Source organism: Daucus carota, chromosome 2, assembly GCF_001625215.2.
Source record: "Daucus carota subsp. sativus chromosome 2, DH1 v3.0, whole genome shotgun sequence".
Classification (NCBI taxonomy): domain Eukaryota; kingdom Viridiplantae; phylum Streptophyta; class Magnoliopsida; order Apiales; family Apiaceae; genus Daucus; species Daucus carota.
Window position 1 is genome coordinate 2,394,544 of NC_030382.2, and position 72,089 is coordinate 2,466,632.

General features: G+C 38.6%; 4 protein-coding genes across 4 annotated transcripts; 1 reads left to right on the forward strand and 3 right to left on the reverse strand.

Annotated features, from left to right (window-relative positions):
• Positions 1 to 1,372: 1,372 nt before the first annotated feature.
• LOC135150292 (uncharacterized) lies at positions 1,373 to 2,330 on the forward strand. Its single transcript, XM_064086552.1, has 2 exons — positions 1,373 to 1,736; positions 2,305 to 2,330. Exons 1-2 carry the CDS (start codon positions 1,373 to 1,375, stop codon positions 2,328 to 2,330), a joined length of 390 nt encoding a protein of 129 aa, XP_063942622.1.
• A 15,631-nt stretch (positions 2,331 to 17,961) lies between these two features.
• On the reverse strand, positions 17,962 to 18,561 carry LOC108203427 (uncharacterized). Its single transcript, XM_017372347.1, has one exon. It carries the CDS (start codon positions 18,559 to 18,561, stop codon positions 17,962 to 17,964), a length of 600 nt encoding a protein of 199 aa, XP_017227836.1.
• Positions 18,562 to 18,628: 67 nt separating this feature from the next.
• On the reverse strand, positions 18,629 to 19,474 carry LOC108203426 (uncharacterized). The gene has a single exon (XM_017372346.1). It carries the CDS (start codon positions 19,472 to 19,474, stop codon positions 18,629 to 18,631), a length of 846 nt encoding a protein of 281 aa, XP_017227835.1.
• A 13,502-nt stretch (positions 19,475 to 32,976) lies between these two features.
• On the reverse strand, positions 32,977 to 35,315 carry LOC108203423 (uncharacterized). Its single transcript, XM_064086553.1, has 2 exons — positions 33,806 to 35,315; positions 32,977 to 33,440 (listed from the first exon to the last, which is right to left on the reverse strand). The coding sequence occupies exons 1-2, from the start codon at positions 35,313 to 35,315 to the stop codon at positions 32,977 to 32,979; spliced, it is 1,974 nt and encodes a 657-aa protein (XP_063942623.1).
• Positions 35,316 to 72,089: the final 36,774 nt, after the last annotated feature.

The following is a 72,089-nucleotide window of genomic DNA, read 5'->3' on the forward strand; positions in this document are numbered from 1 at the left end:
TTATCTATATGGAGAGACTTGTGATATCTTCACTGATCACAAGAGTCTCAAGTACATTTTTACGCAGAAGGAGTTGAACATGAGGCAGAGGAGGTGGCTTGAACTTCTTAAGGATTATGATGCTAAGATTCAGTACCATCCAGGGAAGGCTAATGTGGTGGCGGATGCTCTTAGTAGGAAGAACTTCGGGAGTGTGGCATCTCTTGTTACTCAGCCGCACCTTATTTCAGATTTAGAGCGCTTGGATGTGGAGTTGTATGTTAGAGGGTCAGATGGCAGTGTAGCAAGCTTAAAGGTGGAACCTAATCTTATTTCGAAGATTAAGGATGCTAAAAAGAATGATTCGGAGTTGGATGCTATTAGATTAGAGTTGGCGAATGGGAAGCAAACTGATTTTCGTGTTGATGATGAGGGTGTGATATGGTTGGGTAGTAAACTTTGTGTTCCTTCAGATTCGGCAATTCGTGAGGCAATTTTAACCGAGGCTCATAGTTCTTCATTTTCTATTCATCCGGGTTCTACTAAGATGTATAGGGATTTGAAGACACATTTTTGGTGGAATGGAATGAAGCGAGATATAGCGGAGTTTGTGGGAAAGTGTCTTACATGTCAACAAGTGAAGATAGAACATCAAAGACCTAGTGGATTGTTACAGCAGCTAGATATTCCGATTTGGAAGTGGGAGAACATAACCATGGATTTTGTGACCGGTTTACCAAGGACTTTTAGAAAGAATGATGTCATATGGGTGGTGGTTGATAGACTTACTAAATCTGCTCATTTCTTGCCTATTCGAGATACTACTCCTGTTCATGAGTTGGCGGAGATTTTTCAGAGGGATATTGTTAGACTTCATGGTATGCCTGTGTCTATAGTTACTGACAGAGATACGAGGTTCACATCACACTTTTGGAAGGGATTTCAGCGAGCTTGGGGAACAAAACTTAACTTTAGTACTGCCTTTCATCCACAGACAGATGGACAGTCAGAGAGGACGATTCAGACATTGGAGGATATGTTGAGAGCTTGTGCCTTAGAGTGGACAGGCGATTGGGATAACTATTTGTATCTTGTTGAGTTCGCATATAATAACAGCTGGCACGCAAGTATTGGCATGCCACCATTTGAGGCTTTGTATGGTAGGAAGTGTAGGGCACCGACTTGTTGGGATGAGGTTGGAGAGAGAGATATTGAAGGGCCGGAGTTGGTTAGAGTGACTAATGAGAAGGTGGCGCAGGCTTGAGAAAATTTACAGAAGGCTCAATCACGTCAAAAGGTTTATGCAGATCAGAAGAGGAAGTTTGGTGGATTTCAACCCGGTGATCATGTGTTTTTGAAAGTGTCTCCTTGGAAGGGTGTTAAGCGTTTTGGTATGAAGGGGAAGCTTAGTCCGAGATATGTGGGTCCTTTTGATGTTATAGAGAGAGTGGGTGAGGTGGCATATAGAGTTGCTTTGCCACCACAGTTATCTCATGTGCATAATGTGTTTCACGTGTCTGTTCTGAAGGGCTACAAGTATCATCCGTTTCACGTAGTTCAGTATTCATTACATAAGATAAGGGAGGATCTTTCTTGTGAGGAGGAAGCGGAAGCTATTCTAGATCTGGAGGAGCGAGTAATGAGGAAGAAAAATATTTTGTTTGTCAAAGTTTTGTGGAAGAATCATTCGGAGCGAGAGGCTACTTGGGAATTAGAGGATTCTATTCGTGAGAGATATCCACACTTATTTGATTCAGGTACGAGTCTTAGTTCGTTAGATTCCGGGGACGGAATCCTTTTTAAGGGGGTATATATGTGATATCCGTATTTAATTAATAATAATAATAATAATAATAATAATGCAAAATCGGAGTTATAATTGTGACAAAAAAAAAATCGGAGTTATAATAGGTGTAGATATATATTAAAAATCTGATTAAGATAGAATTTGCAAGTAGATTAGAAAACAGATTATCATTTGAATAATAATTTAATTATGAGTTTGTTAATAGTTTTACCTATATATACGGATAAGGGTCACAAAACATTCTACGTTAAACATTAACCCTAAACAAAGGAGGCTACGGCATACAGGAGGCTACAGCCGAGAGGATCAGAAGGGTGTGTGGCTGCGTGGTAAAAGCAGAGGCAATACGTATTAGAGCTATTTAGTTTAGAGTTTTAGTTTTGGAGCCTTTCACCAAAACAGGAGGTAATCCGCATGTTACACATATATGTCATACATAAGTTTCACCATTAGATGTTATAGTCAGTAGGGTGTTTCATCTCTCTTACTGGCGACTGTATTAATTATTATTGTTTCAGATAAATACCTCGTTAGCAAGGGTTAATCAATAATATGTATTTGTTTATTTTAATCATGATTAAGTCATCGCATGCTTATTATTGAGTTTAAGTACAAGTTTTATGATCCGCATCTTTGTTTTCTCAATTTAGTTTAGAAAATAAATCTGTTATATGTATGTGACTTTCACCTAAATTATTTTATCATAATATAAAGCTTACTAATTATTATTAGGTGTCGAGTGTAATAGCATTGAATTGTCGAGTTCATTATTAAGTTGATAGTTTTGGTGAGGTTAATAATTAAGGACATTCATGTATATTAGTATTTATTATTTATTATTTAACAACGATTGAAATATTTGGAATTTCTGAATTGAGGTCTATGTTAGTATGTAGTAACCTGCGTTAATCTATTTAGTGTATTAAAATATGGAGTTACGGGTAAAGTAGTAATAGGAGCAGGTCGTATAGGGGTACTGGCCAATGGTCAGGCAGGAGCTTAATTTACTAATTTTAAGTTTTGCTATTTGATTTCAAATCATGCATTGATGTATCGTTCATATCGTTTAATATGCGGGATAAATTATGCTTGATTAATTTAAGAATCTGCATATAAATATGTGTGTATACTAAATTATAAATTATAAATTATTTAGGTTCGGAGTCGGGAGTTTAGCGAATTATTTACGGCTTCTCGTGAGTGTTTAGTTAGCTATTTTCGAGGTACGGATTCTATTCATTTTATTCAGCGCTACTCCTTTCGATATTAAATGAATTTGATCTGTCCTATTTTAATCCGTCCGATTTGCTAAGTTGTTTTGTGCTATTCATTTGACTGTTTGATTTCCGAAAATTATTTCAAAAATCTGTTTTGAAAGATTGAAATATTTGTGATGCGGTTTTCAAAGAATTTACAAAATATGATTTGTTCAGTTTATTTGAAATATATGTACCATGTGATTTTAAAGTTGTGAAAATTGTTTTGTTTGAACCCTTAGAGAGATATAGGGTATACCGAGTTTCCCAGCTGTGGGGGTACTACAGCCATGTCTTTGCGGCACCATTGACATGACACTTCCGTGACAGTGTGATTGGTCACGGCGTATCCTTCCGTTAGCTCTTGGGAGGAGCTTTGGCCATTTTGATTATATGTTCAGGATACGTGGGTGCACCCAGTTCAGTTTTGATATGATTTGTGGTTTGACGGTGACGTTGTATATGCCGTACACGTTATCCGATTTGTTGCACACATTAGGTACCCTATGATGTGTGTATCTGTATATGTTCTGATATGATCTCGGTATGAAATATCCTAACCCCTTGTTGCTTCAGCCTGTTATCTTAAAATAACTAATTTATATTACTGTCAAAATATTTTAAATGTTTCTTGTTTTGTAAATGCTTCCAATCCGTACTGGGCATTTGGCTCATGCCGTATTCTTCTTCTGGCAGGTACTTAGGGGGATTCGGGACTGTGTGATGGAGAGCAGCCCATTCTTTTCGTTGTTTAGGATTTATGTACTTCTAGCATTTATTCGGATTTTATTGTTAGAGATTCTATTTATTCGCATTATTCGGATTTAATTGTTTTGGAGGATTTAAATCATTTTAGGAATTATTAGACCTGTTTATTATTGTTTCGAATATATTAGCGCTCTGTTTGCAGGTTTTGGGTTTGTAGGTAACTCCTCGTCTTAATTTAAGATGGGGGTGTTACAATCTGATATACTTTGAAGTTGGAGAGTGCAGCAAATGCTAAGAACATCCTGATTGCTTCAAGCTAGCAACTGGAGCATAGGTTTCATCATAGTCAATTCCTTCTTCTTGCGAATAACCCTTTGCTACCAGCCTTGCCTTATTTCTCGTAACAATACCATCTTCATCCAGCTTGTTTCAGAAAACCCGACTAGTGCCAATTATAGATTTTTCTTTAGGTCTTGGCACCATCTTCCAAACTTTTGGCCTTTCAAATTGATTGAGTTCTTCCTGCAATGCAGATACCCAATCTGGATCATTTAGAGCCTCTTCAACTTTCTTTGGTTCTGTCTGAGACAAGAATCCAGCAAAGTTGCATTCATTTTTAGTTGCTCGTCTAGTCTGCACTCCCGTGTCTGGATCACCAATGATTTGTTCAATGGGATGGTCTCCATTCCATACCCTTTGTCTTGGCAGATTCAATCTTGATGATTCACCGTAATCATAGTTGTGTTGAGTGTGATGACTAGTAGATCCACTAATGTGACTTGCTCCCCCTGAACTAATGCTAATTCTATTTGATGATCCTCCATTTTGACCACTGTAATCATGATGATCATTTGTATTGTCACTAATACTTCCTCCAGATGGTTCAGGATCAGCAGTTCCTTCATTTGCATTAGTTTCTCTAGTATCAGCTTCAGGTTCATCTTCTCCTATGTAGATGTCATCTAAATTCTCAAATTCAAGAGAATCGGATTCATTTTCCTTTTGAAGACTTGGGAGCTTGGTATCATCAAACCTTACATTGATGCTTTCAATCAGCTTGTCGTCATTGATCAGATAAACCCTGTAGGCCTTTGACCCTAAAGAATAACCCAGAAAAATGCCTTCTTCAGCTTTAGCATCAAACTTTCCCAAATGCTCTTCTTTTAGAACATAGCATTTTGCATCAAACACATGAAAGTAACTCAGTGATGGTTTTCTTGGCCATTACTTCATAAGGAGTCTTGTCCAAATCTTTGTTAATCAGGGTATGATTTTGAGTGTAGCAAGCAGTATTCACAGCTTCAGCCTAGAAATAGATTGGAAGTCTTGATTGACTAATCATTGTCCTTGCTGATTCAATCAAGGTCCCGTTCTTCCTTTCTACGGCACCATTTCGTTGTGGAGTCTTTGGTGCTGAATACTGACGATAAATACCCTTATCAGTACAGAACTCATTAAGAACAGCATTACGAAATTCTGTCCCATTATCTGATCTGATTGCCCTTACTGGAAAATCTGCTTCCTTTTCAATCTTCTTGATATGATCAATGATGACTTGTGCTGCTTCATCCTCTGTATGTAAGAATAATACCCATGTGTATTTTGAGTAGTCATCGACGATCACAAGAGCATATCTTTTTCTTGACATAGAAGGAATGTTGACAGGTCCAAAGAGATCCATATGAATCAGTTGAAGGGGTGAACCAATGTCAGTCATGCCTTTACTCCTATGTGATGCTTTCTTTGACTTCTCTTTTTCGCATGCATCACAGAGTCCTTCTTGACAGAATTCTTTCTGCGGAAGTCCTCTCACCAGTTCCCTTTTGACTAAAGAATTCATAATCTTAAAATTCAAGTGTGAGAGCTTCCGATGCCATAACCAACTATCATCAGAAGAGGCCTTGCTATAGAAACACTTGACCTCCCCCTTGCTTGCTGAATCTATGTCGGCTATAAACAAACTTGATTTTCTTACACCACGGAGTGTAAGATCCTTGTTCTTCCGGTTTTGGATGAAGCAAACTTCCTTCTGAAAGATTACATCATATCCTTTGTCACAGTACTGACTGATACTCAGTAAATTGTGCTTAAGTCCTTCTACCTGAGAGATATCTTCAATGATGATATTTCCAACTTTCAGCTTACCATATCCCATTGTGAATCCTTTGTTATCATCTCCAAAGACTACAATCGGCCCGGTTCTCATAACCACATCTGTGAGCAGGGACTTTTCTCCAGTCATGTGTCTTGAACAAACACTATCAAGAACCCACAAAACTTTGCTTTTCTTTCCTATGCCCTGCATTCACAGATGGATTAAACTTTCTTCGGTACACAGACATTCTTGGGTCCAGGTGGTTTTGTAGAAACAGGAGTATCAACAGAATCTGATTTAACATGTGCTTGTTCAGGGGTGATTGGACTCTTCTCCTTTTTAGTCTTAGCAGAGGTGCTCTTAGACTTGGAGTTTGGAGTCTCCTTCTTCTTAGAAGGACTAACAGTCTTTGCCACAGGGGCAACAGAAGGTGCGGTCATATTCATATTCATAGCAGATGATGCATAAAAAGATGCATTTAACATGGTAAAACATGCAGACATCATATTCATAGCACATTGCATGCAACCTACTCTACCACATGGCAAATGAACAGCATTCATGTTAACAGTATTAGGCATGCTAGTAGCAGGAGTGTCTACTTTAATCATTTTACATGCATGAGTAAGATGATTAGTAGAATTGCAATTATTACAAACCTTTATAGTACTAGGAGTCCTAGAGTTGGTTTTCTTAGCATCTAGCTTACCATTTCTGTTGTTCTTTTTGTTGGAACTACTACTTCCTAATCCAGTTTTATCAGAATTTTCTCTAACTTGGGGATTAGAAGGTACATCTTGTGTTTTCTGTTTTACTTGAGGCTTAACAACTTCCTAATTTTTCAACTCTTCCTTAATGACAAGGTCTTCTTCTATCAGAGGTTCTGTTTGTGCCTTTCTAAAGATAGGGGTTTTGGTGTTCTTTAGAATCTTAGGTACATTTGTTCCTTCAGGAGCATTCTCAGTTCCAGCTGAAACAAATATACCTTCAATCTCTTTTCTTTTCTTTATTTTAGAACTTTCCAAAGAACTATAGTCAAGGCCAATAACCCTTTGACTATCCAAGATCTCTTTCTGTAGAAAAGCAGAATTCTGATAGGCCTTAAGCTTAGTTTATAGGTCAGCTATTTGGGAGCTAAGGGATTCCTCAATCTCTGCATTACACTTCTCCTTATTCTCTAGATATTCAATTCTTTCTTTAAGGTTAGTGTTCATGAGTTTCTCTAAAGCTAACTCTTCTATTCGTTCTTCAAATTTAGCTATCTTTAGAGAGAGACTACAGTTATCTGATTCTGAAGCTAACAAACTAGTGTGCAAGTTATACATCTCTTGACCTAGTTCATTTATAGTCTTTTTATAATCAGCAGTAGTCATGTCACCAACAGAAATTTCAGGAGATACCTGAGATGGAGATTCCTTGATTGTGTCAGCCATTAATGCAAATGCATAGTTACTTTGAACAGGTTCATCTTCAGAATCCGTGTCATCCCAGCTTTTTTCCTCAACAATATATGCCCTTCCTTTATGCTTGGCAACCATTGCTTCAAACTTAGCTTTCAGCTTTTCATTCTCTTTCTTCAGATGCTCATAAGAATTCTTCTTATCATATGAGTTGCATCTTTCTTTGACAGGAGCCGCTTTGGGTTTCCTGCACTTAGTTGCAAAGTGCCCTAAGTCATTGCAGTTGTACCGGGGGTTCTTCCTGAACTTGATGTGCTTGAACCTTGCAGCCATATATGCCATAGACTTATCTTCCAGCTGCTCCAGCTCTTCTTGAGTATAAAACTCATCCTCTAGATTTACAGATACTTCATCAATTTCAGCTTCTACAATTTCAGACTTGGTAGCAGGATAATCATTTTTGACCGATGAACAATAACTTTAAGAAATAGTTTGATCATTCAGGCCATATTCAATCAGTTGCTGATAACCAAAGTAGGGTTCATCAGCTACAAGTGCAGCAATCTTTTGTAAAGCCATACTCTTGGCTTCTGATGATCCACCACCATATATAATCTTTCTTTGTTCGAGTTCCATATCAAATGTCTTCAGTTTTCCAAACAGTCTTTCCAGAGTCATGGTTCTGAAGTCGCTTCTTTCCCGGATGGTCTCAGTCTTCACAACCAGATGAGGTGGCATCACAAACGAGAACTTCTTGTTAATCTCTTTCTGTGGATAAGTCTTTCCATGCAGAGTAAGTTCATTTAACAGCAACATGAACCTCTCGTAGATTTGAGAAATGTTCTCTCCAGGTATTGCCTTGAATGCTTCATATCTGGCAATCAACAGATCGTATCTGTTCTCCCGGACATCTTCAGATCCCTCCATCAATGCATCGACAGCATCCCACATCTGCTTTGATGTTTTCAGACTCAGAATAAGATGTGTCATAGTCTTTGTCATTGATTCAACAATTAGGAGTTGCAGATTATGGTCATGTGCAATATACTCCTTGTCAGTCTCAGTGTATTCGCTTTTCTCTTTGGGAACAGACTTTTGTGGAATGCGAATACCATTTTCAACAGATTCAGGAATAATCTTCATTGGCACAAACGGACCATTTTCCAGAATCCCAATGTACAGGGGATTAGCAGCTCTGATGCACAGCAACATTTTCATTTTCCAGTTGTTGTAGTCATCCTTGTCAAATGGAGGTACCTTGATTCCTAACTTGTGTGTCGACATTGTTATCAGATAAAATTACGATTGTACGAACAGCTAGCTTCTCAGATTGGTAACGGATCTCAGATCTGTATATCGATCAGCGTCGCTCTGATACCAATTGTTAGGTCCAATCAGACGTAGAAGAGGGGTTGAATACGTCTATACCAATTTCTTCGATTAATTTAGTTGCGGAATAATTCTGTTTAAGTCCAGTTAAATCAATCGTAATCAAACAACTCCAGCAAGTCGAGGAATATTCTTATATTAGAAATAATCCTCGGGTGCTACAAATTCCAACACGTATGTCGGCTACAGAGACTATAACCACTCTAATACAAACTCTCGATTAAATCGATATTCTAACTTTGCTCTCGAGAATGTGTATAGTGTGTGCACTTACAAAGTGTGTAGTTGTTTTCAATTGAAAACACAAAGCCCTATTTATAGACTTCAAAATCTAACCATGGTTAACAAGTTCGTCCTGGACGAATTGAGTTCATCCTAGATGAATTCATATTTAACTAAGGTTAGTTAAATTAAATTGTCCAAGACAAATTCAAACCTGCGCCAAATACATATACATAAATATATGTATTGCAAAGTTGCGCCTCATGAGTGTACAATAGAGATTGTACTTAGAAAGAATTCCCAACCCTTAAATCTGCGCCAATACAGTGAAAATTTTCACTGTTATCACTCTTTGGACCAAGGAGTGGTCAAACCTTGCGCTGTGAAGTCAAAAGTTGCGCAGTCAAATGTTGCGCTTCATCAGTGTAGAGTGTGAGGAGTAGTTTACTTAGAATTTTTCTGAGTGTTGATCAAACTTGCGCTTTGACTGTCAAAGTCAAATGTTGCGCTTGAGGTTGGTCAAACCCTGCGCTTGTATAGTGGATGGATGTGGCTTTATCACTTGGAAAAACATTTTAAGTTTCACAAATGAAGTTGTGCTTTGACCAGAGTCAAACCTTGCGCCACTTCTCAAAATGTTTCCCTGTGTTCATAGTGAGGAACACTTAGAAATATATATATATATATATATGTATATTTCTATATGTTATTAATTGATTTAATAATTACTTGAATTAATTTCTTATTCAAGTAATACTCAATTAATATCACATATGTAAATATATATATATATATATATATATATATATATATATATATATATATATATATAGATAGACACACACACACACACATTAACATTTAACTCCAATTCTTTGAAGCCTCTTTCTGGAACAGCTTGATTGACTTGATCAATTAATTCGTTGATCGAATCCACTGAATACTTTCGTACGTCATGACGTCCTGTGCACTGGTCTGGTTCACGAACGACACGAACTAAAACAATTCCTTGAATTCTTTGCTTATAATATACTTGATCAATCATTCCGGTTTAGATGTTGCTTCGATAAATTTGATTATAAATAATCAAAATGGATATACCGGAATCTTCTGGTCTTTGATACTTGATCGTCAGGCAATCTTTGATAGCAGAAATTGATTGAGCTTTATTCATCACTGAGGCTTGAACATATAAATGAACTTCTTGCAGTGGACGGATGTTCGTCTCAGATATCTTGATTGTCTTTGTCTGTTCATATCGAATCTCCAACCTGTAGATTCCTGTATGATACTTACGTATTGTTTCGTGTCCTTTTGTTGTGTTGAGTTATCGTAATTACATTTAGGTTACATTATGCTTTACAGCACTAAAAATTATAAGTTCGATTCATTTTGATTAGCTCTTATATCTTAATGATGGTGGACCCCGTGCATACAACAACTACACCAATCAAAATCCCTTAAACATATAAAATTTAGTGCTTAGCATGTGCAGATGGGCACATACCACACAAACCCATCTCCGCCCTTGTCCGATAACTAACAAATGCACCAACTTGTATTTAGCTGCAGTACGCTGGAGACAACATCAACCCTGCACAGCACCTGTACATACAGAAGTTTGCCCTGGGTGTGTATACTAGTGTGTGTCAATTGCCTTGGAAATTTTATCAAGTTGGCGCGTGATTCCAGCAGTCGCGCCTTGGCTGAAACATCAGTTTGCGCTTTGCTGTAGCCCATAGTCATGCTTCCCAGTGAGTTTGTGTTGTTAGAAGAGTAAACAGCCGGGAGTGACATACAATTAGGTTGTGTTTGGTTGGGGTAAATAATTCCCTAAGGAATAGAATGAAAAATGAACTATCTTATGGACAATTTCTAAGAAATTTCACTACTTATTCCATTCCATTCCTTACATCATGTGCTAGATATCACACCTTCAATTTGGGATGGAATGCTACATTCTCTCTCATCCTCAATTTCTTGTCAAATCTCATCATAGTGATTTTGCACCTCCTCAAAATTTTTTCAAAACTTTCTTCCCATCTCTATTAGTTTCAAGTATTTTTACTCATTTCATTTCATTCTCCCCAACCAAACACAACATTAGTTTTATATTTTATTTTTATATTATGTTTGTAATATTATATATATATATATATATTATTTATATATAATATATATAATCATATGTAAATAAAAATATATGAATATTTATAAGGATATATATATATATATATTAATTATAAATAAAAATATACATATAATTATGCACATAATATTATATATATATATATATATATATATATATATATATATAGACACACACACTTAACTATATAAATATTTATGAAAACTATAAATACATATTTTATGTACATAATAGAACATTCAAATTTTGTGTTTAGACTAAATACCTTCTTTTATTCCTCTGCTTAGATTAAAACATAATATGAATAATATTCCTATTCATATTCAACTTATTACCTTAACACAATATGAATACTATTCATATTCATATTTTATGTTTAGACTAATATTACAATATGTTATAAATATTTATGAAAAATATAAATTCATCTAGTGGAGTACAATGTTGATATTCAACTTGCATATTGATACTCATCCGACAATGAAGTTAGTTTGTTTAGACCAAAAATCTCTTTTACTCCTGTGTCCTTTGTATTTGGGTAATAAGTTGATGAACTCTTTTGGAGACTTTTGAGACAGAAGCTAGAAGTGGAAATGTGTAGTCTTTTTATCTCATAACTCTTAGTTACCTTATTTATAACTTATAAGTATATTTTTTTATCATATATATATATATATATATATATATATATATATATATATATATAAGTAGCTTATAACTAGTGCCATGCAGGGTGATTTATAACATCTGTAATTTTATTGTTTATATTTTAAATTTAACTGAAATACAAACCGATCATACTGAATGAATTTTAAATGTTTTGACTTAATTGATAATAAAAAGACTTATTACAACACAATTTTACATATTAAGGAGACCGGTAGAATGATACCGACCAGCTGATAAAACTTGACCAACCAATAAAATATTAATATTTCAGTTTTAATAGAATATTAATATAGTTTCAACGACCCCAAACTCACCCTTTCGTGAATTCAGGACGTTACGGTACCAAGCTTCGCAACCTCCGATCACATATTAATATAATACAATCCATAATATAAGTTCAGTGGGTACCAATCCACAAGTCCTCGGATCGTCTCAACAACTTACAAATCCCAATTGTCTAGTCGCACGACTACATAGTATTTAAAAGTTATACAAAATTATTTAAATATAATAACTAGCTACGAGGTTCGGGTGCATCCTCGTCAATTGTTTCCGCCATGTGCAGGCTCCTTCCCTTTTCTCTACCTCAGTTGCAATTAAGCTCGGATCATCATCCTCATTCTTAACTGTTGAGTAAAAATATATAATAGCAAGAAGTGAGCACTTAATGGCTCAGCAAGTAAAATCTGTCACAGGATTTTCACAAGACAGGGTATGTACAACATATTCAATATATCCGAATCAATTTAAACAATGAAATACAGATTCGGAAGGATCTCAATAAATCCACATATCTCGATATGAAAATCCAAGAGGAACTTTAATCACTGAGAACCGGTCAAATCCGCCCCGATACAACAGCGATCAACTTCCGCCGAGTACCGTTCTCCTGCGTAACTTATTCTCACCTGATCACGGCTCGCGATAAGCACACCCCATCCTCTTTAGCTAGCATAACGAATATCTCTGAGGCTATCGTCAAACTCCTCCGACGTTCCCCGTATTCGTAAAAGTCCTAACTTGGGACCAAAAATCTCATTTTCAAATAAACACCGTGGATCAAAAGCCCCGATGACCAGTGAGAAGCAGTGGCAGATCTAACTATAAAGTTAAGAGGGGTCAATTTTTTTGTTAAAAAATTAAGAGGGGTCACAAAAAAAATTAAGGGGGGTCAATTTCAATTTTATAACCTAAAAATATGTATAATATTAAGAAAAAATTTAAGGGGGGTCAGTTGCCCCCCTTGCCGCTACTAAGATCCGCCTCTGGTGAGAAGAACATCCTCCGGATATAAGATTTTCAAATAAAATTAAATGATTGAAATGATCACAAATCCTAGATTCGAACAATGAATCTAGCGGGAATCGTTTAATAGGGACGAAGGTAGTTGATATGAACAATATACCGATCGTTGAGTTAATTAAGGTGATTGTTTCCGAACAAGGAAAAATAATCCTAATTTATGTAATAAATAAATGGTTGCTCCCGAACAAAGAGAAACAATCTCATTACGCAAAATTTTGATTTCCGATTCGAGTTGCTCGTAAGGAATAATGAATAAAATATAAGCTAAGTCGGGTGCAGAAATCATGCATAATAAAATTCTAAAATGTACGAAAATAATTCAACGAAAATAATAAAGAGAGTATAGGGTAAGAAATAACTTGCCTCGATACCACTTAAATAGTTTACAATTTCCTGTCCCACCTTCGCAGAAAGGAATTTACGCCGAATAAATCCTTTCTAAAATATTCACACAAATAAAATAATAATATTTAATCCAATATACTCACAAGTCCTCATATTTTCTCAAATGTTTAATATTTCATGTCAACCAAATATTCCATCTTCTTTCATATAAATAAGATTCCCAAAATAAAAAGTTTATTAATAAAACCTCTCAAAATATATTCCATATTTATTTATTTTTTAAAATATTCTTGACGGCTCTAGACATTATTCAATTTTATAAATAATTCTTATAATGTAATATCATCAAAATTAATCATATTAAATAAATCTTCTCATAAATAATCATTATTTATATTATATTTAAAATATTCACGGTGACTCAAATATCATCCCATGCTTATTCCAACTACTACAACTAAAGAATTTAACCATACTCCTGTTTAATTAAAAAAACACGACTTCTCAATTAATAAAATAATCCCGATAGCATAAACTCTTAATCGGCTTTTGTAACTTATTCGTTTAATCTTTTCGAGTTATTTATCAATAAGCTATTCATTTATTTATATCCGGTATTTATTTCATTGAGTTTTTACTTATAAATATATATTATTCCACACCCATCCTCAAGTCATCTCTTAAAATCCTATATTTATATTTATATATATTAATATTTAATTATCACTCATATTTAATACCTTTTTAATTAATTATCCCTTCCAGGTATAATCTGATTACTTATTTTAAGCTTTGTGGATTTGTGACCAACTCCACTAATATCTCAATCTTTATTTCTTCCTCAAATATTTTAAATTAAATTTTATCCTTAAATGACCCACTAATTATTTTCTAAATTCCAATTTTAATACTTCACATTGTTCCATCTTTTATTCTCTTTTAATTAAAAGTAATTTATGAAATTACTCCACTTCCCCCATCTCTTCTCTCAGGCTTCACCTTCCCCACCTTGCTCCTTAATGGCTGCTGCCGGCGGCCACCGCGGTTCGGCCAAAATCAGGTGACACATAACACACACAAAATTATCACGGGCAGACTCATACAGACCCGATCTATACATTCGCCAAGACGGAATTTAGAAAATCGGTCTCTTCCTCGTTTTCCGGCCATCCTCCGGCAACTCTTCGCCTCTCTCCCTCTTTTCTTCTTACTCTCCTTCTTCTTTCTTCTGCACAGCGCCGCGGGGTGCGCGACGCGGCGCCCTCCACCGCTGTTGGCGGCTTCCGCTCGCCACCCCCGCCTCGTGCACCCACCATAGGCTAAAAACACACTCAACTCACACCCATCTCTTCCTCTCTCTTCCAACAGCCGACTCTCCTCATCCCTCTCATTTTCCGACGCCACTACAGCAGCGGACCCGCCGCCGTCGCCGGCTCACGACTGTGGGTTCGTCGCCGCTCTGGCCATCACCCACAACATCTCCTTCGATCCCCCAACATCAATCCACAAACCAACATATATCAAAATAGTAAATTCCCAAATCAGTTGTAAAAATATAAAACCCTAGCCTCCATTATTTTTCTATCAATGAGTTGTGTATGTGGGTTATTCAGAATATAAGAGATTTTGACTAGTAAACAAGATAGTACTAGTAGACAACATAAAACTATTTTTATATAATTCTAAATCAAATAAAGAGATGGATAATTCTTTTGCATTCCAAGTTCTGGTTCCCAAGTGGCCTCGTCGATTAAATGGTTCTTCCACACCACCTTCACCATCATTGCATTCTTATTTCTCAAATCCTTAACCTCGTGGTCTATTATCTTGATTGGCTGCTCCTCATAGGTCAGATGCGGTTTAACATTAATGGGTTCATAGGCCAACACATGTCGGTTGTCAGGCTTGTACATTTTTAGGACGAAAATATGAAAGACATCGTGTATATACTACTGTAGATGGGGTAGTAACGCTAGTTGGTAATAAACATTTCCCACTCTTCTTAAAATCTCAAAGTGTCCTATGTATCTAGGACTCAGCTTCCCCTTTTTCCTGAATCTCATAACTCCTTTCTAAGGCGATATCTTTAGTAAAACTTTCTCTCCTACTTCAAATTCTTTATGTTTTCTTCCCAAATTCGCATATTTACTTTGTCGGTCCTGAGCAGCTATGAGTCTCTTCTTGATCATCTCGATAGATTGTTTAGTTTGCTCAACCACTCCGGGCCATAAATCTTTCTCTCTCCAAGTTCTTCCCAACAGATAGGTGATCTATACTTTCGACCATATAGGGCTTCATACGGTGCCATGCCTATGCTTGCGTGATAACTATTGTTGTACACGAATTGTACCAATGGAAAATGTTCATCCCAATTTTCTCTAAAATATAGAACACAAGCTCTCATCATATCTTCAATGGTCTGTATGGTTCTTTCACTCTGTCCATCTGTTTGAGGGTGATAAGCAGTGCTCAAGTTCATCCTGGTGCCTAAACACTCTTGAAATTTTTTCCAGAATCTTGAAGTAAATCTTGCATCACGATCTCATATGATTGATACTGGGACTCCATGCCTTACTACAATCTCTTTTAAGTACAGATTTACCAATCTTTCAATGGTATATCTTTCGTTGATCGGCAGAAAATGTGCAGACTTTGTTAATTTATCAACTATTACCCATATCGCATCGTGATTCGTCTTTGACCTTGGTAAACCCACAATGAAATCCATAGTCATATGTTCGCACTTCCACTCGGGGATCTCTAAGGGTTGTAACAGTCCACTAGGTCTCTGGGGTTCTTCTTTAACTTTTTGGCACGTTAGACATCTACTTACCCAGTCTGCGATTTCACGCTTCATATTAGGCCACCAAAAGTTTCCTTTGATATCTTGGTACTTTCGGGATGGATTGAGTATCTAGAATTGTGAGCCTCATTCATGATATCCTCTTTCAATTCTGGTATGTTTGGAATCCAAATACGGGATGAGAACCTCTTAATTCCCTTATCATCCTCTTGACATGTAACCTCTTCTCCTGTTAATTCTTCTTTTCTCCTCTCCATCATCATCTCTTGGCCTCTTCGAATCTTCTCGAGTATTTCGGGTTGTACTTGAATCTCATTGTTTCTTTCTCGAACTTGCATTGGAATCTTCACTTCAATCTCCAACTTCTCCATCTCTCGAATCAATTCTTCTAACGACACTAGAACTTCTGCTTCTCTTTTCGGCTTAGAGCATCAGCAACTACATTCGCCTTCCCTGGATGGCAATTCTTTCTGCGTGAAAATGTACTTTAAGCTTTTATGATCCGTGTGGATTTCACACTTCTCTCCATATAAGTAATGTCTCCAGATCTTAAGTGAAAAAACTATCGCTACCAATTCTAAATCATGGGTAGGATATCTTGTTTCATATTCTTTCAAATGTCGGGAAGCATATGCAATTACTTTGTTGTGTTGTATTAAAACACATCTTAATCCCTTATGAGAAGCATCACTAAAGATCACAAAATTACATAATTCTTGAAAACTCTCCTCACATTTAGGAGTCCATTTATATTTCTCATTCCTTCGAGTAAGTCTGGTTAAAGGCGCAGCTATCTTAGAAAAATCTTGTACAAATCGCGTATAGTAGCCAACTAGCCCTAAGAAACTTCGAACTTTTGTGGGCGTTTTTGGTTATTCCCAATTTGCTACAGCTTCTACTTTAGGAGGATCCACTGAAATTCCTTCACTACTCACGATATGTCCTAAAAACTGTACCTTATCCAACCAAAACTCACATTTAGTAAACTTGGCATACAACCTTTCTTTCCTCAAGATTTCTAGAGCCAACCTCAAATGTTCTACGTGTTCTTCAGGGGTCTTTGAATTTATCAAGATTCATCAATAAACACTATTACACATTTATCCAGATAATTCATGAATACTCGATTCATTAAATCCATAAAAGGAGTTGGTGCGTTGGTTAGTCCGAATGGCATTACCTGAAACTCGTAGTGTCCGTATCTGGTTCTAAATGCTGTCTTAGGAACATCTTATTCTCTGATTTTCAAGTGGTGATAGCCTGACCTCAAATCAATCTTTGAAAAATAAGAAGCTCCCTTTAGTTGATCAAATAAATCATCAATACGGGGTAAGGGGTACTAATTTTTAATGGTCAAGTTCTTCAATTCTCGATAATCAATGCACAAACTCATGGTCCCATCCTTCTTCTTGATGAATAGCACGGGTGCCCCCCACGGAGACACACTTTGTCTAACAAATCCTGGAGTTGAATAACTAGCTCTTTCATCTCTATAGGGGCCACCCTATAAGGAACTTTGGAAACTGGTGCGGTTCTTGGTGCCAATTCTATGGTAAACTCAAGTTCTCTAGTAGGGGTAATCCTGGCAGTTCCTCGGGGAATACATCGACAAATTCGTTCACTACAGGAATCTCTTCTAACTTAGGCGTAGGCTTTTCGGTATCTACTACATGAGATAAATAAGCCTGACACCCTTGGCGAAACATTCTCGTGACTTGATCCATAGTTAACAGCTTGTGATTTTGTTTCTGACCTCGTAAGGTTATATTCTTGTTGTCGTTGGCTTTTAAACTAACTCTCTTCGTCTTACATCTGATCTGAGCTTCGTATCGGGTTAGCCAATCCATATCACGTCGAACTCTCCAAGTTCAAAAGAAATAAGGTCCACTTCAAATAGTCTTCCTTGAATTTCTATCTTACAACTAGGACATACTTGATTAATGGGTATTACTTCTTGATTCGCAATCACTTCTTCTTCTAATCGTTGTGGTTTCAATCCCACTTTAGTTACGAGACGTTCTGATATAAAAGATCTAGTAGCTCCCGAATTAACTAACACACAAGAATTCACAGAATTTACTAAGAGCGTACCTGAAATCACATCATTGTCCACAATGGCATCCTTGATAGACCTATTGAAAGCACGACTGGTGGGCTTGCTACCAGTGGTGGTGTTGTTCCTCTCGTTGTTGTTCTTTGGTGGAGGTGACATAAGTCTGGGGGTGGTGCTCTCCTTGCCAGCTTGTCGGCAGTCCTTAGCATAGTGCCTTCTCTTTCTACACGAGAAACATGTAATTCCTTTCTCCTTACATAAAGTTGCATAATGCCCCTTCTTTCCACACACATAACAAACCACATTCTCTTGTCTAGAATGTCCTCTGTGTCTTCGTCCACAAGTCTTACATTCGGGTACTGGGGGCCTTCCTTGAATCATGTAGGCAGTCTGAGGGGATCGGTATCTAGCTCCATCATGATTGTTTCCATTCCCAAACCATTAACTATTACCCTTGGTTGTCTCTCTTCACAAACACTTTCTTCTCTTTATTACCATCAAATCTCCTTCCACTACCTTCATTTTCTCCTGAAAACTTTCTCTTTGTTCCACCTTTATCTTTGGAGTACAGCTCGGTTCTATTTTCCACAATTGTTGCTTTTTGTACCATAGTAGCATAACTAGTAATCTCTAGTATCGCCACCCTATTCCGAATCCAGGGCTTTAGCCCTTGTTGGAATCGCCATGATCTATTTTCTTCTCTGTCTACCAAATGAGGTACAAATCGAGAAAGCTCCGAAAACTTATTCTCATATTCTGCCACTGTCATATTTCCTTGCTTTAGTTCCAAAAACTTAATCTCCAAGTGCTTCGGGTAATACTTTTCAAGTAATAGATGAGTGAATCGGTCCCACGGTATTGTTGTCGTGCCTTCCATTCCTCTCTTTGCTTCCCACCAGTAGTTGGCTTCAACCCTGAACATAAAACCCACAAATATCGTCTTCTTTTCTTCCTCCACTCCTACTATTTCAAAGTAATTCTCAATTTCTTTAAGCCACACTCGGGCCTCTACAGGGTCAGTAGTTCCGTTAAATTCAGGGAGATTCAGTGTCTTGAAAGATTTGAAAGTGACAGTAGGGTTAGGCTGTCTTTTCGGGGGTGCTCTCGGCTCACATGGAGGGTTCTGAGTGTGTTGTCGTAGAAACTCGAGTAGAATTGCTGCAGGGTCATTGTCATTTCTACGGGGTTCTCCTTCAGGGTTGTCTTTTTGTCTTGGTTGTTGGGTATGTGCATTCTCACTTTGTTCTTCCTCAGGGGTTGGGGCACAATTTATTCGGGGTCTCCTTGGTGGCATTTTTTCTTGGTTTCTTCTTTCTAGAATTTAAACAATTTAGACAGTCAGTTTATATCACATCGGGTATATATATATATATATATATATATATATATATATATATATATATATATATATATATATATATATATGCAAGAGAACTCCAATCGAGTCCAAAATACTCAAAATTCCTTATAAGAGGTGTGGGCATTGATCTATAGAATTATCCATATGTATGCTTATGTTGACAACTAAAAGTATGTGTGTAATTGATTCTATATACATAGACTACACAAAAATAAATAGATTAAACTCCTTTCTCTTATATTAATCAATACATAATACAAGAAACACATGAATATGTATATTTATTTATATTTATATAATAGAAAATATATGTTTTGAAACCAAACCTTCCTTCCTTTAAAATCAAATAAATAAACTGGTGTTTATCAATATATTTATATAAGAGAAGATGTATACTAGTTTCTGAAAGTAAATATAGATATATAAATATATCAAAAGCTCTTTTGTGGTTGAAAATCATTGTTTTGGTGTCACCGTAAGTACGGATATATATATATATATATATATATATATATATATATATATATATATATATATATATTATAGAGAAAACATACTACTTTACTCTTCTTTTTATGAAAATTTGTATCTTGTATTTGAAACTCGAAGTAAAATTTCCGCCTTTGTATGAAAATTTGAAATAAAAGTCTCCCTCATTTTTTTTGAAAACGTAAATTCTTAGTATCGTCTCACATTAAGAAAAATCTTCTTTTTTGAATTTATAATTGAATCGTGTATTTTTAGGCATGAAAGAGAAATGCAACAATAATATCATCATCAATTGTAATAAAGCAGTAATATCTCGAGGCATAAATATATAATCATCACGATAATGTGTTGTATCAATACATCCCAAATAAATCAAAGTATCATCAAGTGGATACATAGTCATCGTCATCCTACTACATTTATATCTAGAATCATCGACCTATCTAGAGTCAAATAAGCTCCAGATCGCAACAAAAGAAGGCAAAATATGCGATCCCATCAGTCATCGTGTAGTCATCTCCCAATATATAAGCGTCAGTCAATATGCAGTCTTATATATACTCCCCGAATGATAGAGATGCGTAGTCGTCTATATATGTGATAGAATATATTTTTATATATATTCTATATGATTTTATTCTCATATTTAATTATATTTTGCACTGATTATATTTTCATATTTTATTGTAGGGAATAAAAAATTCCAAGTTGAGAAGCATTTGAAGCTAAAATAGCTATTTTGTAGCTAAATTCTATTAAAATTCGGATCTATTGTGTTGTACCGGATTTCTGCACTGTTTGGGTCATATCTTGAGTTCTGGATGTCAGAATTGGATGATCTTACAGCCCACGCGAAGCCCTCACAATTCTCTTTAATTCTAAAGTGGTCCAAGAAGCAAAGTCCAATCAGAAAAGTCCGAAAACAGAGCAGCAAAGAAAGTAACGAATTTTGACAAAGAATCCTACCTTGCTTGGAAGTTCTATTTGTATATTGATTTTAAAAACATTAGAATTATTATTATTATTATTATTATTATTATTATTATTATTATTATTATTATTATTATTATTATAAAAAGAGGATCATATTTTATTATTAGAAGATTACCATTAGAATAGACATTAGTTACATACGCTATTTGACAGAGGATTAGGTTTTCTTCTCCATCTCTTTATACTTTGTTCTAGACATTATTTTCTCCATTAATATAAGTTTGAGGTATTCCCTTTTCATCTCTTGTTTTACTTGTTAATGTTTTATATGGCTCTCTTCATTATTTTCGTTGCTTTTACTTCTGCTACTATGTGTGAGTAGTTTCATTCTAGGACAGAAGGGGAGCCATGTTTGCACCATTATAATGCTTTATTATCATTAATGGTTTAATGGGTAATGTGTAATTCTAGTCTATATGTCTTGATGTTGGATCTGTGCAATTGGCCAATATCATAGATTGACTGTATGCAAATAGGAGTACAAGATCGAGAGATGTATTTACTAGAGGCACACATAAGGTTAGCGGGACTGAAATTGAGTGCTAGAGTATCAATGGATGTTAGGAATCAATAATTTTTGATGATAACATAAACATTTTGTAACATATCTTACTTAGTATCTTTATCAAATTTCAGTTGTAATTGTTATATTTCTTGTCTTTGGGAATTATCAACGGATGGGTAGAATAGGATGGCTAATTGTAAATATCCAATGCCATGTAATTTTATCTAAGTGAAGGATATTCAACTGATGAGATGTAACTATTCAACTGATGAAGACTGGATCATGTTTCAACTGATGAAAACAAAGCATTCAACTGAAGACAAAGTATTCAACTGATGATGCTATGGAATTCAACTGATGAGACTGGAACAGCATTCAACTGATGAAGTTTGTAATTCGTTCAACTGATGAGCCTAGCGCAATATTCAACTGATGAAGTCAAGAGCAGTTGAAAGTAACCAGAACTTTCAACTGATGAAGCAAAGAGCAGTTGAAAATGACTAGAGCTTAAGTCTAACAAATCACATGGATCGAAAATCACATGGATCGAATTACACTAAAATGGACATGGAAGCCTGATTAGGAAAATAAAGAAGAAGCAGAAACATTCTTATCTCATGCAATGCAATCTGGATCAAATCAAGATGATGGTCAAAGATGAAGACATCTCAGAAAGCATGCATAAGACAAAGATGTGCAGCATTGTTCTTAGATTAGAGTGCATTTTGTAATCTAGCTAAAAGCTTTGTAAAACTTGGAGTATATAACCAGGTTAGAAGCATCAGTTGAACTTGTTCAAATTACTTGAGAGAAAATCTGAAAGTTTGAACTTGTTTTGAGTGATGAACCAGTAGCTGTGCGAATTGTAATCAATCCACAGATTCTTTTATATAAAATCTCACGGGTGGATCATTCAATCCACCCGTATTTTTAATACTTGGTGTTTTCTGTTTTATTGTTTTAAAGTGTTTGTTCTTGAATCTTTTAAATTTGTAAAAGATTGTATTCAACCCCCCCTTCCATAATCTTTCTTATAGGTTGTGTAAAATAACAATTGGTATCAGAGCCAGGTTCCCCACAAACAGGGAAAAAAATCAACACTGCTAAAGAAAGATGGGTAAGAAGGATGCTGGAGTGAAGATTCATGTTCTTGACAAGGAAAACTACTTTCACTGGAAAGTGAGAATGCATTTGCATTTGTTGTCTATTGATGAAAGCTATGTGAATTGCATTGAGAAAGGACCTCATGTCCCAATGAAGGTCTGCGCAAGTATGGGAGCTGATGGTGAAGATATGGTAGGTAAAATGATTCCAAAACCTATCCATGAGTATTGTCAAGAAGATACTGAAGAAGTGCAAAGGACAAGAAAACCATGAACCTTTTGTTCAATGGTTTGGATCAAGAAATGATTGATAGTGTTATCAGCTGCACAAGTGCCAAAGAAGTTTGGGACACCATCAGGACCATCTGTGAAGGGAATGAGCAAGTAAGAGAAAACAAAATGCAGCTTCTGATTCAACAATATGAGTCATTTCATTTCAAGTCTGGTGAAGGTTTGAGTGACACATTTAACAGATTTCAAAAACTGTTAAATGGTCTAAAACGTTTTGGAAGAGTATATCAAGTTAAGGATTCAAATTTGAAATTCTTAAGAGATCTTCCCAAAGAATGGAAACCTATGACAGTCTCTCTCAGAAACACACAAGAATTCAAAGACTATACTCTTGAGAGACTGTGTGGAACCTTAAAGACTTATGAGCTTGAAATGGAACAAGATGAAGAGATTGAGAAAAGCCAAAAGAAAGGGCATTCATCTGTGGCTCTAGTTGCATCTCTTGATGATGCTGTCAAGGACAAGGGAAAGTCTCAAGTTGAAGAAACTGAGAAGTTGGTCAAAGAAGAGAGCTCAGAGTCAAGCAAAGGAAAAGGAAAAGAGAAAATTGTAGCTGATTCTGGTGGAGAAAGTGATGGAATTGATGAGCACCTAGCCTTCCTGTCAAGAAGATTCTCCAAACTGAAATTCAAAAAGAATTTAAATTCTGCAAAATCATTTAAAGGCAATCCCAAGTCTGATAGAAGCATGGTTGATAGATCAAAATTCAAGTGCTTCAACTGTGGGAATGCAGGTCACTTTGCAAATGAGTGCAGAAAGCCTAAAGTTGAGAAGAGGTCAAGTGAAAACATTGACTATAAAAAGAAATATTATGAACTTCTCAAACAAAAGGAAAGAGCATTCATCACAAAGGATGATTGGGCAGCTGGGGATGATTCTGATGAAGAGGAGGAGTTCGTCAATCTAGCTCTAATGGCCAACTCCACAGATCAAGAAGAAAACACTGGAAGCAGTAGTCAGGGAAACCATAAGAAGAATTTGTGGTACTTGGATAGTGGATGCTCCAGGCACATGACTGGTGATTCTTCCCTGCTCACAAAGTTTGTGGAGAAAGCTGGCCCTAGCATTACCTTTGGAGATGACAGCAAAGGATATACTATGGGATATGGCTTGATTGCAAAAGAGAATGTCATCATTGATGAAGTTGCATTGGTGTCTGGTCTTAAGCACAACTTGCTTAGCATCAGTCAACTTTGTGACAAAGGATACAAAGTAAGTTTCACTCCTGCAGCCTGTGTTGTCACCAAAGGAGATGACAACAATGTGGTACTAATTGGACAAAGAAAAGGAAATGTGTATGTAGCTGACTTCAACTCTGTAAAGTCTGAATCTATCACTTGCTTTCTCAGTAAAGCAAGCTCAGATGACAGTTGGCTATGGCACAAAAGGTTGTCTCATTTAAATTTGAAGACTTTGAATGAGTTAGTCAAGAAGGATTTGGTGAGAGGAATACCAAAACTGGAATTCTCCAAAGATGGTTTGTGTGGAGCTTGTCAGCAAGGAAAGCAAAAGAGAAGCTCTTTCAAAAGCAAATCTCTTTCATCAATTGTGAAACCTCTTCAGCTCTTGCATATGGATTTATTTGGACCAGTCAACATAATGTCCATTTCTAAGAAGAAATATTGTCTAGTGATTGTTGATGATTTTTCAAAATTTACTTGGACTTTCTTCCTGCATTCTAAGGATGAAGCTGGAAAAATTATTATCAATCATATCAAGGCATTAGACAACAATCCAGATATCAAAGTTGAAAGGATAAGAAGCGATAATGGAACAGAATTCAAGAATTATGTGATGAAAGAATTTTTTGAAGAAAAGGGAATTACTCATGAGTTTTCTGCACCAAGAACTCCACAACAAAATGGAGTGGTAGAAAGAAAGAATAGAACTCTCATTGAGGCTGCAAGAACCATGATTAATGAAGCTCAACTTCCAACCTATTTTTTGGCAGAAGCTGTGAACACTGCCTGGTTTACTCAAAACATTTCTCTAATTACCAAACCTCACAATCTAACTCCTTTTCAACTCTTCAAGGGAAAGAAGCCATCAATTAGCTTTCTGTTAGGGTTATACTGAAATATTCGTTTGAAGTATATAACAATTATTTGAGAATCTTGAATGCATGCTTTCACATTGTCTGTATATTATATATTGTAGACAATCTAGTATCAAATGGGATAGCAGAAGATTAGATTGCCGAGTTTTTTATATAATATAATAAAGGTTCACAGTCGAGGTGGTGTTAGACAAACCACTGGAACGGCTGAAGTATTATTTGGAAATAGTTTATTTTGACTATTGAATAATACTTATATACTTTGCTTATATTGAACGGGATCAAAATAGTAGAATAATTGTTTCTTTAATTCTGACAATAAAGAACTAAGATTCTATGATGTTATTAATGCTTAAGTTCTTAATCCAGATATAGTGATTGACACTTGTATTTAATGCACATGCCTTGACTCATAAGTTAAGTAATTTATTTTAAATTACGAATTTATGTATTGGGCAATGACATTATATACAGAGTGGGATATTGACTGTAGAAGGAAACCGTGTCCGAAAAATATATTCGGATGATGATGTCCTCTTGAAAGCTCATAAAGATAATTATGCTTTAGTCCTGCAGGCAGATTTGTTCATGCATAATTATAAGGTTGAGTGGATGATCAAGGATAAAAGATATTGATTAAATTAATTGTCAGAAATTAATTTAATTAATGGACATGCGATATCTTAAACATGGGGAATTTATAAGCAATTAATATGGGAGCCGAATTAAATAATTAATTTACGGAATTAGGAAAGGTAGTGCAAATATTAATTCTTTAGTGGATTGAATTAATATTTAATGACATTGGGCCTGGCCCGGAATGTCATTGGAAGGCCTGACCTAATGGTCCATGATCCCTACTGTAGCCTATATATATTCTCGTTCTCCTAAAGCTGAAAGACACACCAAAACAAATTCATCCTAGAGTTTGAGAGAGGCAGACGTTTTTCTCAAGGAGACAGCTAGGGTTTTGGGTTTTCAGAGCTTTAAGGAGAGGCACACCTTGGGAGATCGAAGGCCACACTTCGTCCAAGGAGAATCAAGGAATACAGTAGAAGACGTGGATTTGAATCGCTTGCGCCGTAGCGATTAAGGTTAATATTCTGTTCAAACTTTCAATTAGTACCATAAAACGCAGGGCCAAGGCCCGATTGTTCCCTCAATAGCATCAGAGCGAGGTTGCGGTTCTGCGTTTTATGATATGTGGTCCATGTCCTGATTATATATATGCATGTATGTAGTGGTTCTGTGATGCAGGTTGTTATCCACTATTATGGCCATGTTTTGATTATGTTTTTTGGATCCCACGTGGTTTATCGTGGTTATTCTGTTATGTTTGGATTCCACGTGGTTTATCGTGGCTGTTGTAAATCACGAGGGTTGATCGTGATAGTTTTGATCTTGTATTTCAATTTGTAATTGTTTTAGATTATGATCTGATGTAATAGAATAGACTGGTTCGTTTGTACAATTTGTATGTAATTTTTTGATCAACGGGGCTGCAAGAAACAAGGATCTTCCGCTGCTGCGATTAGGGTTTCGGGGGTGCTGCACTGTTTTGGGCGTAACTTTTGCATACGATGTCCGATTTGGGCGAATGAGCACTTTTCGGAGACGGCAGAACGAGACGGAGCTAGCTACAAGCAAGGAACGAGACGGCAGAACGAGACGTAACTTTTCGGATGCACTGCTTTCAAGGCTGTTTCTCGGAAGTTTTCGAGGCATTCTGAGGTCGTTTAGGCCTCCAAACGGGCTCTCGAAGTTTTCTGGAATCTTCTGAAGGATGAATTCGAAGCTGATTTTTCCGGGGCCATAATAGTGGACGTGTTTTATTATGATTTACATAATACTTGATTATTGTTGTTATGTGTTTCTTGTCTTTGTTGTTATGCCATGTGATACTAACCCTTCGCATGCTAGAATGACATGGACATAGGGATGTTTTTCATTAATGCTTTAATCATGATAGTATGCTGCCATGTTATGTGTTCTTTGTGTTGCTATGATCATGATAGTATGCATGTGGACTTCGAAGAACTAACATAGGGCGATGCATCTAGATTAAAATCCTCAAAGTAAATTTTAAGTGGGAGAGGGAGTTAAAATGATATTAAATCCCATGGTCTCCATCATTGTTTGTATGTAATTTAACATAAAGACGAATATAAATTATGTATACGTCACCCATCGTGGCATGTAATTTATGGTGTCTAGAATGTTATAGATATTACTGGAACAAACTTCTTAAATAAATACGAATAGATACGAATTTTCATTATATCTGATTTGGGGCGATTTCTAAGGCTTATGGGTATTAAGTGAGACCGATGTGACTCCTCCACTGCCTAGAAATCAAACCAGACACGAATATTGAATTGAAGTATTCTATTCAAGGAATATTGGAAGGTATACATGCCGCCCATCGTGGCGTACCAAGTTCCATAGGTTTCGGATAATTTAAGATTTAATGATGGTATACACTTAGCTATGAAAAATATCATAGACCACCCCAACGTGGCTTATTGTTTAGTAATAGGACCGAAGTAACGTTTAAACAAATTTAGGTGGTATACATGTCACCCATCGTGACGTACAAGAAACTTATGGTGTTTAAACGTTAGTGCATTTAATTTTAATAATTGTTAGAGGAACCAATAGGTCTTAATTTTTAATGCACCCTTCTTTATGTGTAATGTGATTTTTTCATGCATGATTCTTGTTAACGGAGAAAAGTGGTAGGTTAACAAAGATGAGGTTCCCGGCGTGGATAAAGATTCTTGTTGGCGAGAATGTAGGAAGTGGTTGGTTGTTTGTTATGGAGGCGGCTGCAATTATAAGCAAAGGGTTCGAGATTGCTAACTGGAATAGCTCTCAAGAATGATCGATGCCTAAAATCTGCCTACGTACCCCTATTTATAAGGGATCAAGCCGGCACGTAGTTTTTTCTCCAAAGAGACCCATGTGGGCTGGGCCTCCCCTTCTAGAATCTTCCTCCTAAAAGGGGCCCAATACGATGAGGCCTAGCCCTAGAGCTTACCCCAAATGCATGGACACTATCCTACTCCCCGACAGGGACAACCCGCCAGACTACAAAGATAGGACCACTCTAGGTGTGTCTTCCCTTTATCCTCTACCTCCCAAGGAGGACAACCCCTTAGACTACAAGGTAGGGTCTTCATTATTTCAACAGTAGGATCCACTTATGCTCAAGGACGTCCCCCTAAAAAAGAAGTATCTCCTGCTGCCCTTCTGTATTATAATTGAACGAACTTTCTTTGGCAAGTGGGCACGCCCAAAGATAGGGCGCGCCCTGTCTTTTCACAGAGCCACCTCGAAATTGAGTCGATCTTGACTTTCCTGGCCCAAGTGGACCTTCTTCTGTGGGCCCGGCCCATTTAATGAATCTTTATAATTTTGCATATAACAACTACCCCCCAGATCTTGGTAATATTGGAAATGTTGGCGAGATCTTTAGATTCTTTTCTTTCTGACCTTTTAACCTCATCAACAGACATTATTCGTCTCCAATGTGGGCGTGGCTCAATTAGGCGCGCCGTAAGTTGATGACCGTTGACACCTTATGTTGGGAACAGCTGTTTCGCATTTCCTTTGCATTTTTGATTTATTTTTATTGCACATTTTTCACCAGGGTATAAATACAGGCTTTCTTTCTCTTTTCTCTTTTTATTCTTTTGTCTCTATTACCTTTTTACTCCAAAAAGCTTTCTCGCCGCCGTTCTTCTTCTTTGAGCCACTCAAGCCGCGTCGTTGCTCCGTTCGTGATTTCAAAACCAGCCCACGACTCCTCTTGCTATAAGGTACACGTTCATACCTTTTTCTTTTTATTTGACCGAGTAAATCGTCGTATTAAAGCATGCGTCCTTTCACTTTCCCCTCTGTTTTTCACATTTTATGCTGTATGTATATGTGTATGTATCTTCATTTGATCTTGTTTACGGCACTTTTGATTTGAAATGTGTGTTTGTGTTATCTGAACCATGTAATATGAGACTAGGCGCGTTTTCTTAATAGTAGTGTAGGATCCCTTAATTTCTTTCTTAACGAAAGTGCCTAATTAGGGTTTATGGTTAACTTGTATCCACTTCGTCCCTCGTAGTTCTCTGATGTCCTCATTATCATGGCGCGCCCTGCTTTGAGGCGCGCCTTCTTATCTTTATGACTTCTCTTTATACTTGCACCATTGTAATCGCATATCTAAAGTTCTTCTTATATTCTCCCACGTTAACTTTCCTACACTCATCGCCTTCTTTTCTATCCCTTACTGTCATTTCTTCTTCATCTATTTCATTCACACCTTGGCGCGCCCAGTTGCTTATTTCGCTTTTCTTTCTCTTTCTTTTGCAGCTGGCCAATTCAGGCGCGCCAAGTTTTCTTTCACCAATCCCACTACGATCTTATCCTTCTCTACCTTGTGTGATCATGACCGAGAGTGGAGCCTCTTCTCCCGAGATACAAGAAACTACTCATATAGACATAGACGAACTCTTAGCTCAAGATGAACGAGATCTTCAGGATTCTTATGGCCAGAAATCATCCCACATCATTGAATCTGATGAAGACCAGCCAGATAACGTCGAAAATAGTGGCTCTGCAGATGACGAGGACGAGGATTCTGAAGAGGCCGAGGCAGAAGAGGAAGCTAGAACCTTTTACCATAATTTGGATGATGAAGAGTCGACAGAGGAGGCGCACCCCCCTTCTCCTTTGCCATCTCCTAACCCGTACGCCCATCCTCAACTCTTTGATCATGAGCTAGACTTTGACTGGGATGAAGATAAGGAAGTCCGAGAGACCATAAAAGCAAAAGCTCGCAAGAAAGATGGCAAATTGGCATGCGTAGGCCTATCCTCTACTGCTTCCAATGCTGAAATTAAGTGGTGCTTAAAGTATTACGATAAAGGCTGCATCTGGGCGCGCCCTCACCCCTGGATGAGACCCCATATATTTGACTACAATCCTAGATTACGGATCCCCAGGATGGTTCTTACCCCTAAGTTGGTCAAATTGGGTATTGGTCCTCCCTTGCATCCTTACTTTAGGTCAATTCTTGAATGGTTTGATATCGCTCCAATCCAACTTTCACCTAATTGTTGGAAACTTGATATTGCTCTGTATATGCTACATTGGGATCATAACCAACGCGCGCCCACAATGGAAGATTTGAGTTATTTCTTCAGATTAGGCGCGTCCAGTCTTGGTTATTTTTATTTGGTAGTGCGAAGGTCCCATAACTCTACTGGTTGGTCTGAGGGCAAGACCAGTAATGAAAAGAAATGGAAAGAGCCATTCTTCTATGCTTGGCCAGAGGAACGAATCAGGACTCAATTCAATACCTCGCCCAGTAAGATTTCTTTAGGCGCGCCTCTTGTTAATATTTTTCATTCTCTTCCCCCCTTTTTTTTTAATCATAATATACTTAAACGTTTTCTTTCCTTCTTCTTCCTAGTCGAAAGGAAACAACCTTCTTTATCTGGGCGCGCCAAGAGACGCGCAGAGAACATCATCAATTTCCCTTACGAAGCCAAAATCATTAACCATTTAGTTACTACAGAACGCTTGAAGGAGTACGGATTCTTGAGTGAGGCAGTCGGGGACATATGTCCTTATCAAGATTTTTATGGAGGTCGCCCAATTAAAAGGAAGAGTAAAGAGGTAGAGTAAGTTGAGGTCCCTGCAGAGGAGGAAGATTCTTCTGATTCTTCCGAGGGCGCGCCTCGTCCTGGTTACATCCTTACATGCATATCTATTACCTGTGTTCGTTGATTATTGTTCTGTACAAATAACTCCTTATGCTTTATGTATATCTTTGTTTTAAACTGCCTGTTGTTAATATCATTGTTTTCCATATGTTTCAGACATGTCTCTTCCTGCTGGTTTCGGAGTTAACACCGGGCGCGCCCAGAATTAGGGCGCGCCCATTTCCAAGCAGCTAAACAAAGTGTCGATCAGCCAATCTATCCCTAAACAGCCCTCTCCTAAGAAGAAAGATCATGAAAAAAGGAAACCCAAGGACGTGATTCTCCAGGCATCCAAGAAACAAAAATCCTTGGAGACCTCTGCACCATTTCCTTACAAGGCTCCTGTCACTCCAGCTGGTGATTGGTTTGGGAAAGTAGCTGCTGGTTATATTGAACCGAGGCACTGGGATTTGTGGAACAAAAGGAACGGAGAACAGGCGGCCGATGCTTGTAGGCGCGCCGCAGTGGAGCTTTTCTTTCATCTTACCTGTAACCCAACTGATACTGAAAAGTTAAGCGTTAGCTTGGACGCGACTAATGAAGATAAGAAAAAGTTAAAACAGCAGCTGGACACCTCTGAGAAAGACAGGGCGAGGTTGGAGGAGGTTAAGTCTAAAGCTGAGAGGGACATTCCCAAGTTGAGGACTGAGGCTGATAACCTTAGAATCGATCTGAACAAAACAGCCCAGTATTTGACTGCGTCCAGCGAACGGGTTGTCGATTTGGAGAAACAAGTTGAAGATCTCTAAACTCAACTTGGCGCGTCCAGTAAAACCTCTTTTGCTAATGGTTTCAGAAGTTTTGTCACCGGTTTCTTAGCTGTGGACCCGGAATACGACTGGGGAAAGTTCATTCCGGCTACCAAGAATTGGATTGAGGAATTCAGGATTGAAGAAGCTAAAGCTATTGAGGAGAAAAGGATGGAGATTGAGCTAGAGGTCGCGGCTATTTCTGCTAACAAGTTCCTCCAACAATCATCTCGTCAAAGGATTACTCAGGATGAGGCGCGCCAGACCGAAGATGGCTCGCCCAATGTCAATGTCACAGATCCTCTCCCGCAGTTAACTCATGGCGATATTCCTCAAGAAACTACCATCTCTTCGTCCCAGCCTGGAAACCTGGACTCTTCCCAAGATCAAGTTTAAATTTATGTCCTTATATATGACAATTCGTATGAATACTTATCAGGGTGCGGGTCCCCGTAACCCTGCAAGCCGTCTAACTTGTTGCTTTTGATATTCTTAGGACATATGGCGCGCCACATTTCCTTTTGATGTTTTTGTTATTTATGAATTATTCTGTTAAATGCTTTCTTGTGATTTATATGTTACTCTATTGTTTGGCTTTGTATGTACACTTTATTTGGCGCGCCCTTTCCTATAACGCGGGGGCTGATTGAATGTTTATTCTTTATCTGATCTTTTACTATTTGTTACTTTTATCCTTCTTTGTAGACGCCTTCTTTTACAGAGAAGCTGTACCGTGTGAGATTCTTCCTCAATACTTTGTTTCCAAAATGCGAACAGGAGAAAACATGGCGCGCCAGATGATGAGGAGCGCCCTGTCTCTATCAGTCTGAAGGGGTAGACTTGCTAGATATTCCTTTAAACTTTTAACCTTCTTGCTGAATTATACTTCTTGTAACATGTTTTTAGATGAAAACCTTTTTAAGAGAAATTATTTTCCCTGAGGCAGTACGTTGCCAGATTAGCGATTCGGCGCGCCTTAAGGTTGGGCGCGCCCTTTCTTTGCAAGTAGTAAGATCAACTAAAGAGGTCTGCCATTGTCATTCAAGAAAAGATTAGAAAAAATGCTCTACCGTGCTTTAACGACTACATGATAGACCTACTGGCAGATTCATGTTGCCTCTACTGATAGTACCTCTTCAAATGCTCAGCATTCCATGCTTTGGAAATGGGCTCACCTTGCATGTTATCTAAGTAATATGCTCCTCCAAAGATCTCAGCTCGAATGCGGTAGGCCCCTTCCCAATTTGCCCCAAACACTCCATGGCCTGGCACTTTCATCCCTGGCATCATCTCGCGCAGTACCAAGTCCCCCACTTTGAACGGTCTGGGCTTGACTCAACTGTTATAGAATCGGGCTGTCCTTTGTTGATATGCCGCCAACCTAACTTGCGACTCCCTCCTGACTTCTTCCATCATATCTAGATGCAGCCTCTGATTGACCTCATTAGCCTCCTCCTGGAAGTGGTCTCTCCTGAAGGAACCTGCTCCGACCTATACTGGAACCATTGCCTCACAGCCATAGGTCAACATGAATGGCGACTCCTTAGTAGTTGTCCTTGGCGTAGTGTTGTATGACCATAGTACCATTGGAAGCTCCTCCGGCCAATCTCCTTTCTTTTCTTCCAACTTGGCCTTCAGCGTGTGTTTGATGATTTTGTTGACTGCTTCAGTCTGTCCATTGCTTTGTGGATGGTACACGGCTGCAAAGTTTCTCCTTAAATTCAGGTCATCACACAACTTCTTCAACTCTTTGCTGTCAAACTGCTTCCCATTGTCAGATATCAATTTGTACGGGATACCAAATCTGCACACGATTGAATTGAATACAAAGCTTGTTATCTTCTTAGCAGTAATGGTTGCTAGAGGTGCGGCCTCGGCCCATTTTGTAAAGTAATCAACTGCTACTACTGCATACCTGACTCCTCCTTTGGCCTTTGGAAGCTCTCCAATGAGATCTATCCCTCACAAAGCGAATGGCCATGGGCTGAGTAACGGAGTCAGACTTGCTGCAGGACGAGATGAATATGTGGCAAATCGCTGGCACTTGTCACACGCTTGCACGAACTTGCTTGCTTCACTCCTCATAGTCGGCCGGTAGTATCCTTGCCTAAGGATCTTTAAAGCAAGTGAACTCCCCCCGAGTGATTGCCACATATTCCTTCATGTACTTCCCTCAAGATGTAGTTGCAATCGTCCCCTGCAATGCACTTCAGCAACGGCTGGTTGAACCCTCTCTTGTACAAGACACCATCATATATGACAAATCTTGCTGCTTTGTATCTGAGACTTCTGGCTTCCTTTACACTTTCCGGGAGCTAACCCTCCTGGATGAACTTAAGTATAGGGGTCATCCAAGTATCCACAACTTCATCCTCTACTTCCATCAGATCTTCTCTGAATCGGGTAACCTTCTGTGCTTCTGACACACATGGCTTCTCCTGAACACAGAATTGGATAGTTCCTAAGAACTTGGTGTCCCTTCTAGAACTGGCCTTGGCCAATGCATCAGCACCTTCATTTTTCTCACGAGGAACCTTTTCCGAATGTACCTCCTTGAACTTCTTCATCAACTCTTGCGTGTGGGTCATGTATAAGTTCGTCCTCCAACCTCGAGCTAAGAACCCCCCATTTACTTGGTGGACCACCAACATCGAGTCACTGTACACAATAAGGTTTCTAGCCTTCATTTCCATGGATAGGGATAGACCATTGATCAAAGCTTCATATTCTGCATCATTATTGGTTGCGGGGAACCCTAGGTGGATGACACTTAACAACCTACACCCCCCGGGACTAACCAAAACTATCCCAACTCCAGCTCCGTCAGAATTGACAGCTCCATCGACATGAAAGTTCCACCATGTGTCATCTTCCACCAAAAGACCGTTGATGGGCTCAACGTTGGGACTATACGGCACTATTGCCCATTCTTGAGTATCATCTTCAAATTCTAGCAAGAAATCAGCCAGAGCTTGACCCTTGATAGTAGCCCTAGGCTTATACTCCAAATCAAACTGTCCTAGCTCTACCGCCCACTTCATCAATCTTCCCGTTGCTTCTGGCTTATGCATAATCTGACGGAGAGGGTAAGAAGTTCTTACCTCAATCTTATGTGCCTGAAAGTATGGACGAAGTTTCCTTGCTGCTAAGACCAAAGAGTATACCAACTTTTCCATGCTAGTGTATCTTGTTTCAGCATCTTGTAGCCTTTTGCTAACATAATATACTGGGAATTGAACATCCTTTTCTTCCTTCACAAGGACAACACTAATGGAATGTCTTGAAACGGCCAAGTACAAGATTAATGTTTCTCCTTCTACTGGCTTGGCCAAGAGACGTGGCTTTCCTAACTGTTCCTTTATCCTTTGGAAGGCCTCCTCACATTTGTCCGTCCATACGAACGTCTTCCCTGCATCCTTGATGGCTTTAAAGAACTCCTTGCATCTATCCGAGGATTTGGACACGAATCTATTTAATGCTGCTATCCTTCCTGTAAGGCTCTGAACCTGCCTAACATTCTGAGGAGACTTCATATCGAGTAGTGCCTTGATCTTTGCAGGGTTAGCTTCGATCCCTCGATGGTTTACCATGAACCCCAAGAATTTACCAGATTTAACTCCAAATACACACTTCTGGGGATTCAGCTTCATTCGATACTTCCTGAGTATGTCAAACATTTCAGCCAAGTGCTGAATGTGATCTTGCGCCTCCTTGGATTTGACCAACATATCATCCACATAAACCTCCATAGTCTTACCGATCTGATCTTTGAACATCATGTTCACCAGTCGCTGATAAGTTGCCCCGGCGTTGATCAACCCAAATGGCATCCCTATATAACAGTACAACCCCCTATCGGTTATAAAAGAAGTATGTTCTTGATATGGTTCGTACATGGGTATCTGGTTGTAGCCTGAATATGCATCCAAAAAGCTTAGTAAGGCGTGTCCGGCGATGGCATCTACCAACTGATCTATCCTGGAAGGGGGAAACTATCCTTCGGGCATGCTTTGTTTAAATCAGTGAAATCGACACAAGTCCTCCATTTCCCATTAGGCTTGTTAACAAGGACCGGATTGGCCAGCCATGTCGGGTAGAAGGATTCTTTGATCAGCTTAGCGCCCAACAAACGATCGACTTCTTCTTTCAATGCTTGGGCCCTCTCACCACTAACAGCCCTTCTCTTCTGCCTGACCCCTTTCTTAGTGGGATCAATATTCAGGTGATGACTCATTACTTCCGGATCAATTCCTATCATGTCTGCATGGCACCAAGCAAAAACATCCGAGTTGCTCCTTAAGAACCGTATAAGATTCACCTTCAATTCTCCTTTCAGCTTGGTACCTATCCTTAGTGCCTTGGCTTCACTAGCTTTTCCAACCTGGATCTCGATTGTATCTTCAGCTGGGCCAGTCTTGGCCAACTCCAAGGGTAGTCGCGGGTCTAGATCAGATCCCTCCTTAGTTACGGACGTCTCCCCTTTTTCCCATATAGAGCAAGGCTTAAGCTCCGTATCCGAGTCTTCCTCCATTACTTTTTTCCCTTTTATTCGCTTAACATTATCCTCTTTATCAGGGAACTGAACGATGTAAGTCATGTTGACGACCCCATTGTCGTTTACTCCAGCGGGCTCTTTCAATGATCTATTCTTCTTGAACCCTCTGAGAGATTGAAGATAACATTCCCTGGAGTCATACTGGCACCCTCTCACAACTCCAATTCCTCCAGGTGTCGGGAATTTCATAGACAAGTGATATATTGATGTGACCACTCTCATCTCTTTCAGTAGTGGTCGCCCAACAATAGCGTTGTGTGATGAGTCGTGATCCACAATCATAAAATCCATAACCTGGGTGGCCGAACATGTTCCTTCTCCTAGAGTTACTAGGAGCCGGATTGTTCCCTTTACCTTTACAGCCTCCCCTCCAAATCCATAGATACACATCCTCAACCTTCATATCCTTGTCAGGAAGACCAAGCTTCTGGTAGGTGCTATAATAGAGAATGTTGACCGAGCTTCCGTTGTCAACATGTACTCGGTGAACATTCATTGGACCAATGCGAAGAGCAATCACCAGTGCGTCATTGTGCGGGTGGTGGACCCATCTTGCATCTTCTTCTGAAAAATTTATATCAACAGCTTCTCCGTTAAAGACTTTAGGAGGCCTAGATGACAAATTGTGGACATTAGTAAGGGGCCTACCTTTAGCCTCCTTAGCGTATCTCTCCATAGCTCTAGTTCCATCACCAGCCAAATGTGGTCCACCGAAGATGACATGGATGCTTCCTTCTTTAACGAACTGGATATCTTCTTGCTTCCCCCCTGCTCACCGGTGTGGCAAAGTCCCCTTTTGTCCTTGGCTCGATTATCCCGTCGAGATCGGGCTTCACGGACTATCCACTCGTTAAGATGACCCTCTTTGATTAGTGACTCGATTTCTTCTTTCAACTGTCTACACTCATGGGTGTCAAGCCCAGTTGATTCATGGTATTCACAGTACTTGTCTTTGTTCTTGGCTTGCCAAGAATTCAAAGGTGCCGGCCTGCGGAAAAGTCCTTTGTCACGATTGACCTCGAAGATGTGTTCAATTGGCGCGGCTAGTGGTGTCCAGCAATCTCCTCTTTCTTCGTAATCCCGGGGAGGCGTGTAGTTCCTTCTGTAAGTGGTGTTGACCCGATTGGGGCTGCGTCGCCTCCCTCTTTGCTCTGGACTTGGAGACCGGTCTCTTCTCTTTGGCCGGGCCTTATTGGGGCTCCTCTCATTCTTCCTGCTTTCGGCTAATGACTGTTCAACATTCTTGTATGCCTCAGCCCTTGCATAAAGATCTGCCAAGGACTTGGGATCATTGCCTTGTAAGTGCTTCCAAAAGTCGGTTCCTACTCGAAGCCAAGCCACCAAGAAACTTTTCAGTGTCTCATCAGTCGCCCCCCGAACATTAGATGATTCGGCATTGAAACGTTTGAAGTAAGCATGAAGAGTCTCTTTCTCCTTCTGTTTGATGTTTGCCAAAGTGGTTACTGGGGGAGCATACTTGACGGTCGCCTGGAACTGGGTCAAGAACATAGTCTGCATGTTTATCCAAGAAGTGATGGACGCTGGTTCCAACTTCAGAAACCACTGATAGGCGCTGTCCCTGAACGTAGCAGCGAGGAGTCTACATCTAAGAAGATCTGGTATCTGGTAGACACCCATCTCAACATTGAACCTTCCAAGAAATTCGACAGCATCTGAATTGCCATGAAACTTTAGATCAAACGTGGTGTTTCTGTAGTTGGCTGGCAGTGGGGCCTCTATCACTTCGGCAGAGAATGGTGATAGGGCTTGGCTTGAGAGAGATGTCTGGCCTCCATCAAAATGTGCCAGAAGCTTCCTAAGGCTGTTGACATCAATAGCTCCAATGCCTGGAATATGGTCTGAACATTTGGCTGTGGTGGACTCATTGATGGTTGCATTCCGGTGGCCATGAGATCATTTGCTGTGGCGAGAGGATTGGATTGATTGGCATGAGTCTGAGCGGATGGGGGCGCATGGGCCTGAGACGAGGCTTGAATATGAGGATCGGCCGTGGTCTGATCAAGATTTGTCTGACCATACGTTACTACCTGTATTACCACTATAATGCAATACAATACAACCATTATAAGAATTTAAAAGAGGAGATGAGAAAGGAACCTGTTGCTGAGTCGTTCCTTTGCCCGGAGACGTCGCATGCTCGCGCGTTCCCCCATGACTCCGCCGTCCCTCAAGCACAATTGGGTCTCGTTCTGTTCTTCCATCTGCGCCACGGGGTTCTTGCTCCGTGGATCTGTCATAGCTTCTTGAGTCTGGACCATGTGGAATCTCCCTCCTATGTCCATCTCGACCCGTGCCTGCCGTTCTTGACCTGGCACTCGCATATTCGGGTCTGCTTTCAAGATCCTTGATCAGGGCTAACAGATCCGCCCTACTGACTCTTCCTCTGTATCTTTCCGCCAGAGCATTGACATCTCGACTAACCTCCTCTAGGTGTGCGGTCGCTCGCCTATCTTGTGGGGGTCTCCCTCCGTCTCTGGCACCCTCTCCTCCGACGGTAGTCTGACCGCCTGACGCGAATAATTTCCGCGGAACAATCACAGGCCTTCTATCATCACGATGGCAGGACTGACTCTCTTCTTCCAAGGGCTGCTTCCCGGAACGATGTGTTCCGGGAACAAGAGACCCAAGTTGATCGACTCGCTCTCTGAGCGCTTGCTGTTCTCTCGCTTCGTTTCTCAAGTAATGCAACTCCTTAAGTAACTCCTCGTTGCTTATGAAGACCGGCGGCGAGTTGGAGATGGGGTGTCTCATGACGACAGGCTCCCCATCTGTTATGATGATCGCCCTATCCTGGGGAGTGTTCCCGACCGGTGTGTTGTCGATGGGAGTGTTATTGCCTATCCCCAATCTAGGATTGGGGGTTGGTTCCCGCCGGGCGTTGTCTCGCCGTGATTCGACATCTTTCTCCTTGATGGAAAATCTTGAACTAGCCCTCCTTCTAGCGCCAATTTGTTAACAGAGAAAACTGGTAGGTTAACAAAGATGAGGTTCACGGCGTGGATCAAGATTCTTGTTGGCGAGAATGTAGGAAGTGGTTGGTTGTTTGTTATGGAGGCGGCTGCAATTGTAAGCAAAGGGTTCGAGATTGCTAACTGGAATAGCTCTCAAGCATGATCGATGCCTACAATCTGCCTACGTACCCCTATTTATAGGGGATCAAGCCGGCACGTAGTTCTTTCTCCTAAGAGACCCATGTGGGCTGGGCCTCCCCTTCTAGAATCTTCCTCCTGAAAGGGGCCCAATACGATGAGGCCTAGCCCTAGAGCTTACCCCAAATGCATGGACACTATCCTACTCCCCGACAGGGACAACCCGCCAGACTACAGAGATAGGACCTCTCTAGGTGTGTCTTCCCTTTATCCTCTACCTCCCAAGGAGGACAACCCCTTAGACTACAAGGTAGGGTCTTCATTATTTCAACAGTAGGATCCACTTATGCTCAAGGGCGTCCCCCTAAATAAGAAGTATCTCCTGATGCCCTTCTGTATTATAATTGAACGAACTTTCTTTGGCAAGTGGGCGCGCCCAAAGATAGGGCGCGCCCTGTGTTTTCACAGAGCCACCTCGAAATTGAGTCGATCTTGACTTTCCTGGCCCAAGTGGACTTTCTTCTGTGGGCCCGGCCCATTTAATTAATCTTTATAATTTTGCATATAACAATTCTCAAGATAAAATGGGCTTTAATCCACTGTTCACCATACTTAAAGATAACAAACTTACCGGACCTAACTATATTCAATGGAAACGTAATTTGGACATTGTGTTGACTGCTGAGGAGTACAAGTTTTGCACTTATGAACCCAAGCCTGAGCAGCCCACTGCTGATGCTTCTGATGAGGAGAAAGAGTATTATAAGCGGTGGATAAAGGCTGATGAGATGTCGCGATGTTACATTCTGGCAGCAATGTCGGGTGTTTTGCAACATCAGCATCAAGCTATGGCCACTGCTTCGGATATGCTCTTTAATCTCAAGGAACTCTTTGGAGATCAGAATAGGGCTGCTAGGCAAGTAGCCATGAAGGCTTTAATGAACACTCAGATGGCCGAAGGTACACCTGTAAGGGATCATGTTCTCAAGATGATGTCACATCTGAATGAGATAGAGATCCTTGGTGCTGAGCTTGACGGGGAAACCCAGATTGACATTATCCTTATGAGCTTGCCCAAGAGTTTTGAGTAGTTCCTCTTGAATTACAACATGAACAAGAGTCAGTATAGTCTTGCGGAACTGCTGACAGAACTTCAGGCAGCTGAAGGATTATTTCACGAGAGTGTTGAGGTGAATGTGGCTGAGAAAGGTTCTTCCTCTAAGCCGAAAGGCAAAAAGAAGAAGAAAAAGGCTCAGACACAGAAAGCTGTGAAGGCAGTGGGAGTTCAAGGTGGTGTGAAAAAGCCTAAGGGGAAGTGCTACCGGTGCAAGCAGTCGGGTCACTGGAAAAAGGATTGTCCTCTTCCTAAGAAGACAAACGATACTGGTATGTCTGTTTCTCTAGTTACAGAAACATTTGTAGCGGCTATATCTACGAGCACTTGGTGTGTAGATACTGGAGCCACTGATCATGTTTGTAACTCTATGCAGGGGTTCCAGCAATCTTGAATGCTTAGAGATGGTGAGATCTACGTGTTAATGGGAGATGCTATGAAAGTAGCAGTAGTTGTAGTAGGAGTTATTCATTTATCTTTTGGTTCTGATAGGATTTTGGTTTTGAACAATTGTCTTTATGTACTTTCTTTTAGAAGGAATTTTATTTCGGTTTCTAAACTTGCTATGGATGGTTATAATGTTTGTTTGGATCGTAATGTTTCTATTATGATGAATAAACAGATTATATGTTCTGGTACATTGCAAGACAATTTGTATATAATTAATCCTAGTCAACCCGCACTGCAACTACAACATAGGGTATTGAACAACACATCTTCTACCTCTAACAAAAGAAAGGAACCTTCTAGTTTGAACCAAACATATCTTTGGCACTTGAGATTAGGTCATATTAACTTGAGGAGGATTCAAAGACTGGTAGTAGATGGGCCTTTAGGCTCATTGGCAGTGGAGCCATTTCCAGTTTGTGAATCCTGCTTGGAAGGTAAAATGACCACTAGGCCTTTCAAGGCAAAGGGGAATAGAGCCAAAGAAGTGTTAGGATTGGTTCACTCTGATTTATGTGGACCTATGAATATCCAAGCAAGAGGTGGTTATGAGTATTTCGTCACTTTTATTGACGATTATTCTAGATATGGGTACGTTTATTTGTTGCGCCGTAAGTCTGAGTGCTTCGAGAAATTCAAAGAGTACAAAGCTAAAACGGAGAAGCGACATAATAAAAGTATCAAGTCACTACGATCTGATCGTGGTGGCGAATACTTGCTTGGGGAATTCGGGGAATATTTATCAGAGAATGGGATAGAATCCCAGTTGTCTGCACCAGGCACACCCCAGCAGAACGGTGTAGCAGAGAGAAGGAACCAGACTCTTTTAGAGAGTGTTAGATCGATGATGAGTTATTCGGATTTACCCAAGTCATTCTGGGGACATGACTTAGAGAAAACAGCTTATCTTCTGAACTTAGTACCTTCTAAGTCGGTTCCTAAAACCCCTTTAGAATTGTGGACCGGGGACAAACCGAGTCTGAGACACATTCGGATATGGGGTTGTCCAGCACATGTGCTGAACAAGAACGCGACTAAGCTAGAATCTCGTATAGAAGTAAAGCTGTTTGTAGGCTACCCCATGGGAACAAAAGGTTATTTATTTTATAGTCCTAAGGATCGGGATGTCACTGTTCGCACCAATGCAAGATTCTTAGAGGAAGACTATATAATGAATCACAAACCCAAGAGTAGTATCGTTTTAGAAGAACTAGTGGGAGGGACAAATAATGAACCTGTAGTACAAGTAGAACAACCACAGCAGACTGTGCAACCGGTCACTAATACCGCACCAGTTCCTCGTCGTAGTGGGAGGGTTGTTCGACAGCCCGACAGATTCATGTTTTTGGGAGAGTCTTCGGACTTGGTCTCTGGTGAACATGATGATGATCCCCGGACATACGAAGAGGCAATACAAGACAAAGATGCAAGTCTTTGGCAAAAGACAATGGATTCTGAGATGGAATCAATTTATTCTAATCAGGTCTGGGAGCTCATGGAACCACCCAAAGGTGTAAAACCTATTAAATGTAAGTGGGTCTACAAGAAAAAGAGGGGATCAGACAAAAGGGTGAAAGTCTGGAAATCAAGACTTGTTGCGAAAGGGTATACTCAGAAAGAAGGTATCGATTATGAGGAAACCTTTTCTCCAGTAGTCATGCTTAAGTCAATCCGTATTCTTTTATCTATAGCAGCTCATCTCGATTATGAGATTTGGCAAATGGATGTCAAGACAGCTTTCCTTAATGGAAATCTTGAGGAAACCATCTATATGTAGCAACCAGAGGGATTCATTAAAGAAGGCTAAGAGCATCTTGTATGTAAGCTGAAGAGGTCTATTTATGGACTTAAACAAGCTTCTAGGTATTGGAACATTCGCTTTGATCAGGTAGTCCAGTCGTATGGATTTGATCAATGTCCAAGCGAATCATGCGTGTATAAGAGATGTGAGAAAAATGCAGTGGTTTTTCTAGTGCTTTATGTTGATGACATTTTACTCATTGGAAACAATGTTAAGATGTTGTCTTCAATAAAGGCATGGCTGTTCAAACAATTTGAAATGAAGGACTTAGGTGAAGCAGCATACATCCTTGGGATCAAACTTATAAGGGATCGCAAGAAAAGGATGTTGGCTTTATCTTAGGAGCTCTACATAGATGACGTATTAGCTCGTTTTAACATGCAAGACTCCAAGAAGGGTAATTTACCCTTCAGACATGGAGTTACTCTATCAAAGAGGCAGTGTCCTTCGACACCTAAAGAGATAGAGAACATGAAGACAGTTCCTTATGCTTCGGCATGTGGGAGCCTAATGTATGCAATGTTATGTACGAGGCCTGATATCTGCTTTGCCGTGGGCATGGTTAGCAGATACCAGTCAAACCCAGGACAAGAACATTGGAGTGTTGTAAAAGCAATACTCAAGTACCTGCAAAGGACTAAGGAGTATCTGCTGGTTTACAAGCCCTATGATTTAATGCCTCTGGGATATACCGATTCGGATTTCCAAACAGATAAGGATAAGAGAAAGTCCACCTCAGGATGTGTTTTTACTTTGGGAGGTGGAGCCGTAATATGGAGGAGTGTGAAGCAGAAATGCATCGTAGACTCAACCATGGAAGCCGAATATGTGGCAGCCTCTGAGGCAGCCAAAGAGGCTATATGGTTCCGAAACTTCCTGCTGGATTTGGATGTGGTTCCTAATCTGCCACAGCAAATCACGATTTATTGTGATAACACTGGTGCTGTGGCGAATACGAAGGAACCACGGGCCCATAAGGCAGCGAAACACATAGAGCGTAAGTATCACCTCATACGACAGTTCGTTAAGCGAGGAGATATCATTGTGGCTGACATAGCATCAAAGGATAACCGGGCAGATCCTTTCACGAAGAGCTTACCAGCTAAGGCTTTTCAGGAGCACGTGGAAGCGATAGGAGTCAGATACTTGGTCACATAGTTATTGTAGTTGGTAGTGGATTGCTTGTAATAGACACTGATATACTCAAAGAATATCTTGAGTATAAGTGGGAGATTGTTAGGGCTATACTGAAATATTCGTTTGAAGTATATAACAATTATTTGAGAATCTTGAATGCATGCTTTCACATTGTTTGTATATTATATATTGTAGACAATCTAGTATCCAATGGGATAGTAGAAGATTAGATTGTCGAGTTCCTTATATAATATAATAAAGGTTCACAGTCGAGGTGGTGTTAGACAAACCATTGGAACAGCTGAAGTATTATTTGGAAATAGTTTATCTTGACTATTGAATAATACCTATATACTTTGTGTATATTGAACGGGATCAAAATAGTAGAATAATTGTTTCTTTAATTCTAACAATAAAGAACTAAGATTCTATGATGTTATTAATGCTTAAGTTCTTAATCCGGATATAGTGATTGACACTTGTATTTAATGCACATGCCTTGACTCATAAGTTAAGTAATTTATTTTAAATTACGTATTTATGTATTAGGCAATGAAATTATATACATAGTGGGATATTGACTGTAGAAGGAAACCGTGTCCGAAAAATATATTCGGATGATGATGTCCTCTTGAAAGCTCATAAAGATAATTATGCTTTAGTCCTGCAGGTAGATTTGTTCTTGCATAATTATAAGGTTGAGTGGATGATCAAGTATAAAAGATATTGATTAAATTAATTGTCAGAAATTAATTTAATTAATGGACATGCGATATCTTAAACATGGGGAATTTATAAGCAATTAATATGGGAGCCGAATTAAATAATTAATTTACGGAATTAGGAAAGGTAGTGCAAATATTAATTCTTTAGTGGATTGAATTAATATTTAATGACATTGGGCCTGGCCCGGAATGTCATTGGAAGGCCTGACCTAATGTTCCATGATCCCTACTGTAGCCTATATATATTCTCGTTCTCCTAAAGCTAAAAGACACACCAAAACGAATTCATCCTAGAGTTTGAGAGAGGCAGACGTTTTTCTCAAGGAGACAGCTAGGGTTTTGGGTTTTCAGAGCTTTAAGGAGAGGCACACCTTGGGAGATCGAAGGCCACACTTCGTCCAAGGAGAATCAAGGAATACAGTAGAAGACGTGGATTTGAATCGCTTGCACCGTAGCGATTAAGGTTAATATTCTGTTCAAACTTTCAATTAGTATCATAAAACGCAGGGCCAAGGTCCGATTTTTCCCACACTTTCTTCATGTATTTGGGTGCAAGTGTTATGTTCTAAAAAATCAAAGTGAAAATCTTGGAAAATTTGAAGCCAAAGCAGATGAAGCTATTTTTGTTGGATATTCTAATGCAAAATCATTTAGAGTATACAATCTGAGAACCAACATTGTTATGGAATCAATTCATGTAGTTTTTGATGATAAAAAGATCCAAGGATTGACAGATGAAGGATTTCATGATAATCTCAGATTTGAGAATGAGGGTGAAAGTGATCTGTATGACAGTGATGATGATTGTGATGACTCTGTTCAGAATGCTGGAATTAATCCTGGAATTAATATTCCAACTGATGAGACCTTCGTGCAAGAAACAACTGAAATTGGAAACTCAACTGAAGCATCAGTTGAAACTACTTTGGAGGCATCAGTTGAAACACCTCAAGAATCATCAGTTGAAAGAATGTCCCAAAATTTCAATCAATCTAGAAATAATGAGATGTCAAATTTAGGAGGAGCTTTCCAACATGGAAATCTGAATTTCAACAGTGAAGCTACATCATCAAGGCAATCACTTCCACCTCAAAGAAAATGGACAAGGGATCATCCTTTTGAGTTAATTATTGGAGATGCAAATGCATCTGTACAAACAAGAAGAGCCACTCAAGATGAGTGTTTGTACAGTGCATTCCTTTCACAGGATGAACTTAAAATCATAGAAGATGCTCTCAAAGATGTTGATTGGGTTCTTGCTATGCAAGAAGAAATTAATCAATTTGAGAGAAACAATGTATGGAAGCTGGTACCCAAGCCTAATAATAGAACAATTGTAGGCACAAGGTGGGTATTCAGAAACAAGATGGATGAGAATGGAGTTGTCACCAGAAACAAAGCAAGGCTTGTGGCTAAAGGATACTCTCAATCTGAAGGAATTGATTTTGATGAGACATTTGCACCAGTTGCAAGATTGGAAGCCATAAGAATCTTCTTGGCCTATGCTGCTCATGCAAACTTCAAAGGTTATCAAATGGATGTCAAAAGTGCTTTTCTAAATGGTGAACTGGAAGAGGAGGTATATGTGAGTCAGCCTCCTGGTTTTGAAGATCCAGAATTTCCAGAGTATGTTTACTTTTTATTAAAAGCACTTTATGGACTAAAGCAAGCACCAAGGGCATGGTATGACACTCTATCTCAATTCTTGTTAGATAATCATTTTTCCAGAGGAACTGTGGATAAAACACTATTTTACAGAAATGTAAATGGTGCCTTTATTCTGGTTCAAATTTATGTAGATGATATAATTTTTGGTTCTACAGATGAAAGACTTTGCAAAAAGTTTGCTAATTTAATGCAAAGTCAGTATGAAATGAGCATGATGGGAGAGCTCACCTACTTTCTTGGTTTACAAGTTAAACAAGTAAAGGAAGGTATATTCATAAATCAAACTAAGTATATCTATGATTTACTTAAAAGGTTTGATTTAATGGATTGCAAAGAAGCTAAGACTCCTATGCCAACTGCCACTAAATTGGAGTTGAGTCCTAATGAGAAATCTGTGGACATCTCTAATTATAGAGGCATGGTTGGCTCTCTTTTATATCTGATAGCTGGTAGACCAGATATTATGTTCTCTACATGCCTCTGTGCTAGATTTCAATCTGATCCTAAAGAATCACATCTTATTGCTATAAAAAGAATATTCATATATCTTAAGGGAACACCAAATCTTTGCATTTGGTACCCTAAAGACTCTGGATTTGATCTAATTGGATATTCAGATGCTGATTTTGCAGGATGCAAAATTGATAGAAAAAGTACAACAGGCACATGTCAATTTCTTGGAGATAGGCTGATTTCTTGGTTTAGCAAAAAGCAACACTCTATATCAACCTCTACATCTGAGGCTGAATACATTGCAGCTGGAAGCTGTTGTGCACAAATATTGTGGATGAGAAATCAATTACTTGATTATGGTTTAAATCTCTCAAAAATTCCAATATTTTGTGACAACACCAGTGCTATTGCTATAACTGAAAATCCAGTACAACACTCAAGAACCAAGCATATTGACATCAAATACCACTTCATAAGAGAACATGTGATGGTTGGTACTGTTGAAATGCATTTTGTTCTTAGTGAAGAACAAATTGCAGATATTTTCACAAAGCCTCTTGATGAATCCACATTCACAAGGTTGGTAAGTAAATTAGGTATGTTAAATTTCTCCTAATTTATAGTGAATTTTTCTGTAATTTGGCAGCCAGAATTTAATTAATTTTGATTTATCAAAATTAAGTTAGTTATAATTCTGGATAAAGTCTGTAATATTTCAACTGATGAACTAGTGAAATTGTTTCAACTGATGTTTGAAACAATACCCTCTTGTTTTGCTTTTCATTCAACTAATGACACTAGTTGAAAACACTTTCAACTGATCATCATCAGTTGAATAGGAAGTTTAAAGAGGCGCTTATTTCATCCGTTGAAAATATTATTAGATCTGAGCCGTTGAAATTTCTTTTATCTCTCTCCGGCTTTATACACACGATCGTGTGCGTAATTTTTGTAGAGTTCAATAAGAGTAATTTCGTCTCAACGATAATTTCTCAACCAATCACAGCAATTTTCTGAGAAAGTATTTAAGTGTTTTAATTCATTTTCATTTCTTTTCATCTCACTCTTTTGAATTCACAAACTCTCCCTCTCTCTCTCTCTCTCTGTGTGCAAAAACAAGTTCTTATTTTCTTCAAGCTCTTTCTTGTAACTGCAATGGTGCCCATGAAGAAATACTCCTCACCAACTGGCTTCATCTATGAGAAGAACAACTTTGCCTCCTTTGTTGACACTAAGGCTGTGGAGGAAAAGGAGTATCATAGGATGATGGAGTTCATCAAATCCAGCCAACTGTCTCACGCCATGCTCTCAAGTCCAACTATCTATCATGAAGTTGTGGAAGAGATGTGGACCTCGGCTGAATTTAATAGTGAGGATGACATTATTTCTTTCGCTCTTAAAAATAATGTTCATGAAATTAACTGTGATGTTATGAATGCATGCTTTAGAATCCCTGAGAATACTGTTTCTACCTTTCCTTCTGATATCCAGTTAGTTAACATGCTTTATGCCATGAATTATGTGTTACCAACTGATGCTCTAGGTAAGATTGAGAGGAGAGGTTTGAGGAGAGAATGGAGCTTTTTATGTGATGCATTTGTTAAGTCTTTTTCTGGTAAAATTAGTAACTTTAATGCTGTTACCTCTCAGATTTTGCAAATGCTTTACATGTTTTTGACTAATGAGTATTATAATTTTGGTACTTTGATGATCCATGAAATTGGGGAGAAGTTAGGTGATAAGGTAGATAGACCTAGAAATATGCACTATGTTAGATTTCTTATGATGCTGGCTAATCATATTGATGATAAGCTGGTCATCACTAACCAGGAAGCCAAGCTTCCAAGTTTTGTGCAGGAGAAGAGGGTCTTCAAGGACCTCTTAAGAATGAATCTTTACCCCTCCTTGGAGGTGTCTTACCTGCCAATCATGGAGCCTGGAAAAGAAAAGGAGGTACATGGCTTTCCTACTACTCTTTCTCAACCCTCACCTTCTTTGCTTTCTGCCATCAGGGCTGTTGAAGAGGCCCATCAACAGTCCACACAACTGGCACAACCCTCTAAAACCAAATCTTCTAAACCAACCTCAGCTGCCTCCCAAAAGGCATCTGTTGTAAAATCCAAGAAGCACAAACCTGAGGGGAGTGTGATTGGAGGATGTGAGGGGGAGGGAAAGGGTGAAAATCAAAGAAGCCCTAAGGATAAGGATGGAGAGGTGAGTGCTAACCAGCCTAGCCACTCTGCAGTCTCCCAAAAGACTGTAGATGTTAATAAGGAAATTAGCACATCCCTAGTAGCATCCTCCCAAAAGGATGTTACTATTGAAAATAGTCCCCATCCAGGGACACAACAAAAGAGGGGGAGGGACACTACTTCTTCACCTATAAAAGCCTATGGGAGAAAGAAGCTCAAAGGTGAGAAGGTAAAGCACTCTGCACACACACAGGCATCCATTCTGGATTGATCATCATCATTTTGATGATTTGTTGGATCAATCTCATCAAAATTATTCTACTGTGACAATGTGCTCTGTGGATTTACATGCAAAATCAATCACCACAGACTCAACTGTCACAGCTTCAAAGCCTATTTCTTCATTATCTTCAACTGATCTCCTTCAGCAGTTGAATAGTGTTTGTCCTTCAACTGATGTGCTTGACAGCCTTCATCAGTTGAATGCCTCCTCTACTCATGTTTCAACTGATGTCCCTCATCAGTTGACAACTGCTGTTACTTCAATTAATTTACCTCTTTCTACAGCAGTTGATCACATGGTAGCACAAACACTACTAGGATTGAGTGATGTGAGCACTGGAGTGGAGAGGCAGCCTTGGGTGCTGGCAAAAGGAGAGGGAGTGGAGAGTCTGGAAATTTCTTCTAGCCAGGAAAAAGGAGAGGAGTTGAGTGGCCCTTTACAAAGGGTAAGTGAGGGAGAGGTAAGAAGTGTGGTGAGCCAAGGGGAGCCCTTGATGCAAGAACAGAGAGAAAATGAGAGAAATGCAGGTGTCAATGAAGGGTTTGGTGAATAAGAATATCAAGCAGAATACAGATCCATATTGGATAGTGTTTCACTAGACCCTGAGACTTTTACTCATGGAATGTCATCTATTGAAGCTTTTGCAAGACTGGATAATCAAGCAGCTAAGAGGAGTCTAAATCTTATTCACACCACATCATCTCTGCTCAGAGCAAAGGAGGCACTTTCAGCTTTGCCTGCCAATGCTGGTGATGAATTCCAATATGATGATAGTGATGAAGACCTCAATGAAGCTCTTGAGAATTCTCTTGATGCAGAGCCTGCAGTCTCTCTTCCATCTTGGCTCTCCATTCAGTCTGCCAATGCAACTGCAGTTAGCATGGAGCTACAAAGGCAAGTCTCCACCATTCTCCAACCTCAAGCTGGGAGCTCATCTTCTTCTCCATCAATTTCAGCTACTATTGCCAGTCAGGCTCTGGACAATCTTAAACTACACAAGTATCAATCTCTCCACTTTCAGAAGGAGGTAGAGCATCTCAACTCTCTCATCACTTCTGTCAAAACTGATCTGACCAAACAGATTGATGAGAAGACTCCTGCTCAAGTCAAGTCTGCAATATCTGCAACTGAGAAAAAGCAAGTTCAGTTGGAAAAGCAAGTGGAGGTTCTGGAAGAAATTGTCCACATTTTAAATTCTAGGATGGAAGAGATGCTCCAACACCAAAGAGTGCAAACTGGACTTCTCCAACATCTTCTTCTGGCCTCTGGCATTTCTCTTCCCAGTCCTTCCACTACACTTGCTGCTAACAAAAAGGGGGAGAAAGAACCCTTGCCTACTCCTGCAGAGTTGGTAAGCAGAATTCCTCCTCCTTTCCATACTGAGAAAGAAAAGAAAAGACTTGAAAGACTTGCAGTTCTGGATTCTATTGAGAAGAGAATAGCTCTATTGGGAAAGAAAACTTCTGCAACCTCACAATCTTCATCTGCAGCCACCACTGTTCCAACCTCTTTTCCCACAACAACTACAATTCTCAGGGTGATCACACCTGAAATTGTTATTCCTTCCAAGAAAGAAAAGGGCGAGCCATCAATTGTGAATGAGTTCAAGGCCATCCTATTTCCAAACAGTTGTGGTTATTGATTTATTTATTGGAACTGGCCATCCTCATTATTCATTTGCAAAAGCTGAAGAGGTGGCCAGAGAATGTGAAAAACAAGAGTATGAATCTCAACTCTTTAAAAATCAAGAAATAGAGGTTGATGAAAGATATGCTATTGAACTTGAAGAGGAGTTGGCAGCTGATCTACAAAGTGACAATAGATTGGCTCTTAAACATTCTCCAAAGAAAAAGAGGTTCAAGTCTAGATCAAAGATGCCTGAGGCTGCCAAGAGAAGAGAAGAAGTGCCCGAAGAATCTGTTCCTATCTCAAAAACTTCTTCTTCAACCAAGGACACCACAGTGGTACATCCAGATGTCAACTTCCATGATGAGCCAATAATGCCAAAGGAAGAGCCAATTGACCTTGAAGATAATCCAATCCCAGCCTTCCTTGTTCAAGAAACTCCAAAACCTAAGAAGAAAGTGAAGACTGTGGCTAAGAGAATGGCTAACCCTCCTAAACCTCCAAAAGAACCTGAAAATCCAGATGACTATCTTGTCATTGCCAATATTGAAGAAATTTCTGAGTTAGAGCTGGAGCTGGATGATCTTCAAGAAGTGAGAGGAATAGAAGCAACTTCGAAGCTTCCTGAAAGATTGGTGTTCTCTTACAAAAGCAAGGGTGATGTCATCTGGCCTCTTCATAGAGTTCTGAATTCTGAAGGATTCAGTTATTTAACAAAGATATATGCTTCCATGAAGAGGACATGAGGATTTACACCACCTGCAAAGCAAATGGTATTAAAGAGAATCCTTGAAATCAGGAAGTAATGGTCCTCAGATGCTAGTCTGCAAAGAAGGCTGAAAATTTCCTACACTGGAAAGAAAATTCACCATGAACCTACTCCAATCATGGAGTTTAGGGACAGTCATGGTGTTAGGAGATTTTTCAGACCTAAAGATCAACTCAAGGTTGCTAGCTTGAATACTCTGAAGACTCTCCAATCCAAGCTCAACAGGCAAGACGGTGATGAAGAATGGTTCTACAGGATTTTTCAGAAACAGATTGACATTTTTGAAGAAAAACTTAAGTCCAGAAGAAGAAGATCTTCTAGGAACAAGTAACTGCTCAGTCTAGAGGAGCATAATCATCTGTAAACTTTTCTAACTCTTATATTTAAATTCTGCATTTTATTTTATTTATGTTTTGTTATCATCAAGTGTAGAATTTATGTCTGCATCTTCTCCAGTCATAAATTGGGGGAGATTGTTAGGAATCAATAATTTTTGATGATAACATAAACATTTTGTAACATATCTTACTTAGTATCTTTATCAAATTTCAGTTGTAATTGTTATATTTCTTGTCTTTGGGAATTATCAACGGATGGGTAGAATAGGATGGCTAATTGTAAATATCCAATGCCATGTAATTTTATCTAAGTGAAGGATATTCAACTGATGAGATGTAACTATTCAACTGATGAAGACTGGATCATGTTTCAACTGATGAAAACCAAGCATTCAACTGATGATGCTAAGGAATTCAACTGATGAGACTGGAACAACATTCAACTGATGAAGTTTGTAATTCGTTCAACTGATGAGCCTAGCGCAATATTCAACTGATGAAGTCAAGAGCAGTTGAAAGTAACCAGAACTTTCAACTGATGAATCAAAGAGCAGTATAAAGTGACTAGAGCTTAAGTCTGACAAATCACATGGATCGAAAATCACATGGATCGAATTACACTAAAATGGACATGGAAGCCTGATTAGGAAAATAAAGAAGAAGCAGAAACATTCTTATCTCATGCAATGCAATCTGGATCAAATCAAGATGATGGTCAAAGATGAAGACATCTCAGAAAGCATGCATAAGACAAAGATGTGCAACATTGTTCTTAGATTAGAGTGCATTTTGTAATCTAGCTAAAAGCTTTGTAAAACTTGGAGTATATAACTAAGTTAGAAGCATCAGTTGAACTTGTTCAAATTACTTGAGAGAAAATCTGAAAGTTAGAACTTGTTTTGAGTGATGAACCAGCAGCTGTGCGAATTGTAATCAATCCACAGATTCTTCTATATAAAATCTCACGGGTGGATCATTCAATCCACCCGTATTTTTAATACTTGGTGTTTTCTGTTTTATTGTTTTAAAGTGTTTGTTCTTGAATCTTTTAAATTTGTAAAAGATTGTATTCAACCCCCTTTCTACAATCTTTCTTATAGTTGGTGTAAAATAACAATGGATTCCTAAGAGTGTTAATGCTCGAGAGAGATTAACAATTGCTCTAATTACATAACTTGTTGAATTATTATATGAATGGCTATTTTGGTGTAAGCATGGTGAACCTGAATTGTCCTAGACTTTAGCTAATTTATATAAATCATCTTTATATTGCATTATTTAGTTAGTAAAAAATCTTAAATATTCGCTTGTCTTGTGAAACAATTTGCAATAGTCAGATTAAGATTCTTGAAACTTGTCTCCCTATGGATTCGACCCGTACTTGCTAGTATCTGTTTACAACAGGCACCGTGCACTTGCGGTAGATATAAATTTACACATCAAGTTTTTGGCGCCGCTGCCGGGGAGGCGCTAGTTTTCTATAGATTTTAGTTTGATTATTTAGATTGTTTCCTTTGTCTCATTGGAGCTTTAGTTCAAATTGAGGCTGTTTTCACTGTTTTCCTTTTTTAGTTGTTCATGCCCAGGTCAACAGGAGACGTGGAATCAACTACTCTTGATCCTGATTTCGACACTACTCTACAGCAATATCTTGATCAACGAAAGAAAAGGAAACAAGGGTAAAAGATTAAAATGGGTGATCTTCCTAATAAATTATTGAAGAACTACTCGCAACCCTCTCCGAGTGGTGTGCATACTGGCCTTGTTATGCCAAATATTCACGCAGCAAACTTTGAGATCAAACTGGCGTTGCTCACGATGATCCAACAGAATCAGTTTGTTGGTCTTCCAACTGAAGACCCCACACTTCACCTGAAAAGATTTCAACAACTCTGCTCTACTATCAAGTTTCGTGGAGTCACAGCAGATGAGGTGAAAGTTATGTTGTTTATGGTTTTCTCTTCGTGATAAAGCTCAGATTGGTTGAATGGTATCAACATGACCGAGTGGGATGCAATTGCTCAAGCCTTTCTCACCGAGTATTTCCCTCCCAACAAAACTAACGAATTGGTTGACAAGTTGACCACTTTCAAACAAGACTATGATAAAACTCTTAAGGATGCATGGGACAGATTCAAAGATATTCAACGCTCTTGTCCACATCATGGTCTTGAGAAGTGGTTTCTTCTCAAGCGCTTCTATTATGGTCTTGACTCCGAAACGAAGAGCACAATAGATAATGCTGCAGGTGGTGTTTTTCTAGACAAAGGAGTTGATGATGGTTATGTTTTTCTCGCAAATCTAGCTGCAAATCACTTTAATAACCCGAGAGCACCTAAGAAAAGGGGCAAGCTAGAATTTGATGCTTATTTTCTTTTATCATCTCAACTCGCAACATTGACACAAGAGATTCACTCGTTGAAAACTTCACAAGCCTCTAATACTCAATCTATGAGTATTAATGCACTATCTTCTGTGGCTCCTGTGAATATTCAAGTTTGTGAGGTATGTGGTGTTCAAGGCCACCTTGGTAATGAGATGGAGCAGGCAAATGTTTTTCAGCAGAGGCACCAATATAATCCGTACTCCAACACTTACAATCTGGGGTGGTGAGATCATCCTAATTTCTCATACAGTAATAACAGTGCTCAAATTCTTCCTCCTCCCAATCAACAACAACAATATCAGCATCCTCAGCAATAACAGTACAGGCCTACTCAGGGACCTATGAATCCTCCTGGATTTCAGAAACCCCATCAGCAACATAATTCTCAAGGTAGTCAAGCTATACAGCCTGATCAGACAAGCGATGTGATGAAGATATTGATTCAAATGCAAAAGAATCAAGAAGACAACATGAGGGAGATTAAAGAGTTGAGGACTCACAACAAGATGATGGAGACTCAAATTGCACAATTAGCCAGCTCTTCAACTACAAGGCAGCCTGGTTTTTTACCATCTCAACCAACTCATTCGAAGGAGAATATAAATGCTATTGCCTTGAGGAGTGGTCTCACATATGATGGTCCTCCAATGCCCGTTGATGATGTGATTAATGAGAAAGAAAAGGAAAGCTCCAATGATGATAAGGTGAATGAAGCTGTTGATTTGACAAACAAGGGTGGAACCGAAAGAAGCAAGAATGATGATACCGAGAAGACCGTTAATGCTCCTCCACCTTTTGTGCCTAATCTGCCATTCCCTAGAAGGATGAACAAGACAAAGGTAGACCAACTGTTTGGTAAGTTTATGAAACTTGTCAGAAATCTTGAGGTAACAGTTCCTTTCACTGATTTAATTTCTCAAGTTCCATCATACTCAAATTTCTAAAGGATATTCTTACAAAGAAACGATCTTTTGGTGATGTGGAGATAGTTGCTTTTACCGAAGAGTGTAGTGCTGTTTTACTAAATAAGTCTCCACCTAAACTTAAAGATCCTAGAAGTTTTTTGATTCCATGTCACGTGGGTGCATTGTTTATTGACAAAGCTTTATGTGACTTAGGCGCTAGCGTCTCTGTTATGCCTCTCTCAATTTTTCAAAAATTAAACATGGGAGATCTCAAATGCACACAAATGACATTGCAAATGGCAGACCGTTCTATAAAATATCCTTTGGGTATTTTAGAGGATGTGCCTGTTATAGTTGGAAAATTTTACATTCCTGTAGACTTTGTGGTTTTGGACATGGAAGAGGATAGTCAAATTCCTATTATTTTGGGTAGACCATTTCTTTGTACTGCAGGTGCTGTTATTGATGTTAAAAATGGTACTTTAACTTTTAGTGTAGGGGATAATAAAAGTACTTTTACGCTAACATCTGCTCTTATGTCCCCTATGCTTGAGAATACTTGTTGCAGGATAGATGTCATTGATGCAATTGTCCAAGATGAGCTACCACAGGTTTTACTAGATGATCCATTCGAAGCAGTTCTTATGCTTGAAGCTTCCGAAGGAGAAGGACATGCTGAAATTGATTCACTGATTCTTGAGCTTGATGGTAAGGCAAATTTGAGGAACTGTGAGGTAACAAATGTTATAACTCTTTATGATAAACCTCAAGTGAAAAAGTTAGAGTTAAAACCTTTGCCATCTAGTCTTGAGTATGTGTTTCTTGATGATGATGAGTCTTGTCCTGCGAGTGTTAGTTCTAAACTTGATGATAATCAAATTTCTCAACTGCTTGTTGTGTTGCGTATGCATAGGAAAGCTATTGGGTATAGTATTGATGATCTTAAGGGAATTAGCCCAGACTTTTGCATACATAGAATTAATCTTGATGATGATCATAAGCCTTGCATACAGGGACAACGTTGCTTGAACCCTAAAATGCAAGAGGTAGTTAAAAAGGAGGTGATAAAACTACTTGATGCGGGCATCATCTACCCAATTTCTGATTCTAAATGGGTGAATCCTGTTCAAGTAGTTCCTAAAAAAGGAGGGACCACAGTTATTAAGAATGATAAAGATGAATTGATTCCCACTAGAGTTATCACAGACTGGCGAATGTGTATTGACTGTCGCAGGTTAAACACCACCACTAAAAAGGTTTATTACCCTCTCCCATTCATTGATCAAATGCTTGAAAGACTTGCTAAACATAAGTTCTTTTGTTATTTAGATGGGTATTCAGGGTTCTTCCAGATCCCTATACACCCTGATGATCAGGAAAAGACTACCTTCACATTTCCATATGGTACTTTCGCATACCAAAGGGTGCCTTTTGGACTGTGTAATGCACCTGCTACTTTCCAGCGTTGCATGACATCCATATTTTCTGATTTCATTGAATCTATTATGGAAGTATATATGGATGATTTCAGTGTTTATGGTTCTGATTTTGATGTGTGTTTGCATAATCTTTCAAAAGTTCTTAAAAGATGTGAAGAGGTCAATTTGGTTCTAAATTGGGAAAAGTGCCACTTCATGGTCAATGAAGGAGTGGTACTTGGTCATCTTATTTCTGAACATGGCATCTAGGTTGATAGAGTAAAAATTGAGTTGATTGAGAAACTTCCTCCTCCTATTAATGTCAAGGGAGTTAGGAGTTCCTTGGGTCATGCGGGGTTTTATCGATGTTTTATTAAAGATTTTTCAAAAATTGCAAAACCCCTCACTCAATTATTGCTTAAGGATGCCACATTTGAGTTTACTGATGCCTGTTTGGAGTCTTTTTACAGGATTAAGCAGGCTTTGATAAGTGCACCAATCATACAACCTCCAGACTGGAATCTTCCATTTGAGATCATGTGTGATGCGAGTGATTATGCTATTGGAGCTGTTCTCAGTCAACGGAAAGATAAGATTTTGCACGTAATTTACTATGCAAGTAAAACCTTGGATGGAGGTCAAGTGAATTATGCTACTACCGAGAAGGAACTCTTAGCTGTTGTTTATGCTCTCGATAAGTTCCGAACTTATCTCATCGGTTCCAAAGTCATTATTCACACTGATCATTCGGCGTTGAAATATCTATTGGCCAAGAAGGAAGCAAAACCAAGGCTTATTCGTTGGATTCTATTACTCCAAGAATATGACATAGAAATCATAGATAAGAAGGGTGATGAGAATGTGGTTGCGGACCATCTTTCACGGTTGCGGTTCAAATCTGATGTTACTCCTGACATTCCGATTGATGATTCATTCCCTGATGACCACTTATTTGCTGTTGCCACAAGCACCCCATGGTATACAGACTTTGCAAATTTTTGTGTGAGTGGCTCCCATCCTCCATATTTGACTTATCAACAACGAAAGAGGTTTTATTACGATGCTAAACAGTACTTTTGGGATGACCCTTTCTTGTATCGGAAGTGTGCAGATGGTATCTTTCGTAGATGTGTCCCTGAGGGTGAAGTAAACGACATTCTCCGACATTGTCATTCTCTTCCATGTGGAGGTCATCATGGTCTAAGACAGCTGCAAAGGTACTTCAATCTGGTTTCTACTGGCCTTCTCTATTCATAGATGCTCGTACTTTCTATCTTTCTTGTGATGCCTGCCGGAGGATGGGTAATATTTCTAGAAGTCAAGAGATGCCATAAACCGGGATTCTAGAAGTTGAGATTTTTGATGTTTCGGGTGTTGATTTTATGGGACCTTTTCCAGCTTCTTGCGGAAATAGATATATTCTTGTCGCAGTTGACTATGTGTCCAAGTGGGTTGAAGCTATTGCCTCACCAACCAACGATTCTAAGGTTGTTATGAAGCTGTTCAAGAAGATCATATTCCCACGTTTTTAGTTCCAAGGACCGTAATTAGTGATGGTGGATCTCATTTTCGCCACCGACAATTTAAAACTTTGCTCAGGAAATATGGTGTTACTCACAAGGTTGGCCTAGCTTATCATCCTCAAACAAGTGGCCAAGTTGAAGTTTCGAATCGTCAAATCAAAAGGATCTTGGAAAAAGTTGTTGCAAAATCTAGGAAGGATTGGTCCTTGAAGTTGGATAATGCTTTATGGGCTTATCAGACAGCCTACAAAACTCCCATCGGCACTACTCTGTATCGCTTAATCTATGGTAAGGCATGTCATTTACCAGTTGAGCTCGAACATCGTGCTTTTTGGGCGATAAAAGAGCTAAATATGGATTTGGAGGCCGCAGGTGAAGTCAGGTTTCTTCAAATGAATGAATTATATGACCTTCATTTTGATGCTCATGACAATTTCTGACTTTACAAGGAGAGGACGAAGAAAATGCATGACAAATTGATCCAGCGAAGAGATTTTCAAGTTGGTGATAAGGTGTTATTATTTTATTCAAGGCTCCGACTGTTCCCTGGGAAGCTTAAGTCTAGATGGTCCGAACCATTCACTGTGACTGATGTCAAATTTCATGGCGCTATTGAGATTATGGGACAGGAAGGGACCAAGTTTAAAGTGAACGGTCAGCGCTTGAAATTGTATGTGGATGGTGCATTTGTTAGAAATATTGAGACATTTTGTCTCGACAACCCCTCCTTGAAAGCTTAATTCGAGGGCTTGTGCTTTTAGAAGCATGGGCACATAAATTGCTGCTAGGAAGAATCGATCCTTGGGCACATAAATTGCTGCTAGGAAGATTATGGGCTAGGAAGAATTGCTGCTATGAACAAGTTATATATATATATACTGATGATGTCAAAACTATCAAGGACAAATGCATAAGATAATTAATTTACAAAATTAATTACAACTTACAGAACCAGCAGAACTATCTATCATATCAACCTATATCCATAACTTTCTCTGACAAACTAATTTATCAGATTTTCTTCCTTCAGCCTCAAGGTCTGTATCATCTGGGCTTTAACATTTCTGAGCTCTTCAGTATCAAACCAGTTTGATAGATAGCTGCTCTCAAGGCATTTACCTTGCTCCTTGCCATAGCATCTCCCAGCCGAATTACCCTTGGTCTGTCTGCATCATTTTTATAACCCAAGATTCTGGTGTTTGCAATAGTCTCCATCACAGAGCTATTCTTCTCCATAAATATTTCAGAACCATCATCTTGAGCTATTTTTGGAATATATTCTTCATCAGACTTTATCCCATAGAATCTTCTTTTCTCATTTATAGTCCTCTTCATCAGATCAGACCATCTCTAAGTAGCTTCATTCTTGATTTCCAGCATGTAATGAAAGTGTTCAAGGTCCCTCAGAGATTTCAGCAATAGGTCAGCTTTTGAGATTCTGTAAACTCTGCCAGACTCCAGAAATATAGCAATTTTCTCCTTGTCTCCAGTACCATCATGAGTGTCCATGAGAATCTGCACTGATTCTACTTCGTCCAGGTCCTTCTGAGTAACAGTTTCTCCCACCTTCTCAGTCAAAGGATATGGATCTCTGAAAGTGGTTGCTGAGCTTGTTTCTATCTTCTCCTTCCGGTGCCCTAGACCAGTAGTATCATGAGCTTCCTTTCCTCTGGTTCCATGAGTTCTGATCCTGGTAAGCATTGAACTTTCCTTGTATAGACTTGTACCAAGGCTTCCAAAGAGACTCTTCTTTTTCTGGTCTTGAGGTTTCCCAGATTTTGTCTTCAGCCATGAGGCCTTAGCTTCTTTAGTCTCAGGCTTCTCTTCCTTTGCTGGAAATTTAACTTGAGCACTATCAGAGGTTAAAGTTATATCAGAGATTGGCTTGACTTCATTCTTTCTTGTTCTGGTCAATCCAGCTTTTTCTTCTTCTATTTGATCAGATACATCAGTAATTATGTTTGCAATCTTGCTTAGCTTTATCATCCTCTGAGAAGGATTCTCTGATGCTATCTTGACAATAGATTTCTTCATCACAGAAGGAACTCCATCAACAGGTTTCTTTCCTTTGTCCTTTGAATCAGTCTCAGGTTGAGTTTGAGACCTAGTTCTTGGTCTATTGATATCAGTATAGTTCACTTCACTGATCACTATCCCTTTTTGCTTTGGTCTTTTCTGCTTCTGTGAGGGATCAGTGATTTGTTTCTGCTCATCAGACTTTGTCTTGCTGATCTTCATCTTCTCAGCAGCTAGTCTTTCTTCCTCAAGTCTGATAGCTTCTATATCCACTCCTGGATTTTCCTTTTCGAATATCTTCCTTGCTACAGCTTCATCAATGGCTTGCAGAGAAGGAGATTTGTAGAACAAGGTGGTTTTTTACCTCTGAACTTCAGAGTTTGACAAAACTTCTGAGATTCAGGATCTCCAGCTTCAATCAGCCTATCTGATTCAGGAATCAGATCTTCTTTCTTCTGTTCAACTTCAGAATTCACAACAGCAAGTTCTTTAGATATAAACTCTGAAACCCTGACTGCTTCATTTATGCTCTGAACTTGAGATATAACAGTCATTTCCATAGACCTATGCTTCTGTTGAGATTCTTTGAGTCTCTTAGAGTTTGCACCCTTATCACTCTTTTCTCTGATCTGTACCAACTGCTTGTTGGAGTTTCCATCAGTAGCCTCCTCATTTCCTTCTTCATCATCATCTGACTTTTTCTTTGTCATTGGTTGGTCATCTTTGCATTTGTCTTTAAGCACTTTCTCCCCCTTTTTGACATTATCAGAGGTAAGAGCTTGAACCAGCAGAGCTACAGAGGAGCTCAAGTCAGCCAGAGTATGCTGCATTGATCTTTGAGTGGCCTCAATGGAGGTAAGTCTGTCTTCCACAGAGGGAGGTTGAGCTCTGCACATCCTCTGAATATAAGTTAAGTGACAAACTTTTCTCTGTGCAGACATTGGATGTTGAATTGGAGAGGTATGAATTGGAGTAGGAGTCTTGAGAGGAGAAGATCCTCGGACTGGTGACAGTTCTAGAACTGAAGAATCAACCCTTGCTGGTGTAGTATCTCTGACTAGATCAGAGATTGAGACTGGACTATCAGAAGTTTGAACAGGAATAGAAGTGACCTCTGTTGCATCATCATCATCATTATCATCAACAAATATACTCAAAGTATGAGATGCCAGAGCTTCTGTTGCTGTATCAGAATTTGCAGCTGTAGAAACCTCCTGAACAGGAGCTGCAAAATTGGCTTCAGGTTGGATCAGGGAATCTTGAATCATATTCAACACAGCCTCTGTTTTAGCATCCTCTGATTGATCTTGAAAATCAGGATTTGTTTCTGACATTGGAATGTCAGCTGCAGCAGTTTCAAGAGGCATTGCAGAGAGAGGTTCAACCATTACTGGATCTGCACTTTGTGGTTGATCAGAGAATAAGATCAAGGCCTGGTTAGGATCTTCTGACTGAGGTGGCTCAACAGTCAGATCAGTGATGTTTGTAGGCTTGACTTTCTTTCTTTGTTTCTTCACTGGTGGAGGTTGTGGAGGTTCCTCATCAGAATCAGAGTCTGAGATCTTCTGCAGAAATCTTCTCTTCCTGGGAGGAGGAGATGATTTGGTTGGGGATTTTGAAGATCTAAGTACTCTCTTAGGTGAAGTTGTTACAACTAGCCCTTTTTGGGAAGAGCCAGAGGGTAAAGCTTGGTCAGATTTTACAACTGGCCCTTGTTGGGAAGGACCAGAGGTTGGTTCAACAACTGGTTGAGCAGATGAGGAGGGGGGATGTGGTATATTCTCATCAGAGAATAAAGGTCCATATTTATCTGGCACAGCAACCCTTAATTTATCCTGAACTGTTACAGGAACAGCAAATACTGGTACATTGGGTTTCTTGCTGTCCTTTTTAATAAGATCAGTGAATGCACGTTTGGTTATTCTAAAGGGCAGTTCATTACCAGTTTCAGGCATAGGAACATCAGGAAAGCAATAAGAGAATATAAGCTGACAGAATCTAGCATAATACACAATGTTCATATTCTCTTGTCTCCTATCTCCAATAAATCTCAAAATGGAAGTAGCATTATCAAACTTAAGATTATGGATAAGAGAATACCCAATTTGCTGACTGAAGATAGGAATGGCATCAAAGTTGCTACACTTGTTGCCGAAGGCTCTAGTGATGCAATCATAAAAGAAGCTCCACTCATTGCAAAGATGTGGACACTTGAGTTCCCCCATCTTATCAGTACTTGCTGCGTAGCCAAAGAAAGTCATCATGTCCCTCAGAGTTTGAGTGGGGACTGAAGAATCAAACTTGTTATGTTCAGGAAGATGAAGAGCCTTCCTAACAGTCGCCGGTGAGACAAAGTACTCTTGACCCTCATAATCACAGGTCAACGATGGAGAGCCATGATCACCTCCATCATCATAACGAGTTGTCCTCCAGAATGTGAGGACCTGTGAAGGAGAAATAGACTCTGGTTGAGTCAGAGCATACATTAGCTCGCTGTGGGCCAGAAAATCCTGTATCAGATGAAACTCCTTGAGGGCTTCATCATTTTCGAGTATGGCAGCATAATTATTGGTGACAAATTTATCCCCATCAAACTCAAATGCTGTTGTCGACATTTTTCTGAAAGAAAACCAGAGTTTAAGATAGTGTATGTAAGGTGTTTGATGAAATGCGTAATAGAGAATGAAGAGAGAAGTGTGTGAGAGAGAGAGGCAGTAAAAATCGTGTGTAAAAAGTTAAAAACTTTTTAAAACTGATATATATATGTATATGCACGATATACAGACTAAAAGATGTAGTGGGACACGTGGCAATTGACTAACGGTAACAAAGAGTGAGTGGAGCGGTAATTATTAGTGGCGTGTGAATTGTGCAAGCGTGTAACAATTTCCGAGAAAAACACAATTATTTACCGTGTTTTTCTCCACTCAGGAATTCAAATGGATTTTGTACCGTTTGACAATTAAAACTAATATTTACTCGACCAAATATTATTTAATTTAAACTCCGACGCTGATCAAAGGCTTGACCATTCGACCAGAGTTTAAACAAATATCAGACTATGTGATAAACCAAGTGTTAACAGAAAATATTGTGCTGATAAATGAAAGCAATTTGTAGTTTTATAAACAAATTTCCTCAGAGTTTGCAAACAGCTATATTAATGAATATAGTCAGACATTACTCGTTGTCACAAAATTTGTTATTCACAAATATGGAGTGTAAAGTGTGTGTTTACATGATTCCTCCAATGTCACAGAGACTGACAAAATTCTTAAGAACATAAGAATGAGTCAGATTATCAGAAGATGATTTAAGCACTTCATAGGCCGAGTTTATCATAACATGGATCAGAGTATAAACTTTATTCTCTTTACTAAGACACTAATCTTTTGAATGGAAACTTCTCAGGGTAAGTGAGTCATAACCTTCATCAGATTAATATTTCTCAGTGTATTTCTCCAGTAATCAGAGAATTTGAAAATTCTCCAAGAAAAATAAGATTTTTCTGATGCATTTTTCTTAATACCAGCAGTGCACTTGGGTCATTCCTTTCACAGATTATCTAAGATCTCAAAGGAGTACCTGAGAATATATTTCTTTCTTTTTTCTTTTTCTTTGTGTAAGAGAAGAAACAAACTTTATTGATCCATATTTAAGATTTATTAAACTCTGAGCTCATAAAGGGAGTAAAGCAAATTCCAAAATGATTACAGATCTAATATTTGAGAAGTAAGGCAGTCTAAGTGACAGATTTAGATCATGTTATGTGTAGATAGATTTCCACAGATGTAAAGTCACAAATATCAGACTTTAGAGAAGTTCATGACTGAATTCAATATTTTGCAACATATTCTTCACAGGAATGACACTTATCAGATAATATTTCATGGAATCAGAGCTTGTCAGGTTAGAGTATAAATATCAGTGTTTGTCATACAGAGCATAACCAACAGAGATTGAATCAGAGAATAACAGATGCAATTATAAAACATGCTTGTTGTGGCAATTAACAGCAGATACATTCTAATGCAATATAGAAGAGTTTAGAGAGGACCAGAGATCATCCCTAATTCATTTCCAAGTCTTGTAAATGTTGCTTCAGCTAAGGGCTTGGTGAAGATATCTGCTAACTGCTGATCTGTAGGCACAAAGTGAAATTCCACTGTTCCTTCCATCACATGTTCTCTGATGAAATGGTATCTGATACTGATGTGCTTTGTCATGGAGTGTTGTACAAGATTTCGTGTCATGGCAATAGCACTTTGGTTATCACAATAAATAGGAATTTGAGTGAGAGATAACCCATAGTCCAACAGTTGATTTTTCATCCACAAAATCTGAGCACAATAGCTTCCTGCAGCAATATACTCTACCTCTGCAGTAGATGTGGAGATAGATTTTTGTTTCTTACTGAACCAAGATACTAATCTGCCTCCAAGAAATTGACTGCTCCCACTTGTGCTTTTTCTGTCTATTTTGAATCCTGCAAAATCTGCATCAGAGTAACCAATCAGTGTAAAGTCTGATTCTCTGGGATACCAGAGTCCCATCTCAACTGTTCCCTTGAGATATTTGAAAGTCCTTTTGACTGCAACTAGGTGAGGTTCTCTTGCATCTGCTTGAAATCATGCACAGAGATAGGTAGCAAACATGATATCAGGTCTACTGGCAGTCAGATATAGAAGTGAGTAGAGGTGTACACGGTTCTGTTTGGGCGGGTTGGCGGAATTTGTCAACCCAACCCAATTAATTCGGGTTTTCAAAATTTCAACCCAACCCGAACCGTGTAAACCTTAAAACCATTGCAGAAGATATACATTTGGTGAACAATAATCATATATTTGCAACACTAATCACTAATTTAGACAGCAAAATATATTTAAAATATATTCGGGGTGCTGGGCTATGCGCGTGCGCACACACACATATATATGTAATATTTAAAATATTTTATTTTTTATTCGGGTTGGTTTGGTTCGGCCCGAAAAAACTAAAACCCGTAACCAACCCAATTAAATCGGGTTTATATTTTTTTAAACCAAATACATACCGGGTTAAGAAAATTCGGGTTGGTTCGGTCGAAAAGTGATCGGTTCGGGTTGGTTTGGTCGGTTTTACCGAACCGTGTACACCCCTAGAAGTGAGCCTATCATACCTCTGTAGTTAGTAATTTCTACTGATGCTCCAGTATTTTTATCTAACTTAGTGGCTGTTGCCATGGGAGTAGTAGCAGCTGAGCTATCCTGCATACCAAATTTCTTTAGCAGATTTTTAGTATACTTGGACTGATTAATAAAGATGCCTTCATCAGTCTGATTGATTTGTAGTCCCAGAAAATAGCTCATCTCTCCCATCATGCTCATCTGATATCTAGACTGCATAAGCTTTAAAAATCTTTCACAAATTTTAGGATTAGTAGATCCAAAGATGATATCATCCACATAAACTTGAACTAAAAGCAGGTCATTACCATGATTGAGATAAAACAGAGTTTTGTCAATTGTACCTCTGTTGAAACCACTGTCCAAAAGAAATTGAGCCAGAGTTTCATACCATGCTCTTGGTGCTTGCTTTAGTCCATAGAGTGCCTTGTCTAGTCTGTAGACATGATCTGGAAATTTAGAGTCTACAAAACCTGGAGGTTGTTCAACATACACTTCTTCTTCCAGCTCCCCATTGAGAAATGCACTCTTTACATCCATCTGAAAAACTTTGAATTTCTTGTGTGCAGCATAGGCCAAGAAGATTCTGATGGCTTCCAATCTGGCAACTGGAGCAAAGATCTCATCATAGTCAATTCCTTCCTGTTGTGAATATCCCTTAGCTACCAGTCTTGCTTTATTTCTGGTGATTATGCCATCACTGTCTATCTTGTTTCTGAACACCCATTTGGTACCAACTATTGATCTATTCTTTGGTCTTGGTACTAGTGTCAAGACTTTGTTTCTTTCAAATTCATTTAGCCCTTCTTGCATTGCTGTTACCCAGTCAGCATCCTGAAGAGCCTCTTCCACTTTCTTAGGTTCTGTCTGAGATAGAAATGAATGAAATAGGAATTCATTTGATGTTGCAGTTCTGGTTTGTACTCCAGCATCTGGATCTCCAATTATTAGATCTGGTATGTGAGACTTTGTCCACTTCCTTTCATGTGGCAGTTGACTTTTGGAATTTGATCCTCCCCCATAATCCATGTTATTTCCAGTGTCATTCTGATTCTCTGATGCTTCTCCCCCATGATTTATGCTATCTTCATGAGCATTCTGAGTTTCTAATGCTCCCCCTGAAGATGTGGTCTCATGATTTTCTGATGTAGAGTTATCAGAGTTTGATGAATCAGTATCAGAGTTTGCGTTTTCTGCTGAGTCTGCATTACTTTCACCCAGATGTTCATTGTGAAAATGCTCCCCCTCAACCTGTGCTTGAGGGTGATGAGTTGAAGTGACATACTCTGATATTATCTCAGAATCAGAGTTTATTGAGTCAGAGAATGCATCTTCATCTTCAAATCTCAGTTGCTCATGTTCATCAAAATCTTCCATCCCAGTTATTTTCTTATCATCAATGGAGACATGGATGGATTCCATGACTACTCTTGTTCTCAGATTGTAAACTCTGAAGGCTTTTGTTGACAAAGGATAGCCAACAAAGATTCCTTCATCTGCTTTCAAATAAAATTTGGTCAACTGTTCAGGATGACTTTTGAGAATAAAACATTTGCACCCAAATATATGGAAGTATTTGAGATTTGGTTTTCTGCCTTTGACCATCTCAAATGGTGTTTTTCCATGCTTATTTATCAGAGTTGCATTCTGTGTGAAGCAAGTAGTTTGTACAGCTTCAGCCCAGAAGTAAATTGGCAATTTTACTTCTTCCAGCATGGTTCTAGCAGCTTCAATCAGAGTTCTGTTCTTTCTTTCTACAACACCATTTTGATGAGGTGTTCCAGGTGCTGAAAATTCCTGCTTAATTCCATTTGCTTTACAGAACTCTTCCATCTTAGAATTCTTGAACTCAGTGCCATTATCACTCCTGATGATCTTTACTGCAACTTTAGAAATTTTGTCCAGTTGCTTGACATGCTCAATTAGAAGAGAAGATGTCTCATCCTTGCTGTGTAGAAAATATACCCAAGTATATCTGGTAAATTCATCAACAATGACCAGAGTATATCTTTTCTTTGCAATGGACAATATATTTACTGGTCTAAAAAGATCAACATGAAGCAGATGATAAGGCTCAAGAATTGAGGACTCAGTTTTACTTTTGAATGAGGATTTCCTCTGTTTTGCCTTCTGACATGAGTCACAAAGTCCATCTGGAGTAAAAACTGATTTGGGCAGTCCTCTTACAAGATCTTTCTTCACTAACTCATTTATATTGTTGAAATTCAGGTGAGAGAGTTTCTTGTGCCAGTTCCAGCTTTCTTCAATACTAGCTCTGCTAAGTAGACAGATTGCAGAGCTTTCAGAGTTTAAAAAGAGCTTGGCTTCATATATATTTCCATGTCTATATCCCTTCAGAACAACTTTCCCAGTGCTTTTGCTAACCACTTCAAAGTGTTCTTCAAAGAAATCAACATGATATCCTTTGTCACAGATTTGACTTATGCTGAGTAGAATGTGCTTAAGTCCTGACACCAGAGCTACAGTTTGAATGATGACACTTCCAAGATTGATATTGCCATATCCCAAAGTTTTCCCTATGTTGCCATCTCCATAAGAAACATTTGGGCCAGCCTTCTCCACAAAGTCTGATAGCAGGGCTTTATTTCCTGTCATATGTGCTGAGGATCCACTGTCCAGAACTAGGATGTTTTTCCTGTTGCCCTTAGATTCAACACCCTCAGTGTTGTTGTCTGTGTTTGCCATCAAGGCATAGTTGACTTCTTCCTCTGATTCTGATGAGTCTGCCCAACTTCCTTTCTTGGTAATGAAGGCTTGTTCCTTTTCATTCTTGGCTTTTTTGCACTCAGTTACAAAATGACCTTTCTCACCACAATTGAAGCAGGTATACTTAGACTTATCAGCTTTTCCAGATTTTTCTTCTTTGCCTTCATTCCTTTTGAAGACCTTCTTATCAGAGTTTCTGTCTTTCCTTGAGAACTTCTTCCCTTTATTGAAGTTCTTGTAAGCCATCTTCTTGAAGCTTTTAACCATCAATGCTGCCAGCTGCATCATTTCAGTATCGCTGTCATCAGAGTCTGAAGTCTTATCAGAGTCTGAGTCATTATCAGAGTTTGATGACTCAGTATCAAACATTGTGACTTGTGCTTTTCCTTGGTTTTTCACAGCTGTTTCTCCTTGAACTTTTAGAGCAACTGGTTTGGGTTTCCCTCCATGTCGTTTGCTCCTTTGTTCCATCTCAAGTTCATAGGTTTTTAATCTCCCAAAGATATCATCCAGAGACATCTCTTCAAGATCATGATTATCTCTTATAGTGGTTACTTTCAAATCCCACTTTTCAAAAAGAACAAGTAGGAATTTGAGATTTGAGTCTTCCAGATCATATTCTTTATCCATTAGAGATAGATCATTCAGCAGCTTGACAAACCTGTCATAAATATCAGTCAATGATTCACCAGTTTTTGAATCAAAGTGTTCATACTTTTGAGTAAGTATGGTCCTTCTGTTCTTCTTGATGGCTTTGGTTCCTTGACATCTGATTTCCAAAGCATCCCATATTTCTTTTGCAGTTTTGCATCCAATCACCCTATTAGACATAGCATTGTCTAGAGCACTGTGCAACAAGTGTTTTACTTTTGCATCCTTACTGATTGATGAGATGTCCTCAGGAGTATAGTCTTTCTTTTCTTTGGGAATCATCTTCTGGGGTTCATCTCCAACTGCAACATAGAGCTTTGTTGGCATGTGTGGACCATCATAAATCCTGTCCAGGTATTCTAGATCTATGGACTCCAGAAACATAACCATCCTAACCTTCCAGATAGGATATTCAGATGCCCTGAGGACCAGAACCCTAAGTGACTCATATCTACTGTTTGAAGTTTGTGATATTTCAGACATGATTGTGTGATTAAGATCTCACTGTAGGTATATCAACAGAGCTGGCTCTGATACCACTTGTTAGGCAGAATTAAATCACTATATTAATGAATATAGTGAACACAATCAATAACAAAACACTCAAATAAGAGAATTATCTAATTAAACTCTTATTCACAAAACTCAGTAGGTTACAAATACTCTCTAATTGATTTATAACTTATCACTAAGAGCTGCTGGGTTATAAGAACAATATACTCGATGTTCTAACTCATATAGAGTAAACCCTAAGCTGTGCTTATATACACAGTTACATTATATCTACTGATTGATTTACAATTATCTGCTTCCTAAAATAATCTAATCAGTAGCTATCCTTCCGCTGTCCTGATCTGCACAATCTTCCTTGATCTTTATCTTCCTTGTTTATCCAGATCTGCTCCTGAAAATCAGCCGCCTGCAAACTCTGATCTTCGCTAAACTCTGATCCTGCTTGTAGTCGTTAAGCTCTGATTTGCAGTTAAACTCTGATATTTGCTTCCGCACACTAAACAAGTTAGATACCTGTGACATCATCAAATATGTAACAATCTCTATGTCATATTTGTTCATTGAGGAGAATGAACCACTTTAGTGTGGGGATGATTTCTCAATGATTAAAAAAATGAAAAAAAAATTATATATTATAAAAATTAAAAAATTAAAAAATTTGAAAAAAAAATTAGAAAAATTGTATGTTGCCATGTCTTAAATTTAGGAAATTCAAGTTAGTTGCATTTAAATTAGAGCATGTAGTTATTAATTTTGTTTTCATTTTTTTCAGTAGTTTTTTTTATTTCTTTTAGCTTGCATAATTTCATGAAAGTATATAATACCGAGTTAATTTCTCATGATGAGTTTATTTGCATAATTTCTTGGCTAGTAATCTTGATCATATGTATGTCTTGCATGCTTAGATATTGCTTGTGCGGAAATTTTATTTACACTATTAAATGCTCTGGAGACGAGACTTAGACTAGCTTAATTCTTGAGTTTTAGCTATGAGTCGGGCGTAGAATTTTTACTATTCTCTTTTGAGCTTAGATTATGTAATTCTTAAGTTTGGAGAAGCTATGGGATGTATATGCCTTTCTAAAAAAGGAAAAAAAAAAGAAAATATTAAAAATAAAGTATCGAGTACTCCTTTGAGATCAATGGGTGATAATATGTCATGTGAAAGGGACGATCCATGTACTTGTGCTGGTATTAAGTGCAATTGTACTAGAAATAAATTTTCCTGGTGACTTTTCACAACCCCTGGTTACTGGAGAATTACTTGACTTTAAAAAAAAAAATAAGCTAGCGAAGTCTTATGGTGGTCGTATCTTACTTACCCTGAGAAGCGTCCCGACCTTAGACCAAGCATGAAAAAAAAATCAAAAAAAAGATATAGAAAAAAAAATAAGAGAGGCATAGATGTTCTTTTGCGACCCTGAGCTGTAATTGACTTTAATGTAACGAAGCGTTTAAGCATTATTCTGATAAACAACTCATGGTTAAGAATCTGTTAAAGTTTGTTGGTCTCTGTTTTGTTTCATTAGAGAGCATATTGAGCACACACGATGCACTCCGTACTTGCAGTTGAAGAGTTGCATGACTATTATGTGAGATAGATGAATGCCTTGATTGTTGCATTTTCTGAGGATTATATATTGACGAGGTTGATACTTTCATGATTGTATTTTATGCATATTCATTTAGTTTGCATCCATATTAGTTGCATATTTGAGACTTCGTAGAAAATAATGAATTTTGTGGGTAGATTCATTATAAACCCTCACGAGACAACACTCGTCCTACTAGGGCTGCCTAGGGGTTTAAGGGCTTGTTGCATACGCTCAATGCAATCGTGTCATCTACGAAAGTGGTGTTAGTTAGTTAGGACTTAATTTTATTTCGCTTATTTGCCCGAGGACGTGCAAAAGTTTAGTGTGGGGATGTTTGATAAAATATATTTTTATATATATTCTATATGATTTTATTCTCATATTTAATTATATTTTGCACTGATTTGGATATTTATTTAATATATTTTCATATTTTATTGTAGGGAATAAAGAATTCCAAGTTGAGAAGGATTTGAAGCTAAAATAGCTATTTTGTAGCTAAATTCTATCAAAATTTGGATATATTGGGTTCTACCGGATTTCTGCACTGTTTGGGTCATATCTTGAGTTTTGGATGTCAGAATTGGATGATCTTACAGCCCACGCGAAGCCCTCACAATTCTCTTTAATTCTGAAGTGGTCCAAGAAGCAAAGTCCAAGAAGCAAAGAAAGTTATGAATTTTGACAAAGAATCCTACCTTGCTTGGAAGTTCTATTTGTATATTGATTCTAAAAACATTAGAATTATAATCATTATTATTATTATAGAAAGAGGATCTGATTTTATTATTAGAAGATTACCATTAGAATAGACATTAGTTACATACGCTATTTGACAGAGGATTAGGTTTTCTTCTCCATCTCTTCATACTTTGTTCTAGACATTATTTTCTCCATTAATATAAGTTTGAGGTATTCCCTTTTCATCTATTGTTTTACTTGTTAATGTTTTATATGGCTCTCTTCATTATTTTTGTTGCTTTTACTTCTGCTACTATGTGTGAGTAGTTTCATTCTAGGACAGAAGGGGAGCCATGTTTGCACCATTATAATGCTTTATTTTCATTAATGGTTTAATGGGTAATGTGTAATTCTAGTCTATATGTCTTGATGTTTGATCTGTGTAATTGGCCAATATCATAGATTGACTGTATGCAAATAGGAGTACAAGATCGATAGATGTACATACTAGAGGCACACATAAGATTAGCGGGACTGAAATTGAGTGCGAGAGTATCAATGGATTCCTGAGAGTGTTAACGCTTGAGAGAGATTAACAATTGCTCTAATTACATAACTTGTTGAATTATTATATGAATGGCTATTTTGGTGTAAGCATGGTGAACCTGAATTGTCCTAGACTTTAGCTAATATCGATATAAATCATCTTTATTCGTTTGTCTGGTGAAACAATTTGCAATAGTCAGATTAAGATTCTTGAAACTTGTCTCCCTGTGGATTCGACCCGTACTTGCTAGTATCTGTTC

Excerpts from the sequence above, each read along its gene's own strand:
- LOC135150292 (XM_064086552.1), top strand. The coding sequence starts at position 1,373 with ATGAAGGGGAAGCTTAGTCCGAGATATGTGGGTCCTTTTGATGTTATA. Across the intron at positions 1,737-2,304 it reads TCCACACTTATTTGATTCAG|ATAAATACCTCGTTAGCAAG; the intron begins GTACGAGTCTTA and ends TTATTGTTTCAG.
- LOC108203427 (XM_017372347.1), bottom strand. The coding sequence starts at position 18,561 with ATGATTCAAGGAAGGCCCCCAGTACCCGAATGTAAGACTTGTGGACGA.
- LOC108203426 (XM_017372346.1), bottom strand. The coding sequence starts at position 19,474 with ATGCCACCAAGGAGACCCCGAATAAATTGTGCCCCAACCCCTGAGGAA.
- LOC108203423 (XM_064086553.1), bottom strand. The coding sequence starts at position 35,315 with ATGCCATTTGGGTTGATCAACGCCGGGGCAACTTATCAGCGACTGGTG. Across the intron at positions 33,441-33,805 it reads ACTTAAGTTCATCCAGGAGG|ATCTCATTGGAGAGCTTCCA; the intron begins GTTAGCTCCCGG and ends TGTGAGGGATAG.